The sequence below is a fragment of the Drosophila bipectinata genome, chromosome 3L (assembly GCF_030179905.1).
Source record: "Drosophila bipectinata strain 14024-0381.07 chromosome 3L, DbipHiC1v2, whole genome shotgun sequence".
NCBI classification, from domain to species: Eukaryota; Metazoa; Arthropoda; class Insecta; order Diptera; family Drosophilidae; genus Drosophila; species Drosophila bipectinata.
This window is the reverse complement of record NC_091738.1, coordinates 9,372,001-9,429,951: the sequence shown is the minus strand read 5'-3', so window position 1 is coordinate 9,429,951 and position 57,951 is coordinate 9,372,001. Positions and strand designations below refer to the sequence as shown.

General features: G+C 41.0%; 3 protein-coding genes across 3 annotated transcripts; 1 reads left to right on the top strand and 2 right to left on the bottom strand.

Moving 5' to 3' along the window:
• Window positions 1-3,279: 3,279 nt before the first annotated feature.
• LOC108120701 (androgen-induced gene 1 protein) lies at window positions 3,280-4,113 on the top strand. The gene has a single exon (XM_017234444.3). The coding sequence runs from the start codon at window positions 3,297-3,299 to the stop codon at window positions 4,008-4,010; it is 714 nt and encodes a 237-aa protein (XP_017089933.2). The 5' UTR covers window positions 3,280-3,296; the 3' UTR covers window positions 4,011-4,113.
• Window positions 4,114-10,863: 6,750 nt separating this feature from the next.
• Window positions 10,864-12,362, bottom strand: LOC108120670 (5,10-methylenetetrahydrofolate reductase). The gene is made up of 3 exons (XM_017234415.3): window positions 11,594-12,362; window positions 11,412-11,512; window positions 10,864-11,357 (listed from the first exon to the last, which is right to left on the bottom strand). Exons 1-3 carry the CDS (start codon window positions 12,105-12,107, stop codon window positions 10,959-10,961), a joined length of 1,014 nt encoding a protein of 337 aa, XP_017089904.2. The 5' UTR covers window positions 12,108-12,362; the 3' UTR covers window positions 10,864-10,958.
• Window positions 12,363-40,746: 28,384 nt separating this feature from the next.
• Window positions 40,747-41,742, bottom strand: LOC108120698 (uncharacterized). Its single transcript, XM_017234442.3, has one exon. It carries the CDS (start codon window positions 41,647-41,649, stop codon window positions 40,807-40,809), a length of 843 nt encoding a protein of 280 aa, XP_017089931.2. The 5' UTR covers window positions 41,650-41,742; the 3' UTR covers window positions 40,747-40,806.
• Window positions 41,743-57,951: the final 16,209 nt, after the last annotated feature.

The following is a 57,951-nucleotide window of genomic DNA, read 5'->3' as shown; positions in this document are numbered from 1 at the left end:
TGTGTCCCAAAAACTGCACACATGTCGCCTAATTCCGCAGTCAGGACATCACTTTGTAGTTACACACACACACATACACCCATGCAAATTCGAGAATTGTGTGCATAAGTAAATTGACGCATGTGTATTGATGGCATCCTTAACATTCAGTTGGCGGCTTTTGACTTTGATTTGAATATTGAATGGCCGGTGCGTGCTAAACAATGGAATGGACTCCTAAACCTTTCTTCAAAATTCAAATATTATCCAGAGGCTTAAGAGATTTTAAGACAAGTTTCTATACATTTTAATCTTTATAGCTCCGTTATTACAACTTCAATTAATACTCAAATTTCAAAACACCCTCATTAACCAAATATATAATATTATCCTTATTACTTTTCACTTTAAAGTTTCAACGAAACTTTCATAATTGTCCTGTGCTCTACATACACATGAGGAGCATCCCCGATAACTCGCAAAAAGCAATACAGGATATAAAGTAACTAAAACTTCTGTTGCCAGGGCAATCCTTTCGAATGCTTTTCGCTTAATGAGTTTTCTACTTGCGGTTTCGAGGAAAATTTGCGCAAAAATGCGCCTCTTTAGCCACAAGTGCTGCGGCGAATACCATAAAGGGGGGGATTTGTAGAGACCTGGGGAAGTTGCGACCTGAAGGGGGGGTGTTGCTAAAGATGTTTTTCGGGGCGTTACGGCTTTTACCTTTACTTTTACTTTACTCCTCCGGCGGAGATGTGGCGAGAGGTGAACAACAACGGGAACAGGAATACTAATGCCGGGAGCTGGGGCTGTAAATGTTTTAGTGGTTACCGCGTTTAAGTCATTAGAGAAAATTCTTGGCCAAAGTGTGGCGCACAAAAAAGGGGTGTGTACGCCAGGGGAAAGGGGCATGGAAATGGGGCGCCTGGGGAGGTGGCAAGAAAAGTTTGGTCCTAGATTTTACCATCTTTACCGGCAGGTCGTAAGTTATAGAGAAAGCAGCTTTTTGGGAAAATGTTCGTAAGTGTGGCATAGTTTTTTCAAGGGGGGGATGTCGTCACCACCTTTAATCCTTCAAAAGGATTCCGAAATGCTTTCAGAATTTTGAATTGGCTTACTACGAATTTTGGATAAAGCCTTCGAAACAGAATATTAAAGGCCGTATTAATGACTTTGCGATATCTCTCAAATTAAATATAGCAAGTAATAATATTGTACTTGTTTCCTCACAAACTAATAAGAATTTTTTTACTCAAAGAGAATAAAAACTCAAGTCTGGAGTCTCTTGAGCACTTTTTCCTTTATATCCGCTCACTCAAACCCTTATTTTTCTCTCTTTCCAAGCTCTTTCCTGCTCTTGAGACAAATTCAAACGATATTACCACTCGAAATGAAAATCTCACTCACCCTCACCCTTAGGTCTCAACTGAGATTGATATGTTTGATTGTCAAATATTACATTCTTGCTTGGATATGTTAAAAGTGGCGTGAATTTCGAACCCCAATATTGGCCAGATTTATTTGAAGAGAGAAGTCTGTTGCAAAAACCGTGGCGAAACGTGTCCGACAACGTCTATAAAAAATTAACAACATTGCTCCAATTAGTCTGAGCCTACCACCATCATAATTATATAGACCAACATCGGGCCACATATATACGTGAATATGTTTTGCAAATCGTTTGCCGGGCCCAGCGTCACGCCTGTCAATAATTCGCGACTCCTTTCGGTTTCAAGTCCACTGGTTATCACTTTTGGCAGACGACTTTAATTGGATTTATAAATAGTAGCTTCCCCACTATTTATCATTGAATCTCGAATTTCTATGGTAAACACTGGCTAATCAAACAGCTGTCGACTTACTTATGGTTGGCATATTATTTTAGCCACAAAAAAAGGATAGTTTATAGTTTATAAAAAAAGCAAACATTATAAACAAAGTAACTCGATGCCAGCCATTAAATATTTATACATATTTTTAGCATTATATATTTAAACAGTAATTTAAAAAAATTATTACTTAGGTTAACCTTTAAAAATTTATTTTAAGATTTTAATGGGCTTGGTTCATCAGTTTTATAGCGGGGGTTTTCTTAAGGAAAATATAAAAAATTCGGTTTGAAAAATTTTATTGAAGTTGGGGTGGGGGTAACAATTTAATTCCCTTGGTTTTTTTAAATTGAGAAAATTTGAGAAAACCTCTGGAAATAAAGATTCTTCGATTTTGATTCAGAATGTTGCAGAATAGATCCAAAAATCGACTGAGATATTTTTGTGACAAAAATATGGCATCCACTTCGGATCATAATGTCAATCCCTGGTTTTTTCAAAAATTTGAGAAAAAAAAAATATACATATGTTTCTCTAGATTTTGATGCTGGATAGATCCACAAAGCGATTAAGGTGTTATCGCTCTTAGATTGGATGCGATTTAGGAAAATTATACTAAGGAAATGAATTCATATATGGATATCCCCTATTACAATATTTTTTTGTATCTTTGAATTGAAAAATATTCTCTCTAAATTAAACTAAGACTCTTCGTACCTGCATTGCTTTTTGTATGAAATTGTATCAGTTCCCTAAAGCAAACAACGTTTATTTCCGAAGTTCCGATATCAAGTAATCAATGGTTAATTACTCTGGACGAACCTTTTCCCAAAAATTTCATTATGGCCTGTGCAGAGTGAACGGACATATGGTGGTGATGGGCCTGACTAATTATCGAATAGAAGATCTGCAATGCCGCCAAAGGAAACAAACAAATATTTACAGTGCCCACTCCTACTTGATGGCCTGCGGTTGTTTGACCTTCTCCGACCTCCGCCGACATCTGGCTGTGAAATGTGAGCAGTGACCGCCGCGTCGGCCCGCCGGTCCGCCGACTTGCCGGCTAATCAGACACATCAGCTGTTCGCAAGCTGTTCGCACCCTCGAAGTATTTCTTTCTTTTTTTTCGCCATTCCAGCTTAAATGTTTACAAAACAATAAAATTGAATTCACAACCAAACTCGACTATTTGTTTTTTATGGGTCATCCATCCGAGGGGCGGGAGGAGCATCTGCACTCTATCAATGTACCTTCAATATTTTTGAATCATTACCATTGGGGGTGGTGGCCTTGCCTCGGGTGTTTTGTAATTTTAAATTATTTGATGATGAAATTTTAATTTAAGAGTATTAATATAGATGATTTTTCTCTAAGTGCATATTTAGTGAAACGAATTAATATGAAATCCTAATTTAAACCATGTCCGAGATCAATTGGCGATGCCTTTCGGCGGCGTCTCAGTGTCCAGTCTATGGATATCACCCGGAAATGGAACTACGAAACTGGGCGGGTGGTGCTCAGTTGGCACGCCTCCTGCTGCACTTTGCCGCCACTGCCCACCTGGGCTATGCCATCTACTACGACTACCGATACGCCCAGCTGCCCCAACTGGCGGTCGACCTGCGGCTGGAGCCGCCCATCGGTGGCAAGTTCAAGTACATGACCTTCCTGGGCGGCCTGATGCAGCTGGGCTATTACTCGCTGGCACTGACCTTTGACATCACCCGGAACCGGACACTGCGGCCTCTGAGGGACTACATCCTGGCTAGCTTTGTGGTGCCGCTGTCCCTCACAGTCAGCCTGACCTTCTGGACCCTGTACGCCATCGATCGGGAGGCCATCTACCCGGGTATTCTGGATCTGGTGTACCCCAGGTGGCTGAACCACGCCATGCACACCTTCGTGGTTGTCTACGCGATGCTGGAATTGGGCTTCACCCGCCACAGGTATCCCAGTCGGAGTCAGGGTTTCGGCGGACTGGCCACCTTCATGGCCGGCTACCTCATCTGGGTGCACATCCTGTGGTTCAGGACCAGCATCTGGGTGTATCCATTCCTCGGCGCTCTCAGCTGGCCGCTCCGGCTGATGTTCTTCCTCCTGGTGATTACCTTGGGCTTCCTTTACTACATCCTGGGCGAGACCCTGAACTCCGTCCGATGGAGGCGTCCTGCCATCGCAAGGCGCTGGAGTGGCAGTGAGTAGGATGTCTGCTGCAGGTTTTAGTTTAAGGCTCTCTTCATTTTAATATTTTTCAATGTAATGCATTTCTTAAAATTAATAAGAAAATAGTTTCTTTCCAAAGTAATATCTGCTGTTATCTTTCTTAAAATTCCATTTAAAAATCACTGGGGTACTTCCGATCTCTGGACACAATTTGGGAAGAGTCACGTGCGTTTTTGGGGAAACAAATGGTCGGTCGATTGAAAATATCAGCTGCCATCAGGAGCATCAGGATCATGAGGAACATAAGGACGAGAAAACAGCTGAAGTCTGAAACTGAATAACATACATATGTATTTTGCTGAATCAATCCTTTCAGCACGAGATCAGAATATCGGAGCACCACTTGCGCTGACTGAACAGCTGAAATCCATTCAGAAAAGGGACAACAATGTCCTATTACCGGGAACATCCAGCCAGCCCTCGCAGTCAGGACCGGAAGTTGAGTGTTCATTTCGCAGGCAGGACGAGACCTCTAGCCATCATGTCCTTCTAGTGGCGAGTAATATTTTTGCATTTCTATTAGAGCACGTCTAACTTTTGTTAGTCTCTTTGCTTGGTTCATTGTGGTATTGTGTTTTTCTTAAATTTATTTGTATTTTTCGGAAGGTTATGAACCCCCTGAGGCACTGATCGTTGACAAGCTGTTAAATTTCAATTAGCACACGCGACCAGCTGTTATATTATTTGATCAAGCATGGAGTCTGAGGAATTTGGTCTTAAATTGACGAAAAAAAAAAAACACAGAGGCATGCGGCATGGGTGGGTCCATTGCACTTGAACAGATCGAGACGCCAAGTTTGCCCAGCAATTAGAGACAAGTTTATTTAAACACAGATCTACCTATTGGCTGTGAAATAATTTATTTAATATTTTAAATAACTCATTTGAAATACCTTTAAAGTCACACGTGGACATGAAGGCCACGTAGGTCGGGTATTCTTTTTTTTTGTAAAAAGAGCACGTTCCTTTATGTCGTCACCACTTAATCGTGACGTGCAACGGAAGGCGGCCTGGCGACACGTGTGGCGGCAACTATTGGACAGAAATATGGAAAAATGAAAGAAAATTACCTGGAAGCCGCCACTGACGCTCCACTAATTGCAGTGACGTGGGCGCCTCCAAGTCCCTCGAGAATACTTTTTTAAAAGTGATTTCTCGAGACTCCAAAGACAAAGTTATTAAAAAAAAAAAACACATTACCTAAGGTGATAGCAATTGGCAATTAACTAACTTACATATACATATGTATGTAATTGTTAAAGTGGGGAAATCGATGTTCGCAATGACTAACAGTACTTTCTGGTAACTAACTATCCGCTGAACCTTCAACAACTTTTGCTCGCGTGCTGTATTGCTTTTGTGGAGCTTTGCTGTTGCTGGGCGATCGACAATGTAGAAAACCGGTCGATGACTAATCATCAATCATGCCATGTGAAAAGTGCCACGATCTGGGCCTGCAATTACCCAGATCTGGGTCCGATCACAATAAAACCGCTCCTCATTCGGAATGGGAGGGGGGGCACCCATCTGAAAAGCCAAATAATGAATGCCCTTAACCAGCAACTAATCACATGCAATATTTTAACAGTATCTAGTTTTTATATCTCTATGTGACATTTTTCACATTTTTTGTTTGAAAAAGCTATCAAAAGTGGAAGTACCCAGTGGAAAAAAATCACACGATAATGATAATATTTTTTTAATAATTTATTTTTAAGGTTATTTTAGATGTACATTTAATATTTAACCCTAGAGTGTTTAGGTGTCCGTGTCAAGTCTAAACTTTAAGTTATTGTCTCTGCATTTATGAAATCACTCTGACCGTCATTTTGAAAAAAAAGCATGGGTGTCCTGAGGAACCAGGTAAAGTAATTAGTGACTAAAATGTTTTCCGAGTTCTTGGCGAAAAATTAAATATTTGCATAGTGATTTTGCGGACGAGTGGCATTGGCGGAACCCCGTTTTGCTACGCCCATGACTACGCCAGTCCGACCGCAGCGGGCATAAAAATCTCACGGTGCCGACAGTTTGTCTGGCGCGATTTTCGCTTAGCTTTTGTTGCTGCTGTCGTTTGCTATTTATTTTTTTCCCCTCTTTTTTTTTTTTTTTTTTTTTTTGTATAATTTTCTAGTACTCTTTGCAGTTAGCTGTTGGCCGAGTAATTGCAGGGAAAAAGGTGGCACAAATGTCGTTTGCCTCTACACCCGTACTAAGCCCCATCCACTGATGGCCCTAGAGATGGGTTGTATCTACAAAATAGGGTTACCTATTAGATCTATTAGATTGAAAAGCTTCCCTTTCACACATTTTCTTAAAATGTATTTTATCCTTGGAACAAATAAATTTTATTTTCCACTCAAAGAGGAAAAGCTTTTGCGGAAAACATGACTTTCCATCTCTATAATGCACCATGTGCACTGTGTGGTGGCAACTGCAATGTTGCTACTTTTGTTGTACTTAGTTGTTGGTATTTTCTTTGGTCGTTTTCGTGCTGCTTACGTAAGCCCACAAAGGCGGCGAAATGAAATGAAATTGTTGTAATGGACGATTTTCATGGCGGCATTACACGCCACAACCGACCGAACTCGAACTGAGGACCAGACCCAGACCCAAGCCCACCCAACGCATGTTCATGTATTTTTGATCATACAACACAATTTGCATATATAACGACTATGAAAATTAAGGTGAAAATATCGAAGGAAAGTACAAGTTTCATAGGTGGTACACATAGGGCTTTAAACTATTTTCAGAACTTACATCAATTTCTTTATAATTTTTTTCGTATTTGCTCAATCAATTTAGACTTTAAAGCTTAAACTAATATATTAGTTACTTTACCACCACCTTCATCTCTTGTACTAACTCTTGATACAATTTTTTTAAGGCGAAAGTTGAATGGCAAGCGAGTGTCTAAAATGGGTGCGAAGTGCGTCAGCGATTGTGTGAAAAGCTAATGGACGAACTGAATGCCAAATTTCAATTCACAATTCTTCATTTCGGTTGAGATTTCCTCTGGCAGTGGCTTGCCTTCATTTCGATTTCAGTTCATACAGCCATAGCTTCCGATTTGGATTCCGTTTGCCAATTCGGTGGCCATCCTTCACTTTTCTCTGTTGCTGACAGGCCACACACACTGCACAAGTACACTCACCTGACTGTGAGTGTGTGTGTTTGAGTATCCGAGTATCTGGGAGATGCAACAGAACCATGCAGAGCAAAAAGATCAAAAGACATCACTGCAATCAGGCTGTGGGTCCCTAAACAAATAATGGATATTTTGGGGTATATTGGACTTGAGGATATTCCAAGGTATAGAGATGACTAAGAATACTTCAAAAAGTTAGAATAAAAATGTATCTTATAATAGTTTATTTTTTGTTTTTAAAAAAATACCTTCCAGGATAGTATAGAATCGCTTCCTTTAGCTGATTCATTTGCTTACGTAGCTTGTTGATGTTTCGGTAGCTGACTCTTCGTTGACGTTTGTTTATAATTTGCGTAGCGCTTCGATTTTATTATTTCTGTTGCTTCCTTCTGAAAATAATCATTTTATTTTTGATCGCTCTCGACTCTGGCCATAAATTATGCCACCAAACAGAACATATGTGCCTGTGTTCGTTCGTTCATTCCCCAGAATGTAAATATTCCAATCCAGAATCTCAGCATCACTCCTACAACGGACAAGTGCCCGGGTACAAACATAAAATTTTTTAAGCATTTCTTACATATATCTTTGATTCAGCATTAACACATGCATTTATTTCTGCTGCAGCTGCTTTAATAAAAACTATTTTGATTGGTTTATACACTTGAATTAATCAGGAACTAGTTGAAGATATTTTCTTTATAATATCTCTGTCAGGTTTGTGAACCAAAACTCTTCATTTGAATTAATGACACTTTTGTTATTTTCGTCCTGATGCCATTTAATTAAAAAAACAAAAAAATTGTTGCAATTTGGCGTAAATTTCACATGAGCTTTGGCCAATTTAGCCTTTTGTGCATGTGCACGGTTCATGTATCTGCATCCACGTATGTATATATCTATAGTGTGTATATATCCCATTGGATGGGTGTCTGGGTTAATTTAATGCGAGTGTACGCACACGAACGTGGTGGCACACACGGCGTATGCAAATTGCTGTGGGGCAGGTCGCCAAGTATCTAGGCATGATTGTTGCTTTTTTTTTGTTTTTATTGTTGTTGTTGCTGTTAGTGCAAAACCGTTCAAGAGCATGGCTGCCGATGCCTCTGCGGTGAGGTGGCTAATATACATATACTATATATAAATATATACACAAATCGAAATACAAACTTACACAAATTTGCATAAAAAGTCACAGTTTTTTTTTCAGTAAAAGTTGCATGTTAACTGTGGCAGTACGGAAAAATTATTGATATAAAAGTTCAGCCTTATTTTATTTCGAAGTACAAACTTATGATTGGTATGCAAATATTTCGCTCCCCAGCCATAAAAACTAGAGTTTCCTGTAAAAATCCCATAAAAAATGCGAATGCTAAAGTATGTAATCAAATTTTTTACAATATGTCACCATATTTTTTTTTGGTTGCCTATGCCACATCACATCCCATGGGTATTTGAAACCAACTGCATTGTTAAGCAAAAATTGTAAAATTGTAAAAGTCATTTTTAAAATTACAGATACGACATGCAAGTGTCAGATACTGCCAGGGTTTTCATCGGAAAACGACAAAAAAAAGAACAGGAGAACAAGCAAAGCTACAGCTGAAAAAAATGTATCTACAAATTGTATCTTTAAAATGTATCTATAAAGTGTTTGTGGTAAACAAATTTCATCCTTCAAAGGTTCTGCGCTCTTGAGTGATCTCTGAAGAGAGACTTTTTGTACTCAAGATATATTTAAGTTTAAGGGTGATATTTTGTTACTCGATCAGTTATAAGAGAAGTCTTTTTTAAAGGGTGCCTTCTCTTAAGTGAGTCTTTTTGCACTCAATATCTCTCTTTGATCGTGAAGTACTCTTTTTCCAGTGCTCTCACTCAGTTTTCTCTTAAGATCTGAGAGAGAATGTTAAGAGAGCGATCACTCAGCTGGTTTTTCGCTGCTCTGAGTCAGCTGATCGCTGCCTCTGCCGCTGCCAGCTGCGGCAGCGAATCGTGAACGTGACTCTGGGGTTTGCTTTTTATTTTTTTAAGCTTTTTTCTTTTCCCTGTTTTACTCTGCTTCTTTGTTCACTCGATCGTTTGCTAGCCTCCTCCTCCTCTTTTGCAAACTTTTTTATTGCCTCTGCCGCTGCTTCAGTCGGCTGAGGCAGCGGCAGAGGCAGCAAGAGCGGCTGATCTTTTTCTATAGCTGCAAACATACACACACATAGAAGGGGGACTGGCACACACCGATTTATAGGCTTGCTTTTTGGTTTTATTTATCGTAGATTTCCCCATTTTACGCTTATTTGTTTTGAAATAAAATTAAACGACGCATAGCAAATCAAGAAAGAAACCAAAAAAAAAAAAAAACGGCAAAACAAAAGGGGCCAAGAAGGAAAAACAAATGAGCCGCACAATTGCATTTCACTCTGATCGAATTGTGTTCCCCAGATACATTTGTATCTGCCACAAACATTTCTATCTGAGTGGGTCAGCTCCAAGTTGTGAGCCTCTAAAAGCTAATTGGTAATAATTTTAAAGTAAAATTTAAACAATTTATGGAAAGTTTACATCATTTTCTCACTCGAACTTTACTCCACAAACTGTTTAAAATTTAAAGCCCAAAAGAGGGTCGGGCGTACATGGCGTATGCGCAATATGCGCATTGTCCTTTCTAACGGCGTCATTTGTTTGGCTTAATTGCCGATAAATAATTGCAAAGGGGAGTTCAAACTACCTCCTGCCCGCCACAGCACCCCGACTCCCCCCTTTTTTGTCAACCCAGTGAAGCAAAACCGTAAAGAAAAACGAAGGAAATTCGCATTCGCACATCATTTTTCAGGCCCAAGCGACAGCTGCAAAAATAAGCGAAAATAAGAAGCAGGCGCCGGGATTTGAAGTGTTGGCAGTGAAACCTTTTAGACCCCCCTTCTACAACTGCGTTGTTTTGTGGGGGGTAACCCCTTTTCAGGAAGTGCACAGGAAGAAAAGGGATAGGTCTTTCAAAAAAGAACCTTACCACTCCATACATAAAAGACAAAGACATACATTTAAAACCTCGAATAGAAATATTTTTTGTATATCTTTGCAAGTTAAATACATTTTATTTTTTTCAGTGATCGTTTTAAGTCTCTGGAGGCGGCACTTATCCTTTTTCCATGGCCGATCAACCGCAAGTTACAAATGTCAAATGTTGTTTTTGTCAAAAGACCTTTCCATTCGACTTTGCAAGAGCCGGGGGACCTCACCCATCACCCATCATCGTCAACCCCTCCTGGCAAGGTCCTTCGGGGGCAGGACAAGGTGGAAGGTGCGGCGGTGACGCAACAGTTCTATTATTCCAACTGAAAACCATCAAAAATATCTACGCATTTGCTCGACTCTGATTTGAAGGCCCTGTGACATTGACTGACGTTGATGACGCACCAAAGCTGCAGCATTCGCATATATGGGCTGTACTACTACTACATACTTCTATGCAAAAGGGGGTAAGGGCTTAGCAAGATCCATTCATCACGGTCCGCTTTTCGGCCAGCTGCAGACCTCGAACTATGGCCATTAGCCATGTCAGAAACATCATTTGTTATTGTTCGACTGCCCTTCGTCAATGGTCAAGAAAAAGGGGTTCTTTTTGGGTGTTTTTCTGTTTTTGTTCAAATCGGATATCCTCCAAATTTAACTTTCAACGAAGACAGGACATGATTGATTGGGCAGGAATATAAGCCTAACTTTGTACAAAATATAAAAAAATATTATTTATTAAACTGAAAATTTTGAAGACATTTTAAAATTAATTTTTAGAAAAATCCCATTTTTTGAAACTCTCGAAGTGCCGCGTACACAGGTGGAAAGCTATTCATGGTATAGAACTGAAATCCCCAAATCCCGATATCGGCTTCCAGAATATGACGTACTATGTTAACCGTTAGTTTGATAAAGAACTTGGATATCGCATCCGAGTCCGGAGAACCTCCGCGATTCATCCGCAGCTCTTCGAGCTCCTCCCGCAAATCTTCCGGCATATGGACTCCGGACATGTCTTGTATCGCATCGTAGGTGCGTATGGACTCGTGGACCATCAGACCGACCACAATGGGCACCTTAATACCCGCCTCCCGACAGGCCTTAATAAATCTCACGATAGGCTCTGGTTGATAGCACAGTTGGGTGAAGATGCAATCGGCTCCAGCCTCCACCTTCCAAGAATTAATGTTTAATTTTTAAAATCTAAACTATTAGTTAATCCTTACCTTTTCTTTGAGGTGTTGTATATTTTTTCTTCCATCTTGGGGACCGCCACCAAGGCTAGTATATCCCTCAGGATAACCCGCCACGCAAATGGAGAAGTTTTCTGAAAATAAAAATTATTTCATCAAGAAGGCTTTGAAGCATTAGTTTTTTGTCAAAATGAAGTATTGTACAATGTTCTTACTTCCTTTCTTGTAGTGCGATAGTTCGATAATGGGCTGGGTGATGGGAAAGTCCTGGCCCGGATGGACCAGATCCCCTCTGACGGCCAGACAGCTTTTAAAGTTCAGGTTGAGGAAGTCGTCCAGTCGCTTCTTGGTCAGCCTATAGGCGGAGATGTGTGGCAAGACGGGTATCCGGGGGGCGAGGATCTCGGCCAGCTGTAGGCTCTCAACCTGCTTCACCGGCTCCACGTTCCAATAGCGCCTGCCCAGCCAGACGACGCTGACGAAGGATGGCAGCACCGGCAGGAAGTTGTTGAAGTCCAGGGCAATGGGCTTACCGCTGGCGCTGGTGGCCAAAATCTCGATGCCGTAGAAGAACTGCCGCTGGGCCGTTTTATTGGCCACCAGTGGTCCGATGCGCTGCTCCCCCTGATCCTGCCCTGATGCGGTCTGCTCCTCGGTGAAGGTGACAGTGGGCTGGTACTTGGATCGAGGGAACTCCGAGCTGACGGTCGGAACGGGGATCCAATGCATCTCGGCGAGCAGTTCGGAGGCGACTGCCGGCTGGCTGGCTATCAGCAGCGATCGTCTACCTAAGTGAATGAGTCTGATTCGGAGGCGCGGTTAACCCGAGAGGTCGGCAAAAACTAGGTGACTATGGTCGCGAAACTGGGAATACCCTTTCCAGGCAAACTATACCTCAGACAGCCCATAACAAAAAACATGATTGAGAAAGGGTTTCTAAATCTTAAATTTTTATATGCCAGAAATTTTAACACTAAGCAACTCTGCTTAGTTTCATACTTTTAAATGTCAACATTTCAAGTAAATATTATAGTTTTTAAACTGATAAGAGTGTTTTAAAACATTTCAAATAAAATATTAACGAAGCTCTCTGTAAAATAAAAGTGCTGGATCATCAAAAACATACTATGTATAAGCTTTTGTATTTTTTTTATTTTTGAAATATTGGCAAGTCAGCATTGAATTTATTTTGATGGGAAGAAAGTGAAAAACATTGTCATTGAACTTGAGAATCTTTTATGGGTCGTTTATAGTGGAAACTGCTTAAACCTAATTTGAAATCATTAAAATAATTATAATTAAGAAAACAATGTGCGTGGGAAACAGTAGTAGCAGAAGTAGGATCTTTTTGGTTTCAACCCTTTCCAAGTTGCCACTTTGAAAGTGGACACTAAATCAGACAAAAGGGTCGTAACGCCATCCAATTTCGGATCCGTTGCAGCTGCACCGCCTCGCCTTGGACCTTCAAATGTTTCCCTCGACATGGACATGGAGGAGGGGCCCCTAAAATTAGTTCGGCTTCAGCCAAATGCGGCACATGTGCACATATTTGTATAAAGAAACACATATACCAAAATATATATATATCCCTAGATGTGTGGGTGTAGAATGGAACCTGTTTTTAGTTCGACTGGAAGGCCGTTCTAAAATTAAATCTCCAGAAGACTCGTATCCGTGCTAGGGAAACATTCGGATATATTTATAATGCTTAGATCCCGAAGAAATGTGACAGCTAAAATATGTTCCAAATGATTTCCTTTATGGGGGGAAGGGCAAGGAGAATATTAAAATAACTTGAACTTACCGAAAGGCAACGACAAGTATTTGGGAATTGATGGAATGATTAGTGGATGTATCGACAGAGGGTATCTGGAATCTTAAAAACACAAATAAGCCTGACAATAAAAATATGTTTTATTATTAGGAGGGCACGATGGTGATTTCAAAAAATAAATACTACAAGTTCAGCCCAGAATTGGAAGACTTTGTTGTGAATTTGAAAAGATTTGCTTTCCCTGCTTCATTGAAAACTGAATGAACTGAATCCGAGAGGACCTTAATATCCTTCCCCTATACATAGTTACCCCGCACAATGGCCTTTGAGAAAATACTTCAATCAAAGTGCAGGCCCTCAGGACTTGATTTTTGGTCTTTGCGAGGATTATGGGAAATTACATTGTACCGACTCGATCTTAACGCCTGGATGGCAGGAAGGCAGGACCTCCTCAAAATTAGCTAAGCCGGTCTGCTCATTCACTTATTCATCGATTCTTGATGGGTCACCTGCTGGGAGCTCCCGACCTTCCTTCTCCTGTGATGAGAAGGGTTCCCCTTCTCGGTTCCCTTCTCAGTTTATTACCGCCATATTTTTCATGGAAAGCACCGAGGGATTAAATTACGACGTGCCAAGTGGATGCGTGAGATGGAAAATCTTTGATGAAATGTGTCTGCCCAGGGACCAGGGAAATGGGAATGAAAATGCTTCTCGGGGAACACGCATGAACATACTTTTTCTCATTTCACAAGTTTTTCTTCCATTTTTTTTTTTATGTAGAAGAACTCCTACTTGCTTCCTTTCGTCTTTCATAAGATACTTTGGCTCTGTTGAAATTAAAAATTCCACCAAGAGCTGGAAAATTATAATGCGGTGACGGTCGGTGGCGGCGCGACTGGGAGGAGGATGGCAGGAAGGCGCAGAGGGATCAGTGGAAAAATGTAATAAAGACATGAGTTGTGAAATTATTAAGATGATTATGGTAACAGAAACCGCTCGAGTGAGGACACGCAGCGCCATCTCCTCAAGGATTTCATTACAATCAGTCTGAAATGCGAAGGACACTGGCAGGTGAATCGTTTTCGCTTTTAAGTTCTGCTCCCTGGTGATATGGAATGGAAGTCTCTGAAGGACTTTTCAACTTTAAGGATTTGGTTTTAGTTGATGGAAAAATACAAATGATAAAATTAAATACCAGAATAAGTTACATAGGTAAAGGTAGGGTTTCTCTGTACATATATATATTCATTCATTTGATGCGTGGAATTTTCCATGGCATTTGCAACCGCTGCCGTGAATCATCCAACTTTTGTATCTCGGGGGTTGAAACACTGACGATTTTTTTTTGGGGGATGCATCTCAGGATCAGAACAGAGCCGAGCATCGAGCATAACAACACCACCACCAATTTTATTTCATTTCACTCCACTAGGTTTTACCTATGGTATGGTATGGGCTTTGGCAAGGAGTATGAAATTTATCGCTTGTTGCTAAGCGGCACAAAAGACGCAGGACACTACTCCACTCATAACTGGGTGAGTAGGCTGGCAGGATTCCCACTGACTCACTGACTGAATGCCGACCGGGCCCAGGCCTGCCAGGATGGATGGATAGATTGAATGAATGGAATGGTATGGAAAGCAAAGGACTGAATGGCTGAAGGACTTTTTATGCACACGGGGGTTGTTCGCCCACCGACGCCCGCTGGAATCGCATCATTATAATAGCTACACGTAAAGAAAATATTTATCAAATAAATGAAATAGTTAGAATTACATTTTAAGTCTAGTATTTAATAATATTTATTCTAATGTTTCCCTTTGTCTTTCTTTGAAAAATAATAAAGAAGCATCTCATCTCTTGGAATTTAATATAGAGTTTAAAATCCAAATCCCCTTTTTTCTTACCCCCAATTTTTTTCAGTATAAAATCTGTTTAGGGCAGTGAGTGAGTGACGAGTGCCGGCTGCCTCCGCAGTTGTTTTCAGATATTTTCAGTTGGTTTTCGGATGGGTGGCACACAAACCCCCGATGGCATATACTTGTACATAGCCTACATATATAACACATCCTGCAACGAAGGACATTGTGCCACCTTTACTATGTGTGTGTGTGTGTTTCGGTTGCAAATCTTTTGGAAATTGCGTCATCGACGTGCGGCGAACGTGGCAGGCACGCAGCAGCAGCAGCAACATTTCACCCCGACTGCCCCCCCTCTTGTTCCATTCGTTGGTCCCTTTGCCAGAAATCCTTTGCAATCTCGTATGAGTTACTGACATAATTAGGACTTAACTGGAAGTCACGCGCAGCGCATTCGTAATCCGAGTCCTGCCGCTACAACCGCCTCTCCTGCCCGGCCAGGGTTAGGATTCAAGGTCACATTTCTACCATTCTCGACGGGATGATGATGATCATCCGCATTTCCAGCTGCGGTCGAGTGGGCCGTCAGCGATTCGATTTCATCTCATTTGGCAGTCGGCAGCTGCCTTCAACCCATTTGAAGAGCTTACTGGAGGTCCACTCGGAGGGTTTTCAATATTGGACACTCATTCGATTTGCTGAAATGACCAAGCAGAAAGTAATGGAAAATTTAAGGCCAGTCTTTCGAATTTATTACAGAGTTTCATGGGGTATTTTTTAGGCGGTAATTGGGTAGTAATGTTATTACAAATATTATAACAAATGTGTACCAAAAATATATGACAACACACCCCTTTCTGACATTTCTGGCCTATGCAAATTAAATTGTAATTACTTAAATACGATAAACAAAATTTGTGGCTGAATTACACACATTTCACATTTGGGCACACTCTGGGCCATATTTCTTTTCACTTTCACGGCCAAGTTTTCGGTGTTGGGTTTTCGGCGGATGTCTAAGTCATGGCGGGTGAAAAGTTGGGGGCGGCTCAGGACACACAATGTGTCCTGGAAAAGCAAGTCAGCAGCACACACACACGCACAACAAAACTAAAATATATGTGTAATTTAATTATGGGCCTGGCAATGTCTACGTCGACAGCAACGACGCGTGCGGCGGGTGGCAAATTGCCAAAAAAAAATAAAAATAAAAATAACTGAGAAAGGAGAGAAAAAAAATACATATACAAGGATATAACGAAAGGGGAAGGCAAATGTACGCATATCCTGCTGCTCAAAAGTCCTGCCTACGTTTTCTGGTCCTTTTGTTGGCTGGGCCCTTCTTCCTGTTGTGTACTCGCCTTCTATTTTGACTCAAGCTGTGCACATTTTCGGTTTGATTATCGAACACAATATTTTTTCCGCTTTCCTTGTTGGCCATAATTGACGATTGCGCCATGAGTCGCCACAATTTCCAGCCCCTCCCTTACCATGCTGCCTCCGACTCCCACTCCTGCATCCTTCGACCCTGGCTTTCCCTTTTAATGAAATTTTCCCCTGCCCATTTCCCGAGCTGGTCGAGTAAACACATTAAACAGATTTCAATTTTTTAATATTCCAGGCCGTTCATTGGCAGGAGAATTTTATTTTCCTTCGTTTTTCACAAAATTTTGACGGGTGGGCGTTGGGCGGAATGGAAAAAGGGGAGGAGCGGGACTCGTACAAATTAATTTGTAATGCGGAAATTGTAAAAGGCGCAAAAAAAAAAATATTCGAAAATTATGTTGTAATTTGGAGCGGCGACGCGAATTTGATTGAAATATTACTCGAACTTGAACCGGGATGAAAAATATTCTTAATGACAATTTTCGGCTTGAATGGGTTTTATGGGCAGTACTTTAAAGACATTTCTTACAAATCAAACCCCAATAAAAAAGGAGCCTACGTTTTAAAACCAGTTTAAAACGATATCAAATGTGATTACTCAATTATAGTTTAGCCAGAAACTGGTTTGGTTAGGTCCTAAAAAGTTTTCTTTTTTTCCCCTCCATAAAATCCATTCAAATCGAACAAAGAAAATCAAAGCCCTAATGTGTAAAAAAAAAAAACAAGAAGTATGTTTGCCACTTGGAGATACAAATTGTTGATACGATTCAAGTTGGGCTGTGTCGATTATTAATACATATTCGACATATAGGAGGAGCTCTCGAGAGAGCTGCCGAAGGTAACGCTGACACACAATACTCGAATACTCGAATACTGGGCACAATAGATCGAACCGCCCAAAATGGAAGATTCGGGCATTAATAATAGCAATAAAAAGTGTCGTAAAAGAGCGGCAGTAACCGTTAATGCCAGAGAAACCCGTTAAGAGCACGAGCAACACCCACCCACATGCCGAATATGTAAAACCAAGCTAATGCCATGCACAAAGCCAAAAATAATAAACCGAAGAGGAGCCACAAATATTGATAGTACAATGGAGCACAGGCCATAAATGGTGTTCCAATATTGTATGGGCTCTTTTATGGATGGGCCTGTTCGTGAGTTTCTTAGCCGGTATTGATTTGTGACGGACTGATAGACGTTACAGACAGACGGACAGAGGGACTGGCCAGCCTAATGGTTAAGATGGATGGAAAGGTGTACCGAATTAAGGAAGCCGCACGAAATGCGATTATTGTCACGGTCATGTCCTCACATATATCCTCAGTCAAATGTCAAACGTATCCGTCAACAAATCTTCACAATTTTCTTTCCGCATTTGAAAAGAAAAATTCATAATTGGAACCGAGGTGTTTGTTGATTTCCGTGACAGAGTTGATTAGGTGTATTTTGAAATTGAATTTTAGACATTGATTTCTTAATTTTAAGATATGATTTCCCCACTCAATATAGAGGCCATATAGAGGCTCTAAACTTGTTTGTTAATAATTTAATTAATTCCCAGAATGGTTTAGAACAAATTTGTTTAATTTATTGTTACGATAACACATATGGTGAATTTTGGTACAGGATAGACCCTAGCTAATTTATGTTTATAAGTCGTAAAACCCAATTATCGTGGCATAGTTTCTGGCCTTTGTGCCTGGAATTATACCGATGTGTGTTGATCTAGCCGTGTAACGGCAAACACCTTGCTTCACAAGCCCTGTCAACTTGTTACCCCCAAAAGGTACATACATATATATAGGTATATGTGCCTATACTCGTAAAATATATAGATACATAGACCCATGTATAAACGCACGAAATGTTTGCTGTTTGTATCTGTTGATTTTTCTTTCTACGGCCTGCATACACTTTGAGGTTTGAGGTTTGCTTTCTATGCCTACAGTGAAGCCTCCAAAAAAGGGAAATATATTTAGGAAAATATAATAAAAATAGAATATTCTCTTTTCTCGAAGTTATAGCTAGGTTCTTATAGTTTTGGCCTTTCAATCTCCCTTTAAAAGAGCATTTGCAAGGCAGTTCCATCTGTAGAAGGTTCCCCCATCTCCCATTTTAGGGCCACTTGGAGGCGACTGACGTACTGACGGAATGACGGAACTGAGTGGATGACTGACTGATTGCATGACGAACTAACAAAACTAACGAATCGGCGGACCAAGCGATGCCAAACACTCAAACACACACATCACCTAACGTACAAAATATATACAAAACAAAAATCAAGAAATAATACTTGGACTAGAGGAATAAACTTAATAATACCCTTTTATGGAAACTAAAAAAAATTCTAAAACTATGAAAATATCAAACAATAATTTGTAGTTTTTTAAAGATTTTATTTATATATATTTCTTGAAACTTTAAATAAATCGAAAACACATACCTTTTTTCCTTAATCCTCACTTCAAATAATCATCAATTCTCCATAATTTTTGATGGACCCCTAGACCTTATACCCACTAGGAGTACCGGGTATTAAACACACTCATATACACTAATTCACATACATATATGGACACTCTAAAACAACAAGACGAGAACAGGAGACCTCTTAAAAGGCTGCCAGCGTAGAAGAAGCAGAAACAACACAATAATGGGCTCGAGACCCGGGCCTAAGTTTACTTTGCCTTTTTCACTTTTGATATTTTGACATTTTCATTTGACAGCTGATTGAAGGGCCCCCAACCAACAGCAGCAACAACAACCAAAGCAACAACAACAAGGTTATGTGATTCGATTTCGATCGATGTTGTGGCGACACTAGTGGGTGAAAGAGACGGTCTATAAATATATACAATATGGGATAAAAAGAGAAGGAGCAAGTGGCCAGGAGCGTTAGCGATAGCTGTTGTCAGGTCGCATAGTGCTCACACTCATGTGGATGTGGTGCGGCATGGTGCGGTGCTGTGGTGTCAAGTGGCTAAGCAGTGGGGCAAGGCATAAAAAATTCGAAAAGCCAGCTAAAACTGAATATATTATTTTTAAAATTAAGAGAAAGGATCTTATAAAGGAGTAGGAGGAATATTTGAAAAAAGTTCTTTTTAAAAAAAGGTTTTTTCAAATAACATTTTTGACAAGGTTAGTTACTTTAAAAATTTTCTAAAATATTTTATTTAATTTCCTAATAACCACTGTGGCATGCCTCCTTTTTTCGGGGACTTTGGGGCCTACCAAGGAGGCGTGGCAGTGGAGGGTGCGGTATATCTTGTGTTGCGCATATGAATGTGTGACATGTTTGTCGAAAATGTTCAAAGTTGTTTGGCTCTTTCGGTTTCGGTGTTGTTGCCATTGGTGTTTCTTGGTTTCTTTCGGTTGATGGAAATCGAAATGGAAGTGGGAGTACGGCTGCGAGTACGAGTTTAGATGGTGTATAAATAGGGGCGTGGCACAAAAGGTTAGGTGTTTGCCGGTGCAGGCCAAGTTGCGCCTAATGGCGTCGCGTGCGTTAACTTTCGGCGTCAAGTGTCATACGTAGTGTGTACGTGTAGGTGTACATTGAACAAAAATACAAAATTATATAGATTTTTTAACTAAATCAAATGAAATACATATTTTCAAAAAGTTTCAGATATTTTGAAAAATTGTTTTTGTAATCTAAATCTCTAAAAAGGGATTAGTCTTTTGGGAAACTTTTTTATTTTCAGTGCACATTGTGTGTATTTTATGCCATGTGTTTGCCTAACTGCACATGACAGTTGCTGAGCATTAGCCTGATCCAATTTGGCATTTCCCCCTCCGACTCCTGGTGCCTTCTCCTCCCGCCCGTGGCATGTTGTGCCCCTAAGAGTGTCCATTGTGGCAGCGAAATGACCCGAAGCACTCGACTGACACTTTTTTTGTTTGGGGCTACAGAGCGGACGGCCTTCTTTGCATTTAATTGCCTCAAAACGAAGGCCCCACACTGGTAGTACGGAGCACCTTTATGGGGGCCCTCCATGCGATAGCTAATCGAAAGCGTTTTTACTTTCATTTCCCTCTCAGGTTCGGTTGACATTAGTTGCAGGTAACCTTCGCCCTCCTTCCGAACCAATTATGTTCCCTGGCTGGGGGCTAACTATCCAATTAGCAGTGAATTGTCCGAGTCGGGAACAGCTAATAATGAGCCAGTTAATAGGAGCAAGTCGGTAGAAGCCAGGAGTGGTTGGGACTTGTTCTGCAAACCAGAAGTAACAAATATTTTAAACCCTAGATTATTAATTAAATAATATAGCAAGCCTGATTGATTGACTTGATGTGGCAACTTGTTAACTTGGTTAACTCGAGCTGCTGCAATCCCAGCTGGCCATTCCTGAAATTGAAATACAACGTGTGCAGTGGCTGTCAGTAAACAGTTGTAGGGCCCCAAATGAAGATTGACGATGAACATGCACCGCCCCCATGGCATCCACGCCCACCAATTCAGATTCCTTGCCATCCATCCCGAAGACATTTTAATGTAATCCCAGAAGATAAGGGTCTGAATGCAGGGCGCTGCAGCCGAAGGACACGGGGCTACATGGGACAAATTGCATTGCCATTTCCACGTTTTTACCTAGCCAGGCCCCCTTTCCCTTCCCCTAAAAGGACGCCTTTGTTGTGCCTGCGAGTCCTTCCCCCGTTTTGGACCCTGAGCTCTGTTTCTAAGTGCTTGAAAGCGCACATAGTTCGCCAGCTTGTGTGAGGCAGGGCGCATACTAGCAGGAGTAAGTGTAATCAACATGCAAGGCGAACAATAAAAGCAGTGCACTTGGAGAAATATTTTACCACCTTTTTTTTATTTATTTTTATATTTTAGAAGTATATAACTATTGTGGTATTAGCTCAAAAATAAATATAAATAATGTATTAAAAAAAGTTTGGTCATTTTACTTCAAAAGAATTAAATAAATGAAAAGGTTTATAGAAACTCCTTGAAAAGTTGAAGCTCTCAGAAGATTGACTCTATAACTCATCTTATACTTAAAAGTTTTATTACTATGTTTCCATTAAAATTACTATATAATTACATATATAAAAACTATATTAACTATATGAACCATATAAAAAATATTAGATCAAAGATAGATTCTAATATTATGGTAATAAAAATCAGTTCATTTTAGTTCAAAAGAAATGAATATATGAGGAAGAGTTTCTATCTTTTAAAGGTTAAAGCTCTCACAAGATTGACTCTATAATTCATTTTTATGCTGATAAGTATTATTATTTTACCATTAAAACAATAACAACACTTCCCTTAAAAAACATCCATGTTTAAGCCGATTTTAAAATCATTTTTCACAACAAATAAATTTTAATGTCCCAGATAAAAAGCTTTAAATCGGTTATTTATCTAAAAATGACTTTTCCATTTCCCCCCAAAATAAAAATCAATGAGCTTACTCCAAATTTAGAAAATACATTAGTTTTTATTGCCTTTACGGATATGTATATGTATATATTTTTGCGAGTGCAAAAGGATACCCTCACGTATCCGGACGGGGCGCCTGGAGTGGCGTTCAAAACGAATTTGCCACAGCACTTGAGCGCTCAACAGGACGCGGATGACGAGGGTATCCTGCCCAGGGGGGTGGGGTGGTGGGTAGAGGAGAACAAGGACCAGATGACTACGATGGCCATGTGAGGGGAGTTATGGCCAGAGTATATGTACATATAGTTGGGCTCAGTGCAGCGCAGCGATAATAATGACGGCGAAAACAATTGCAACAGCGGTAAACAAGAACTCGCTCGACACGCTCTCGACACTTGAAGCGTCCACGGAAGGCGAAGGACTAAGGACCAACTCCCTCCCGGCTTAGTAGCGTAGTACCTGGCCAGGATCCGTGGCTAGAATCCCGGACTGCCTGCCTGCCTGACTGACTGGCACGCAATCACGAGCTCTGACGGGTGTTCACCCGGATGTGGCACGGTGGCAGCATGGCCCGATGGCAGGGTGGCTGGGTGGCAAGGAGAGTGGCGTACACCGAAAGCGTTTGTTGTTGTGTAATAAGCATTAATGGGGTGCTCGCCGGGATTGCCAGTAACGTTACCGTTGCTGTTGCCGTTGCTGATGCCGTTGCCACGGCCGTTACCTATTCATCCCAAATGTTGTTTGTGTTTATCTGTCAACATGCAACGTCGCCATTGCCATCATCGCTCCCTGCATGTTTGCATTGGCTGCTGCACAGCACATCTTGGATATCGGATCACCCCATAACCGTGGGTTTGGTTTACTATAGATTTTTGCAAAAATTGTATTTTAGTGGAGAAGGGTAGGGATATATAATAAGATATAGAAGGTATATCATAAAATACCCAAGAATTCAAAAATATATTTCTTAAATCTTTAAACCTCTTTCCCCAAAATTTAAATAAAATAAATCATCAGATATTTTTTTTACAAATTTTCAATATTTTTGTGGCATTAGCATATATAGCTTTTCCTATACCACTGTACCACCACCATCATCATCATCACTGTTTGTGGCAGTCATCTAAACCCATCAGCCATGATGATGATTATGATGATGCCGCCCGGCTAACGACTGAGGAGAGCGCGTGTGAGAAATCATCTTTTTAATTTTCACAATCAAATGTTTTTGTTATTATTTTTTCCACTCGACTACCGCATTTTCCTGAGCCCAGGCCTCGCCGAGCTGCAGGCAATCGGATAGAGGCAGCTGTCCGAAATTGAATCGTGGTGGGATGTGGCTGGGGTATACTATGCTATATAGATATACATATATTTGGGTTTCAAGGGGGAGTGCAGATTTGGCCAGGGGATGGCACGGTTGCCACTCAGAGAGTCGCGTTTTGTTTTGTGGTTTATTACACGCAAATAAATTACATTTATGTTTGTTTCCATTTCCATTTCCATGCAGACGTCAACCTCCTATGGATGGGAGGACTCATCTTAAGTGGCTACACGAGGGGACTATCCATATTTGTTTGCTTTTATTTTTAATATTTTTAATGCCTACTACAGGGACATAAGGTTAGGAATTTGAAAAAAAAAACTCCTGGGATGATTAGCTGGGAAAAGTGGAACCATAGTGGGTTTCCTTTTTGAAACCTTTTATAAACGATAGTTTTTCTTTTACCACCTTTGTCATCTCTATAATAGAAGTTTTGGCCAACATTTGTTTCCATTTTGGTCTGTAATTTTCCAATGCAATTTTCCCATACACTTTTCACCACCCTTGTCCCCTCCCAGCCCCTTTCCGCAGTACAGAGACAGAGCCAGACCCAGAGCCCCTGTGCTCTAATCACCCCCTTTGGCATTTCGACTCCGTTGTCCGTTTCTCGATTGTTTGTTGCTCTTTATTAATTTGATCATTTCATGATTGCCTTTGTTATTGTTGTTGTCGTTGCCATTGTTGTAATTAACCTTTTGTCTTTGTCGCTGGTTGTTGTTGTAGCTTGTAGCTTGTTGCTGTAGTGGCCGGCCAGTCGCTGTTCATTTTGGCCAGTGTGTCTTTTTTGGTCTATTTGTCGGACCGGACCCTGTGTCAGTTCTGGTCAAAAGGTCCGACAGATCCCCAGCTCCCAACGGTCCATTGTCCCATATTCCCATTGTATTTAGTGACATCAACACAACACTAGAACCAAAACCACACTCTCCCTTAAACCCCGACCTCCACCTCTATCACTACCTCTTTCCATTATTATTTTTTTTTTGTCCATTCGAGTTGGAGTTTTGTTCCATTTGGTCTGAAAATTGTTGGGTATTTTTCAGCAGAAGACGACTCGGTTTCAGATGCTAATTATGCACTTGACATTTGACGAGGGCGATGTCCTTGGCCCCTTGTTCCGTTCGAATTTCATTGTCCAGGTTCAGCAAATTACTACATAACCCTTGGCCCCTAATTGCCAAAAAAGAAGGGTGGTAACTAGGTGATAAAGTGGTTAACAGACTCTGGTAATAGCTTTTTAGTTATGAAACCCAAAAATATATCTCATACTCATAGTTGTTTATAAAAATATAATTTATTTTCCTGTATCCGAAATTTTGATTAAAATTTTCTCAGGTCCCTTGTTAGTTGTAAAATTAATTCCAAAAAAACTTTAGCAGCCATTGAAATTATGTCATGTACGCAAGTACTACCCTTATAATTTTCTTTTTGTTTTTTGGCAGGTATATTTTCAGAGTTAAAGTGGGTAAATGGCCGGGTCTAGAGCTATGGTTTGTCTTAATTTATTTATTTATAAGCGCATTTATTCCTTGTTCAACGCATTATATTCGTATATAAATTTACATTAACATTTTTTCGCATCATTTCACGGCGAAGCGAAGGCAAGCCGGCAAGGACTCTTATGGAGGGCGCAAAAAAAAACATTAAAAGCCGAGAAAAACCAAATGAAACTCATTAAAATTTTACGAACTTGATGTTCGGAGCAGTTTTTCTCTTTTTATGGGTTCTGTTCCTTTTTCCCCAAAATTTTTTTTTTTTTTGTTCTTGTTTTTGCCACAGCACTTTGCCTAATTTCATGGCCAAGAGCCTAAAAGACGACAGAGACGTCAAGGACCAAAAAGACATTTGAAATTTTGATCACGTTACGCTTTTTTAATTGTTCCCCTGCGGCGCGCTCATTAAAAACGCCACCCCCCATTCCCTATATCTTCTCATTCCCATTTCCCTTCAAAAATTCTATATCCCATATCTTTGTAATTGAGACCTCGAAACTTCCATGTAGTTTCCCCCCTCCTATAGGGTTTCCTCGTTTAAAATTGAGCAGTAATTATTTTAAAGTTTTATTGACTTTTATCTTGATTTTGAGATTTTTGGGTAAGTCGGCATCCCCTGGAATACTTCGTGTGAGTGGATGGATTTTTACGAGATTTCCGGGCTGCCACGTCGACAATTTCGAAATTAGCTTGCAGCAATTTAAATGTTGTAAAAAAATAAAAATAACATGACGAAAGACGTAAGACGACACCCGGCGAACTCGGGGAAGCTTTATGGCATTTGGCCTTGGGTTATTTGTTGAGTTAAACTCAAGACGATTAAGCTGTTTGAGGGCAGGGAACGAGGCCCAGGGACCAGGGACCAAGGACTAAGAACCAAGGCCCAAGGACCGGGACCAGTCATCTAATTATCCTTATTCGGATGGCCTATTAACCGGGATGAGTCGCTTTTAGCACCCACATAAGCCCATTAGCATTGCACGACCCATAAAAAGTTGGATATGCCGAACAACATCCTCCCGAACCGTCGATGGTTGTTAATATCAATTTGTCTCCATCGCAGGGGGAGGAGAGGGGATTTTTTATTAGAGTTTCTTAATCAATTTTGTTGACTTTCAGGGAAGGTCAGTCTCTTTACAATTTAAGAGATTATTAATAAAGCAAACAAGAAAAGTATCAAATGAAGTCCTGGCAATCGTAAATCCTTTTCAACAAGTCCTGGAGTCATAATCTAAAATCAATAGCGGAAGCATCTGCCGCCCACTCGCCAACTAGATATCTCATTAAAATATCCTGAAGCACCTGACCACACCGCCTGCCGCACTGCTAATTAGCCATTTGCATATCAACTTGGGCCACAGATGTCCGGGGCCATAACATCAAAGTTAAGTGTCCCCGGCGGTCGATGGAGGCCTGTCGAGAGTTATGCACCCAGCACGTGACTGGGTCAGATCACAACTCTATACATATATTTATATATTTGCGTATATATGTATATGTTTACAGTAGTTTGAACACGAAAGCGATTTATTAGATTTTCATTAAACAAACAAAACGTCCGGCGCATTTAATTGCTTAATTTATTAATAACAATTGGTGGGTGTGGGTGTGGGGTGTGGGAAGGATGAGGGGCAGCTCCAAGCAGCTGTCGACGCTGCCATTTCGGTGAAAAGATTGCGGGGGACGGTGGGGCGGAGGGTAGAAAAAAAAAAGGGAGCCAGGCTCAAATTAGTTTTTCATCACGAAATTATGCCGGAGACGGAACGTCAATTTGGCACGCCCCGAAATGAGATTCGCCCGACACGAATACAAAGCCGAATGACTACAATAATGAGCCAACTTTTAGAAGGGGGAATAAATATTACACTTGGAGAAACAATCTAAAGATTTGAAAAAGAGAAAGGCCTTAAAAAGCTACTAATTTCTGCAAGTCTGCAGTCTACGAATGTTTATTGCCACTTTCTTATAAATAGATTGTTGGCATAATTACTATTTTCTTTCAGTGTATGAAGTGTTGTGCTAGGCAAGTCCTTTGGGTAAATTAACACTCTTTGATTAGCCCCGCCCCGCCTCGCTTCGTTCTAGCTGGAAAAAAACAAAAACGCTCTTATTACGTATACGCCATGTTGGCAGTCAATCAATGGACACTTGAGCAGCGCTCTCGTCTCAAATCCCATTCCGTTGCCGTAGCCCCACTCCTCTGGATGTTAGATGCTGGCGTATGCTTCTATTGTCCCTCCCCCGGAATCCTCGCCGTCTTTGGGTTAGATGCCCCAACTCCTTGTTGCCTCAGCGCCACAGCTACCTCATCCACTTGGCAGGCTGTTGTCAAGCCCAGGCGGAAAGTTACGCAATTTTTGCTTATTATTTTCATAATCAATATTCAATTTAGACGAAACACTTGCCAGTCAACGTGGCAGGCAGTCCTCCCCCAACTCCTTACCATCCGAGGCACGGTAGCTCCTCATATTTCCGCCTTGGTCGAAATGAGCTTCAAAGGATGTGGGAAGATGGTTGCTTGTTTGGCTGGTTGGGGGTAATGGAAGGGCATAAGGACAATTCGAAGACAGTGTGACAAGTTATTTTTTAAGGCCTAAAAAAATAAAATACCTAATTATTAAAGCTTCCCCAGATTAATTTAAAAATTAATTCATTTCTTCCATTACTTTTTCTTAAAAATTGAAGACAATTTTCTCGTATTTATTTTTGTTAATTTTATTAAACTTTTAATATAATTTTGAACCAGAGTGCTATCCTGGCAGTTTGTGTAAATTTCCCTGGAGGCAGAAACCGTTCGCCAGGACACGCCGTCTGACTGACAGTCAGGAGCTGCGAATCCAATCGGAGGACGGAAAGGAGAGTCTGAGCCTCGGAGGCGGCAACATTCTGCATTGAACTTATAATTAAACATGGAAAACGTGGAAAGTGTGGCAAATGTTGGGGGCAAATACGGGAAAACAATGTAGGAGGTGGGGGCGGCGAAATTAGTCGACGGCAGGATGTCAAGAGTTGTGCCGCACAGGAGGCGTTCTGATTGAAAACGTTATTTTGCATTCGATTGAAGTGCGCATAATCGGGAATTATGTATATAAGGGGTTGCCTCTGGACAAGCCAAAGGGCATATTTTCTGCAATTCAGTGCGATACTTTGCTCATTTACACTCGACTGGATGGTCTGCCCAACGGGCCTGTTCCAGTAATTGACCGATGCAAGGACCTTGGCAACAGGAGCTGACAGGCAGGCAGGCGGGCAGGCAGCTAGGATCATTGGCAGTGGACAACGGCCCCCAACGGAGTGCTTTCATCACTGGAGCTTATGAAACTTTTGATTGACGAAGCCAGCCAAATGAATGAAATGCGAGAGTGTATCTCAGTCCACAAGGACATAGATACAGAGCCAGAGCCAGAGTAGAGGATACAGATACAGATACAAATACAGATACGAAGCTAAAATGAGAGGACACCAGCTGGCCGAGAGACATTCATTAGCATTAATAAACATTTTGTATGCTGGCAACTGCAACACTGAGAGAAAAATACTTCAAAAATCTCATTCAAGTGGAGAAAATCAATCTTGATTAGATATTTGTGTAGTTTTTTTGCTAGTGCCTTGGCCAATCTGCCGCAAAATGAATGAAATTTTATTAACTTGGCCTGGAGAATCTTCCTCCAGCCAAGCGAGTTGATTAGAAATGCCCTATGGGATTGATGCTGAAATGGGAATCTGAGTCCGAAACAGAAACTCTGAGCAGTAAAATTACTTTTTAACTCAAGGCCTGAATTTGAAACTGGAACTACACTGATGATAACCAATGGCTGATAAATGATTCATGAGTTGCGTTTATTGAAGAACTTGAATCATTATTGGTTTCTCTTCCAAGTTGGGGTGGGGGGAGCTCTTGAATTTGATCTATTAAAGTTAAGCAAGTGAGTTAGTCATGGGATGATGTCAACTGGCTGTTTAGTAAAAATGAAGGGCCCAATGCCACAGTGAATCGTATACTTTGGTTTTATTTTCCCTTTCGAATACTGTGATGAGTTACTGCCTGTCAGCTGGTGAAAAAGCTGTGCAAACTGATTCTCCAATCTAATGGATAACTCCACTTATCCCGACCCTAACTCCACTGCTGAGACACGGCTGGTGTACCCAAGACATAAAAACAATGGCATAAATCTCATCTCAAAAAAAAGGGAGAGCTAGCTGCTGCCCGTCTTAAGGTTGTTTTCAATAAATTTCGGAAAATGGCCGCCAAGCAAATTCAACACCCGAACACAAGTGTAATTAATATTTCAGAGCTGGGCATTTATCAAAGAAAAAACTAACCAAATTTTTGGAAAGTTGCCTCCGTCCGAACAATTAATGGCACACTCTAACTTTTGAGGGCCCTCTCGGCCCCAGAGGGCAAGACAATAAAAACCAACGCCCCGGATGGAGTTTGAGATGAAGGTGGATAAGTTGTTTGAGAAGACGGAGATGGAGATGGAGGTGGTTGTGGCAATGGAGATGGAGATGGATGTGGTGGAAGAGATGGGAGGTGGAGTAGACCTGGTTGTAAATGGAGGCGTTGGTCCGAGCCAAAGACGAGCTGATAGACAATCGCGGTGCACCGCAAAAAAACACGGTAGCCACTTCCACACCCATTTACCCATTTTCCCCATTTCAAGACCCCCAAATGCATCCATCCATATGCAGATATATAACCAGGGGAGATGGACTCTGGAGCCCAGCTGTGATTAGTGTGGCAATCATAAACTGACCGAAAAGGGTGAGGCTCGCCTGCGGTTGCCCCGATATTAAGTTCACTTTTCGAGTGATTTACGACCAGATACGGATGCAGACTTTGCCTGAATCGGAGATACTCTACTTTTTGAACAGACGGTTGACTTGATTTTATTAGAATTAAATAAAAAAAAGTGGTTTAAAGATTTAATTAAATTTAAATCTTTAGAAGTCAATAACACTATTCCGATTACTTAATATTTTAGACTTTTTAAAGAGGTATCTCATATATAAGATGGTTCAATACCCCACCTTTTATACAATTTTTTGCTTGACTTTCTTCATCACCAAACAAAGAAGGTTCCCCTCTAATTTTGAGGAGACATACTGCTGTGGAAAAACCCCATGGGGTCCGCAATTATAGAACCAAGAACCGAGAAGCAATAACCCATCAGTTTCATTTCGGTCAGCTGGTCATTTATTTGGGCTCTCCAGACGAGAATGGAGAATCGAGAATCAAGAATCGAGTCTTGGCTCTGCACTCGTACATCTTTAATGGCATATTCATCAGTCATTCGTGATAAAATCGGTGAGCACTCACACACACCGTACTATACCCGGACAAGTGGTTGGGTTGACGAGTCTGGTCTTTGAGTCAGAGTCAGGTTAGGGGCTTTGGGCCCAGTCTTTTGTTTGGGCCTTCGGATTCGTCTTCACCTTCGGCCGGCCAAGACGCAGAGTCATTTAGTTAAGTGGCAGTTGATTGGAACCGGAGAACGGAGAGGGAAGCTGTGTCCCCTTTGAAACCGTTGTTTTCTACCCACGGACATACAATCCGATTTTAGCATAATAATTTTCAGTCCAGCTGTGTCTCGATATCTATGCATATCTCTAGCTCTAGCTGTTGCCCAAAATTGCTGTCATTAATGAGTTACAGATATTACACTTTTATAGCCGGCAGACACGCTTATCCACTCAAATCGTGTCTGCCCGTCTATTGATTCGTGGCCAGGTCTCAAGACCCAATACCGAAAACCCAAAAACCAAAGACCCCCACCACTTTTCTGGCTCTCGCCACTTTTCTCGGCTACTGTTTGTTAATGATGATTTTCTGTCTATTTTTTTTTTAACATTTTGTCTGGTGGTGCAGCTATTGTTTAATGCCTTGCAGCAAAGTCTTCGTCATCGTCGATTTTGCACGGTGGATGCGGTTACAGACTTCAATGCGGGAAATTCTCTAGAAATTAGACACGTAATTACATTCTTCAAATTTGGTAAAATTATTCTTCAATATAGGCATAGTATTTCACAAATGCTGGTACCAATAAATAAGGAATTTTCAGAGAATCCCAAATTTTATGGTAGTTACTATGAATTTTGAAAGAGAATCGCAATTTAGATATTACCATGAATATCTTATTATTATCTTATATATATCTTAACTATTTTTATTCAATTTTTTAATTATTTTTATTGAATCAAAGAATTGTTGGGGACTCTAAGAGTTCTATAAAGTGCCAAATCAATGGTGTCTTGACCCTAAATCTTCTTCAAACCTTCTGAAACTTTGGGTATGTAATTATAATACACCAAAGCTCAATAAGAGCTGTTTTTTTGCCCACATTTTTGGCCATTAGTACCACTGTAAACCGGCATAGTCCATAGTCATCATCATCATCAAACATCTTCGTCACCCGTCATCGAAATCGAGCTCAAACTTGAGCTCTCCAATCGCCAGGTCTTTAGCTCTTCAATCGATTTCGTGGCTACTGTTTTTTCTTTCTAGTTCATCCAATTTTAAGTTTTTGCTTTTATTTTTTAATGTTGTTGTTGTTGTTGTTGATTGTTGCTTGTTGTTTTTCCAGTTGTTGTTTTCGCCTTGGGCCATCGCGCCATCGTTGCTTGTCTTCTAATAGGCTTCTACCGCTCTCTGGGCCTCTGTGTTGTTATTTTGTTGTTTTCTCGGGTTGTCTGACTTTCCGCCTGATTGATTTTCAGCTTATGGATCTAGTTACGGACATTGGTTCTTTAGCTGCTCCGCGTATTATCTACAATGTTGCTTCTATACAATGATGTTGCTGTTGCTGCTTCTGCCATCGAGGCTGATTCCTTTAAATTACTTTAATTGATGGCATGCTGGCAATTGCCCGACCGAACTCAGAGGGATCAGAGCAATAAGAGGTGGTTCGGAGGGCTTTCGGATAAGATAGTCTGGAAATCGAGCAGTGGAGCAACTTAAAAACAATCACCTTTATGCTACACTGAGAAAATCGGGCTTATAAACCTTGCTTTTTTTTTAAAGAATTTTATTTACCTCCTTATAGAGAGGCTCTACTTTTATTTTCAGTGCACCTTCAATGATTTCTTTTCATTGCACTTCGATCACAGGCTGTCGTGCATGAAATCGCTCTTTTATAAAAAAAAGATCAGATCGGATCGACGGACGTTTGGGACGGTTTGGACGGATCACTGGATCACCGGATCGCTGTGCTCCAATTTCGAGGCTCCATCCATCTAATGCCGCTCGATGCGGACAATTTCCAATCTCTTTGGACTCTCAAAGCTGATTAAGTGATGTCTAGTTGACTGATTTCGGTTCTGATTTTTGCTTATTCTTTCCCTGGTTTGTTTCTGCTTGAATTGACACGAAGAAAGCCAGAGTTATTATTGGTTGATTATCGATTCGTAATTTCCAATTGGGGGCATTGCAATTTCAATTTCTTTCGCTGCTTTGCAATTTTATTAAATCTAGATTCTTGATTCTAGAATCTTCTGCCATCTCAGGTTCCGACTGGTTTCATATTCTCATGCCCGGAACCTCAAAAAATATGAGATGCTGGCTTGTTTTGGTGTCTTGTGGGCACCATTTTTTGTTATCCTGAAGGTATTACCTTTTATTCATGTGTTGTCGCAGTAGTAGTTTTCCAGCTCATTACGCTCCAGGATCTGACGGACTTGGGAGTCATGGCAAAGGACTCAGTCACCAGCTGTCAATTTGACAGACTGAAAGAGGAGAGGGTCTTGGGTGGGTCCTTGCTTCTTGGTGCTTGGTCCTTGGTCCTTGGTCAATGAATTCATTTGAGCTGGCAATATATAAATTCCGGGGAATATGTGTGTAAAGAGGCGCATATTGTGGTCGTAAATCAGGACCTGGCCCCACAATGCTGACACCTTTTTGTCGACAAGTCGACAAGGCATAGCAAAAGTTAATAACATGTAGCCAGCGGCAGGGCCACTTCTAATTTGTGCCAATGAAAGGGATAATAAAACTGGAAATGGAACTGAAACAGAAAACAGGAATCGAGCATTGGAAGTGGAAGTGGAAGCTAAAGGACTCGTACCTACTGTACCATCCGGAGGACACAAGGACAAAGGCAGTGCGCATATTGAAACCGGAAATAGTCAAACCAAGTGCCAGGCAACCGACTGACGCACTGACACACATTTCGCAAACAAAGGACAAAGGCCATACACACACACACTGACACACACACTTGCACTCGCACTCACACTCAGTAAACTGGAAAAGGAGTTGGGAAGTTGGGAATGCGGCGCATAAAAAAAGGGAATTGAGCAAAATAAAAAGCTCAAATAAAATGCTTTGTCCAGAACAAAGCCTAACTAACCGCCTGTGGCGGAAAAACCACCCTTAATGGCGGAAGGACATGCAGGACAACCCAGATGCCGCCTGGCAACTGCTGCTGTTGCTGCTGCAAAAAAATATATAAGCTGATGTATAAAAAATAAAAATAAAACACACACACATATACCCAAGTACCCATATACAAATACACCGCAAAAGAACCCAAGCAAGAGATCATAATAATGGGAAATCTTGAAGCCAAGGATACGCGGCAGGATACCTGCCAAGTCCTGTTTCTTTGGTCCAAGCCAAAAACCGGAATGCGTAAGGCGATTGCATCATAAATTCTCTTGATGTGGACGTAGACCCCAAACACACACACTCTCACACACACATATATCCTTTTATAAAGTGAATCATCCTCGGGAGCCGCTTGAAATGCAAAGGAATGCCCAAGGAAAATAAATAAAAATTAACCCATTTGCATATTATTCAGTGAGCGGGTGCAAAAGGATTCGGATGAAAGGCGGCTGACAGCCAGGTTTTAGCCAAGATCCCGAAGATTTCCAGAATGTGAACAGAGGTGGAAATTTACAAACAAACAAAAAAAGGATTCCCCATAAAAAAAAAGGACTTGCATATTAAAATACACTTTCTTTAAAAAAAATAAGTTAGTATATTTTAGTCCAAAATTAAGTTTCAGGTTTGTTTTTAAAAACCTATCTAATTATAATAAAAAATTGTATATAAATTCAGAACCAAAATCTCAGATCAAGCAAAGCTACCCTAAACTTCTCTTACTGTCAAAGTTGCCAAGTTATCCTTCGGGATTTGCAAAAAGGAGTCTGAGCCTGGCAGTCGGCGACTGTGTGTGTGTCTGCTGGGGAGAGAGTGAGTGTGCGAGTGTGGTGGCGTGATTAAGTGATGGACATGTATGGACACATGCAGCGTTATGTTTAGCATACACAAGCAGGCCGCGGGCGGGGCAGGGGGCAAAAAGGACGAAAGAACGAATGGAAGAAAGGGGCGGATGTGAAGATGGGGGGCTGCATGTAAATATGTGGAGGGGGGGCGTAGTGTACGGGCGCCCAACGGCGGCAAGTCCTTGCGCTTTTAATCATAAATAACAAAGGACACATGGCGGGCTCGGCATTTAGCTTCATCCAACAAAGCCTTCCGACCGACAACACGGAGTTACCCTCAGTCGGTGACCGTGTTGACCAAAGAGTATACGCATACCTAGTACTTGGGGGTATAGGGATTTATAATAGGTGTCTATTAATGATTTTTAAGATCAAGTAAAGGTAGGACTCAATATTTTCTTAATAAAAATGGTAACCCTTTTTTATTTCAAATCTTAAAAATATTAAATTAAAAGAAAACACATACAGGAATATACCTTTTTACCCTCAAAATCACAATCAAAATTATTTATGGCTTGTAATCAATTTATTTGGTAATGAGAGATTCGAGTTGAAGGAATCTGCACACCACCGGGTATCCTTTAGCCGGAATAACCAGTATTGCGTTCTTGACTTGTTTTTATTGGATTTTGCCCCCATGTATGTGTATGTTTGCCTGTTGATAATCCTCCAACCACTGACCGAAGGACCCCCAAAACACCCTGTTGCCAGGCGCTTTCATTTCCGCCTCATGGACGCCAAACATGCCACTCTCCCGGCCTCCTCCATCTCCACCCTTCATCCTTCTGGCCGTTGCGCTTGATAGGCTGACCAGGACTTTCCTAGTTGGACGTCCGTGTCCGTGTCAGTGTCCTGTTCATTTTTTTTCCCCTCCTCCACCCCAGCCAACCATATCCCGCAGCCGAAACCAAAAACACTGCGCAGTTGCCGCTCGAGGCGGTCGCTGTGTGCGGAATTTTGATATTAATAGCCTTGGACAGTTTTATAAACGCCTTTCGGGGTTAACATGCTCAAGTGGTATTCATATTTTCCACTGACCGACCTGTCACTATTGTGTGTGTCAGCACGACCCCGGCGAAATGTTAAAATAAAACGCAAGCGGGCAGGAATGGTGGGTCTGCTCGGCATCGGATCAGTTCGGACTGGATTGAAATCGATGGTAGGATGAGGAGATAGAAGGCCTCCTATATGGTAGCCGATGGCAGGTGAGCAGCTGGATAAGATATTCCTGAGAATCTAATTCAAATATTTAAGAAATAATATCATTATTCCCACAAAGCTATGATGCTGTTGCCTTCTCACATTTTATAGCCTACTTTCCTGGGCCAGCTCGTATCTGCCCCGCAGGACTGGATTTTCTTTTCTTTTTCTAGCACCGCGATAAGGATCTGCTCTTGAGCTCAACCACAACATATGTAGCTTCTCAGGATTTCCCCGGCAACTTAACGCCAAAGGCTTCATATCTGGAGTTTCCTTGACGCACTGCGCAGTTTCCTCGTCCTTAGAACACCGCCACCCTCCTTTTGATTGAATTGAATTCAGGATTACAGGGAAGAAATACAAAGCGATGGGATTGGCATTGGGAATGGGATTCTGTTCCACGGAGCCACGAGGGTTGCTGTAAAAGGCCAAAAGACAATCGCAGTTTTCTTTATTGCGTCGCAGCCGAAACTTGGGAATTATTTTTCCTTCCAACAAGGAGTTCTAGTTGGGTGGAAAAGTGCAAGCTCCTGATGCTATGGTACAGTACAGTCATCCCTGGTTTCCACCACCTCGTCTTTAATTTTTACTTTATTTTTTTTTTTGGCTGTCGCTTCCTTGTGCGTCCTGCGCAGCATAAATTACGCAATTCACTTTGGCGTCCTGGCTTTTTTTTTTTTTTGCTTCATACCCTTATGTCATTGAATGGAAGGGTATGCTTTAAAATACAAAAGTTGTTTCTTGTTTGTTGTTTTTTTGAGGATCTTGTAACTTTAAAAAGGACAAAAAGAAACTATTTAGATAGGTTTTGGGATTAGCTTTTTGGAAAATATTTGATTTGTTTATTGTTTTTTTTTTTGGGAAATAGAATAATAGTAAGTAACCAGAAGTCGTTAAGGGCTTTCGTGGTTTAATTTCTGGCTCTGTTGGTTTGTAGCAACGCAGTTTGCGTTGTTGCTTATGATTTATGTGCCGCGCGTAGCGATGACACACACACACGCACCACCAAAGGACACTGCTGCAGTTGCCCTTCTCAATCCTCCCCTACTCCTCTCCAAAAAGGACTGGCAAGAATTACACGCAAATTGCACGCAACACGCGAATCGGGCAAAGTGGTCGCGTATGGAAATGACGGGGGAATGCCACTCATGCGTTCCGTTCCGTGGGCCTGCATGTGCGATAGTTCTGTCACAGGCCCCGTATCCGGGAGTCCGGACACGGACTACGTCCGTACAGTCCTCTTAGTGCACAAACAAGGCCCAGACCCTGGCCCGGGCCCCGGCCCGGAATCGGATTCGGCGTCAGAGCCCCGTTGCCGTAGCCATAGCCAGGCCGGAGTCAGAGTCAGAGTCCCCGCCAGCATTAAGTCATGCGTCATCCGTGGCAGGGACATGCGTGTAAGCCGGTTATCGCCTGAAAAGCCTGCCTGCCAGTGGCACTGCTAGTGGCAGGACACTTTAAATATCTTTATGCATACCATAAATACATTCTTAAATGCTAATCCTTAAATGCGAGAAGGCCCTCACCGAAAATGCGTCATAGGACCCTAGAAGGCCCATGAGTCAGGGCTAAAATTCTAGAAAATGTTGCGGTTGCGGTTAAAGGAAAAAAGGGGCAGGGGTGGCAGAGGAGGGGGCGGATAGATCAATCACTTGAACCGGTCAAGTCGGCACGATATTTTACCAGGCCTTACAACAGTGAGAAAAAATGAGTCACATAGAAATAAGATCTCTACAAGACTTTGTAAAATAGAAAGCTAAACATCAAATCCCTATATCTTGTATACCTTTATAAAGGTTTTGCCTCGGTTGACTCTTTATTTCTCTCAGTGTATTACTTCTTGTAAAAATAATCAACCGCCCTTGTAAAACCAAACTCGATAGAAACCTGTTAGTTGATTGTTAGTCATTTGTTAAATACCAATTCGTGTGTTAAAATGCTTTGCTTGTTTTCTTGATTGACGGAAATTGGCCCCAAAAAACTAGTTCTAGATGTCCATGAGAAAAAGCCATTAATGATTCTACAAGATGGCACTGTAGAGGCCTCTTTAAATATGCACATATCCTGCCAAATGGTATTTTTTTTTTAAAGCAAGTTAAAGTGGCATGTTTGGCTTTTCTGATCCCCGGCATCAGCTGTTTGAAAATTTTAATATTTATTTTTGCAGTTTTTATGATATGGCTTTACTTTTTGTTTGGCATTGTTTTGACAACTTTATCGTGTGGCACAGAGGCGGTACTGAGAGTTTGAGAGGATTGGGGGGGGGCTTGGGGATGAAAACATTTAATATATGGCACCGAGCGTAGCCGCAACTCACTTTTTAATCACTTTTCATGAGCTTTTAATTACACACTCCTTGTTTGGGGTTGTGTCAGAATGAAATTTATGAAAAACCAAACGCATAAAATGCTTAACAAGCTCCTGCTGCCCAACCGCAGGATATACACACACACACACACACACCCATTCGTGTGTGCGCAAAAAAAAAGGCCAAAATGTGTGGGTATAAGGATGTGTGCGTTTGTGGAAATAAAATAAAAATATCCCCACTCATTTCCGTTATAATAATGTGTGAAAGGATATTAATTATGAAACAAGCGAACGGCAGGAAGCTCGGGCAATAAAAACAGCAAGCGACAGGAACACCATGCGTGACCAACAATAACAACTACAGCGACAACAACAACAATATATGGTCTCTGTTATATTGTATTTTATATGAGTTTGTAAGGGTACACATAAAAAAAATTAAAATACTAAAAATAGGCTTCATATTATATAAAAATATTAATATAAGAAAAGTCTAATAACCATAAGTCAAGACTATTATTTTTAATATTTTACTTACGTTTTAAAAATACTAATATTTGTTCTAAGTGCATTTTGTAGGTGGTTTAGATGAGGTGAGTTGTGCCAAATTGTGTTGAGTTGGTGGGAGTGGAACGGAAACGGGAGCAACATGTGCAACATGTCGAACGGAAGTGTCGGCCATATTCCACACCGACATACACACACACACACACACAGACGCACCACCTAAATAGGCCCACGTCCCACACACACAAATTATGTGTCCTGGCCAAGTAGATTTTTATGTAATGTCGGTCGGTTATTGCTTTCATACATTTATTTTATTTCATTTACCCAAACCAGGCCAAAGCCAAACCACACCAAGGCCCTTCCTACCATTTTTTGCAACGCCCACACAGGCCCACGAATTTCAAATTACTTTCAGACCTTTATTTATATACACTGGTAAAAAATATGAGTTTTTTAAATTAAAATATACTTAGTAAATCAATAATAATAGCTGCAGGAAAGAAGACTTTTTAAATCAGTCATGCAAGAGTATTTAATAAGTATAAGCTGTAATGTAAATACTTGAAAATCCTCCTTACTAAAATTTTTCCAATTAATGTTTATCCAATAAATATTTTAATAAATATTGCCAAAACCCCATAGTATAAACATATATTTTCTCTTTATTTTTATATATATTTACTAAAATTATTTAAAAGCTTATAAACCTGTTATTATTCAGAGTACTGGTACTGTTCTGAAGAGTATCTTTCCAAGTCGTTTATTTGAAGAAATTCGGTCATTATGCTACAAAATTTTTTCGAATTTTTTTTGCCCTGCACTACATGTCCTGTCATCGGAGTCAGTCAACCAGCCAGAAGGCAGTCATTCAGCCAGACATTCAGCCATCCTGCCAGTGGCAGGACCCAGTATCCAGGACCCATTGCGGCGGGGCAACTGTCGTCCATCAGAGTCGTGCGTCAGTTGATCACGTTGCTGTTCCACGTGACGATGACAGGACTTGCCGGAATGCCAGAATCCCGGACTCTCCGGCTCTGCCCCCCCCTTGTCCAACATCATAGACAACCGCCCATGGCCATGTTCTGCGGCTCCTGCGTGTAATTGCCGTTGTAATGTCGCTCGACGCGAATATAATTGCTAAAATGTTGCATAAACCGACAGACGTGCCAATGGCCAATGGCCAGGACTCTGACTCTGACTCTGGTGACTGTGACTCTGTGTCTCCGACTATGAATACAACTCCAACTCCGGATCCGGAACCGTGTACCATGCCTCGTGCCCCCGGGTCTGTCCAGGTCGCGGCAACGACACTTTTCCATTTGAATTTAATTTTAATTTACGCCCAACGGCAGTGGAGCTCTGCCCATTGCCATTTGCCGGAAATTGGCAACGGCAATGGCCAGAACATTCCGCATTCCGAACGTGGCCCTGGCAAGGGATTCGGAATTCCACAGAAAAGAAAAAAGTCAACTCAAGAAGTAATATCTATAGAAAGATCTATTATAAAAATTTCAACAAGACTTTTACGATAAAATATTAATAAAACATTATAGTTTTCTATGTTTTTTATTAAATAACTCTTTATTCTTCTCAGTGCACTGATGTGCCACAGTGGCAATGCGGTTCTGGCCACGATTCTGACCAAATTCAAGAGGGCTGTCCGCACCGTTGAGTTAATGAGAAGAGTCAGAGGCCCAGAGGAGACTGAAGAGCGAAGATTGGGCAGAAAGGAGGAAGAAAGGATATATGGCCAGGGAGGGTCGAAAACCATCCGCAGACATTTTATGTGCAACTGGCCAAATTGTTAGAGGAAGAACTCGTCTAATTGAAGCGGCCCAAAGCAATTACTCGATAAAATGAAGCTCCACAAAATGCCAGAATATTATTTAAAGAAAACCCTATTGGTAATAATATTTTAAATAAATATTTCAAATAAAATAGTTCCAAGTCAAAGATTATACCCGCAACACCTTAAAAATTAAGCATATCAAAGCTAATGAAAAACTTTTCCGATGGGACCATAATTTTCCATCTATTGTTTGGACGTGGGCTGGCGGCTTTTGGCCCATTTGGTTAGAGCCCATTTAGTCATCGCCAGGGTGTCTGGAAAGCGGCCGGCAGCCATGAGTAATTTTCCGCTGGAAGCGCAAAAGTCGTGCCGCCTAGAGCCGGACTCATTAAGTGCAGAGGGAATTAACAAAGAAATAAAATAATAAAGATAATGCATGAGAAAGATGACGCCAAGAGAGCCGAGAACTGGAAACCGCCCGATTTGATGAAAACAATTTTCCAAATTTGGCAAAACTATTAACCACGCTACGTTAATTTCATTAGCAAGTCTGTCTTTCTTGTTTCGGTGACCGTGTTTCATCCCGTACATACTAAGTGTCTCTCTATATATATATATATATTTTAGCCATTAAATGCGCTAATTAGTTGGTCAATTAGCGTATGCTTACCGGATTGTTTTTGGCTCTTTGTTTTCTGGCCAAAAAGAGGATGGTACGGAGTAATGGGTGGAGGTGCTGGGTGGTGTGGTCAGGTCGACCGTCGACGGGAGTTCGACGACGTCAGACATTTTCGATCGCCCAACTGTCGCCGCATTAATAAATCAGTTTAAATTAATTCAGTTGACAGCTTTTAGTCATTATTGTTGATAAATTGTTTTCTTTTCATTTCGGTTTGTCGGTTATTCGGTTTTTGGAAACCTACAGCTGTTGCCAAGCTCCGAGTCTCCGAAAAACGGTCATTAACAGAGTTTGGAGCTCTATTAATTAGCTCTTTTTGGGGGGACTGGAGTCAGTCCATTTTTATAGATACTGCAATCGATTTTTGGAGAATTTATGTGGAACTAATAGAGTTATTCAAACTAAGACTAAAGCTACTGCAAAGCAATAATTTTTACTCTTTAATAAACTCGTCAATTTAAATTTGAATTCTTAAAAACACAACTACCTAGAGCTCTTCACTTTTCTTTACCTCATTAAGGATATCGCTCCAGGCCATGTTGAAGGCTTCTGGGTCATCAGACGGGGATGAGTTCTCGAATCTCTCAGTTTGGGCATTTTCGAACTCTGCCAGTTTCTGAAGACGAATGTGCATTTTCCTCTCCGAGTCTTCGATACTGCTCGGGGTCCTTTTGATGGGGGAATCCCGAGTGAAGAAGGACATTTCGCTGCTAGAGCACCGAGGAGATTCTACCTCGCTGAGGTTACTAATACTCGCCGAGTAATGTGAGGAAATGTCATCAGTTTCGCTCGTTACCGTTCCTGATATACTGGGTGTCCTGGGCGTTATTGAGTTCCTTGGGGTAAAGGGAGCGTCTCCACTGCCACCAGGCTTTACTGGCATCTCAGCATCCATGTATACTGTTGTGTAGAGCAAGCGACCCCGACACTTTTTCTCCAATGATAGCAATTGGATAAGATCCTCCCTAGTTTCCAGCTCCATCAGGGCATATCCCTTGGGACGTTTTCCCTTTTTGGGAACAGTCAGAGAACGGATCGAAAAACTGGCAAACACCTTTTGCAATTCCCTTTCATTGCATTCCATCGGGAGGTTGCTGATCTTGGCCACGAAAGGCGGTGTCCTGGGCACAAAATCCTCCAGGGCAGCTCTGTGCGGTTCTTCCTCCACAAGATCCGTCTTTGACGTTTTGGGAGGACCATTGTAAAAGTAGAAGGGCTCATCTTCTTCGGTGGTTTGCACTTGAGTCACATGAAGAGCCGCCGAAAGATTGATCTCCGAAGAAGTTACCGAGGCCTTGCTTTTCTTCGGAACGATATTACCCGACGACATTTTTGAAAAATTAACTTTAAATTCTTAGGAAATAGGAATTGAATGAGTTTAGGAGAACTTGATTATGCAACTGGATATATTTTATGTTCTTCAAAAACTTTATGACGTCTTGGGTTGCTTTGCCTAAATATTATTTAGAAACCACTCCCCTTTGAAAATAGAATAATTAGCAGTTTATTTATAAACTATTAGACCCAATAATAGAAACTAGTTGGAGGTAGTTTTTTGATTCAACCTTTGCTATAAATAATTATGAATAAATTATTACAAAATCAAGAACCTATTAGCACTCGTACTGGTTGTTTTTCATATTCCCCGGGCCATAATCTTACACCCACTCCTGTGGTTCGGCAGGTGCCCATTCTGGCCAGATATATATCGTCCATACACCTTACAAATGCCAAGGTTCGCGGTTCCAATCTGGCTGACAAGTCTCCGAGTTGCAGAGCTGCCTGGCTGTCTCGCTGGCTGGCTGGAAAATATCAAAAGTTCAGCAAACAAATGGCATGGAGTTGTTTAAGTACGAGTTCGGGTTTTTAGTTTGGCTAATGCACGGATTGTGTCGTTTTTCTGTTTTTTGTTTGCTGTTTGCCAGTTAGCCCGGTCTTGTTTGGGTTGGGCAATGGAACAGGGATAGGGGAAGGGTACGGAGACGTGCACGGATGGAAGGGGGCAGGCAGGAGGAGGTTTCCACATTAGGCAACTGGCAACGGGCTACACCCATATTCCATAGAAAATTGGGTGCGTTAGCCAAACGCAAACTAAGGTAAACTGATAAAAATCATGGCCTGCAGCATGAGTGGAGTTTCGGGCCAAGTTAACAGCTTGCTTGCCAAAGCCAGAGCCGGAGCCAGACCAGGGGTCTCATACATCCAACCATACTATACCATACCATATACAAGCACAAAGTACGTGTCTGGGACACAAACTGAGAATGGGGCATTAGGAACACAGACAGGCTAAAATATTAGGCCAATTATATTTCAAAAATTTACATGGCGATCATGTTGACGATGGCCGTGTCATCCATAACGAAAAACCACAAAAAAAGTATAATACTCACTGGGGGAAAATGTTTTTAAATTAGGGTTTATGGTTTAGTTTATTATATAATTTTTAAAAGAAGCTTTTAAAAAGGGGACTAGACTATTAAGGGGGAAATGGTAAAGAATTAAAGTAAATATTTTGTAGAGTTTCATGTTAATCAAATGGAAGGGTAATTACGATTTCTTAATAAGTTTTTTTTCAGTGCAAGTACAGTATGCACACCAAGGAAGTGTCAAGTGGCCTCCGCCGTCGCCACCGCCATCGCCGACTTGCAGGCATAATATCTTGATGCTCTCGCCCTGGAACGTGCACGGGCATAAGTCTGGGTTGGTGGAGAAAGACTTAAGACTCGTATCTGGGCACTAGGATCGCCTTGGGCTACACGGAATTTTCCTTTTTTTTCCCTCTCTCTTTTCACTTAATTTTCGTTGGAAAACGCTGAGTGATATGTCGTGGCTGAGAGACGGAGGCCGAGGGCCAAAGGTGCAGCCAAGGTAATTAATTTCGAGGATTAGGCATCAGATTTTGGCGATAGCAACGTGTCCCCCTACTTTTCTCCCTATTGAGGGGCTATCTTCAGACCATCTTGATGGCTTTGGGCTTACCACTCCGGTGTTGTGGTGGGTCTTTGTGGGTCAACCGAGTCAACACATTGAAATTCATAATTGGATATCGAGTATACCTTTCATAGGTGTAAACACCTTTGGTTTCGACCTGCATACAAATTACATCCACCAGGGAAAGAAGGTAGAGATAATTTCAGCTGAAAAATAAACCATTTTCCATGAAATAATTTTAATTGGTAACCATTTTGTTGAAAAATTACTTTATTATCATTAAAAGTTCAAATTTCAATGAGCTTGATTAACAATAAATCATTTAGGCAAATTAATTCTTTTCAAAATAAACATAAACAACATGTACACTGTCATTTGTTTTTCGGTAATTGAACCCATTGAGACAAAAAGGGGGAAATATTAAACCAACAAACCACTAATTATAATACCTAATCAGCGTTTTCCTTCACCTCTATTTACTTATTTTGAGGGAAAACAAAAAACCCCCCAAAATCGACCGACAAAACAACCGAATCCAGAAAACCAAAACATACTCTCATGAAAAGTTTTCCACATGACAGCGTGAATAATTTGTCACCAATTGACGTTGGGGGCTAATAGGTTGGGCCACGCGGCACCAGGACCGAGAGGGGCGGTTACCAAAATGAAAACCGTCATCAGGTAAATGCAATTAGCTTCACTCCGGGATTTGATTGATGTATTTCGAATGAGCTGCGCCAGGAAAATTAATTAGCTTTAAATTATGTAGGTAGCCCGAAAAGCCCAAAAGCCGATAACCTGGAACACTGGCACTCCCAAAATCACTCGGTTCGCTTCTATTCCGAGCTCTGAGTTCTGAGCTTTGAATAAGCTTGAGGACCTTATTAATTAATCAATGAGCTTCAGCAAATTGTCTCGAATGGAGCAATTATCGTGATTTTGTTAAGAGTAGCTAATTCCCAAAAAAGGTAATTACTGTGAGGAAAAAAGGCAAAGCAGTAGCTAGCTACGGCCAGTAGAGGTACATATATCCTTTTAGTTTACAGCCGATTATATGTCTTCAATTATACATACATATATGTATATGGATGCAAGGCACACCAGATTATGTATGTAGGTGGCCCAGTCTTACCTTAAACGATTTCTAGATAGATTCTTCTGCATTAAAATCTGGGAAAAAAATATTTTTTAGATTTTTTCTCAACTTTTGTGGAGGGTCCCCTTCAAAATGTGGAAAAATGCAAGGAAGGGCAAAACGGTCCACGTCGATAGCCATATCTTGACCAATAATCATCCGATTCTGGAACGGAATACCTTAAACGATTTCTAGATAGATTCTCCACAATTCTGCATCAAAATCTGCGAACAAAATTTTTTTTAGATTTTTTCTCAACTTTTGTCCCCTTCAAAATGTGAAAAAATGCAAGGTCCACATCGATACCACATCGAGGTATAGGAATACCATATATAAATCAGATTTTCGATTTTCTGAATTCTATCAGTTTTAAGGATAGTAATTTTACTAAGATATTTTATTTCCAGATTGATGGATATACCTTAAGATGTAAATTTTCCAAATACAATTTTCCAAATACGGGCCAATTTGCGTTTATATCATAGATCTCCCATAGATGATTTCTGATGGCCGCCCCAAATGAATTTTTCCGGAACTGACAAATGCGTGGCTTGAGCGGGCTGGAAGTGCGGAAATTTATCAATCTGAGAGGGGGTTCGTTTTTCCAGCCGTATCCGGCCTTGAGGAAGCCCGGTACCGGGAAATAAAATGACTTTAGCCACGGTTATCAATAACCAGGCATCGATATTTTATGAAAATTGATACGCCGACGAACACACACCAAGCAGAGGACCAAGGAGCAAGGACACCCCCGTTGAGAATGGTTGGAAAATAAAAATAAATAATAATAGCCATTATTACAGTTTATCCCGAACCGAATACGAATAGTTTCCACCACTCGCCTGTTTGGATAGCAGCGTCCTTTGAGTCCTTTTGGCGATGCCACTCATAAGCGAACTAATCCGTCAAAATTTATTGCCACCACCGTGGGGGAGCAACTGCCGAGCCAATTGATAACGTGCGTGTGAAATTTATCAAATAAATTGAAGCCATAAATGTCAAAGCTGCGCATGATTCATAGACCGAAACCCAGACAGACAGTCCGGCATGGAGCCAGGACATCTCCTTATTAGCCAGCTTCCGTTGAAGGAGTCAAGGAGCACGATGTCCGGGTCCAGTCAGAAGTCAATCCCACATTGGATTAGCTGACAAATATCTATAATTTCCAAGCGAGCCATTTGCTTTTCGAGGGCTCTTTGATTAAAAACCTATCATATGATAAGCCATAGGCATCACCATTTGAATTAGTGATAATTTATTACATTTATTTGGCAATTATTTGAGTGAAAAAATGGTTTTAATAATACTTTTTATGGAATCCAAATTTTTATTTAAAACAATGAAATGTGTCTGTCATTTCTGAGTATTTTTTCACATTTATTAAAAAGCCATCATACGTAGAGCCACCGAAAATTATTATTTGCATTTCGATTTTGCAAAATTTCACCCACTTCCTTTCCAAAAAAAAAAAAAAAACACGAAAAACCTCGACAGTCCAACTCCATTACCATTACCATTCCGATTCAGATTCGGAATCGGATACCGTTTCCCACTCCCACCATTACGTGGCGTAATCAGAAAGCGTAGAGAACCAGAGCTCTCGGATCTGGGTTTGGGGCTCGAGCTCGGGGTTTTCGGCTCGAGTTCCAGTTCAGTTCAGTTCCGCGTGGCCATCATTATTCAGAATTTAGTTTACTTTTCTGTCTCTCTGGCGCACTGATTGCATATGAAAGAGGTGAACGCTTTTTCACGCTATTATTAAATTTGGTTATTTTGCTGGGATTTGTGCGCGGATGAGAGGTGAAGGCCCCGAGTAATGACAATGCATGATGGCACGCCCTGATGGAATAGCAATTGGTTCAACCAGAGTGAGGCACTGAGAGAAAACTGAGGTCTCAGATTTAGAGTCTTTCAATTCTATGTTATAAAACCGCTCATAAACTATGCTAAGTAGCTTAGATTATTGATTCCTTGAGGTCTGTCCTTCCAAAGACGATCCTAATAAAGTAGCTTAATGTATTTCACCTTTGTCTTGAACGGAAATACAAGAAAGACCGTCGTAATACCATCCTAATACCCACTAACCAAAGCAATCGCCACAAATCGGGCAACAACATACCCAGGCAATCGTTGTAAACTAAAAACCGCTTCCAACTTTGACATAATAAATAGCCCTGGCATTGTAAAGAAGGCGGTAGTGCGGGTGGTGCTGGTGGTTCTCTTAATAAAAGTCAATTGCCCAACCCACACACCGCCCACAGACCTCGTCTCATTCCTGGTCGGGGCTTCCTCCACTGGCCGGCCATTTGAAATTTTAATAAAAAGTCCTTTTATCGCACTTAGAAGGCCATTTAGTAAGCTAAATTATACCCGAGTATTATCCTGGGCCGGAGAAACGAAAGCCCTGAAAGCCAGAAGTCCAGAGACCCAGCAGGAGGACCCACCGCCTCATCCCGTCCCGTTTGTCCCTTTTTTGGAAAGCTCTATCTCAATCCCAATTCCAATCCGAAAACGAATACCGAAACCCGAAATCGTAGTCAAATTGGCCATGTTAAACCGCAGAGCAGTTTTGCCCTTGTTGTTGTTGACCCGACTTATCTCTTTTTTGGCCGAAACGGAGCCGCACCGCACCGGCAACGTAAACTTGCCACAAATTGGCCAACTTGCCGCTGTCGCTGCTGCTTTTACTACTTTCATTGCTATTGTTGTTGCTGATGTTGCTTGGCTGCTGCATAAGTCCAATTTATTTTTGGTTTTTTACTTCACAAAGCAAAAACAAAACGGCAGGAAAACCAAATCGAATTAAGCTTAAATCTACATAAGCTTTTCTCTCTGTGTGACGGTGGATGTACGGCTCTGTATGCTAAATTTTTACAGTGGTATTTGGGTTGCTTTAGGGTTTTTTGTTAAATACTTTATTTTCTAGAAAATATTTAAGGTATTTTCAATTATGGATATTCCATAATAAATACTTTTAGAATAACATACAAATTTTTAAAAAATAATAGTAACAAATTCTTTAATATTTCCTACTTTCAGGCATAAGAGGACCAATTTTTTTAGCTATAATATTTTTTAAAAATATATACCCAAGGATTTAAGGATTTCTTCAAAGCAACGTATTTTGTACTTTATTTTCATTAACTTTACTTGTCTTTTAAGACACTTTTTAGTAAAACTTCCAAAGCATATTTTTGAATATATTTCCAGATTCTTTTTTATATATTCTTTTTTTAAAAGGATATATTGCTCCACTGTGACTAAAGTTTCCTGATTGTTCCTCTGGCTTTCGGTCCATTTGCTTGCTCTGGTTGCTGATGTTGTTTGTGTTGTTGTTGGTGTTGCTGATGTTGTTGGTGTTTTTGTTGGTGTTGCTGCTGTTGCCGGGGCATGAATTACATTTCTCTTTGCATTCACTTAGTTGTTGCTGCTGTCGGTCGGTCGGTCGTTTCCATTTTTATTTTGGTTTTCCTCTTTTTTTTTTTTTTCTAAATGCTAATTTATGGGCATGTGTTGCCATTTGGTTGCCGTTGGGTAATTTTAGTGCCCACCAAAACACAAAATACAAAACACCAAACATACAGCCCCAGCAACAGCAGCAACAGCAAGAGGAGCAACTCGAACTCGACCAGCAGCAACATCGAAACAGAAACTGAAACAGGAAATGCAGCAAGCGAAATAAAAAGTGAAGTAAATTGCATATTTATGAATCTGTCAATTGTTTATACTTTTATGCATTCGGCATTCAGCATTTGGGGCTATTGTTGCTGTTACTTCTGCTGTTGTTGTTGCTTTCACAGAATTTCCCATGTTGTTATTATTGCCCCGCTGTCCGCTGGCTTCTGGCCGCTGATTGTTGCTCCCTGGCATTGCCACGCCCCCTTTTTGGTATATCGCCCCCTCATAACATATGATTCCATTACCATTTTCGCATTCACATTCGAGTCGGTTGTGCTTCTCGGTTGTGTTGCTGCCGTTCTTGCATGAATTGCTGCAACAGCAACTGCGGTTCCTCGACTGACTGACTGACCCCTGCCCACCTAGCAGCCCCTAGCACCACCACCTCCTCCTTACCCCTGACAACCTTTGCCCCTGCCTCCACCTGAACCCCCTGCTGTCCATCGGGCAGACAAAACAAACGCATTATAACGAAATGTTCGCAAAAAAAAAAACACACACACACAACACAGAGAAAACAACGAAAACAAGCAGAGGAAAACTTACACCTATTTCCTGTAGATGTCCGTTCGTGCGTACACTGTGAGAAACGTTGGTGCGGCACCTTGTTTTTTCCCACCAAACGGCAAGCTTCAAAGGTGTGATGACATTTCCTTGGGTCAGCCAACAGATTTCTTAGAATCTCACCGCCAAAAACAGATGTAGATGTTATCCGACATTAGTTGAGCTTCTATTTTTGGGAAGAAAAAGGTTCAACAAGGTCTATTTTAAAAAAGAAACATCACACGAATTAGTAAGACAAAAGAATTTTGACTAATAAGGTAATAAGGTAACCAAAATATGGTAACAAGTGAAAATTAAATGGTATGTTGAGAGAGGAAAAAATACTGCTTTTTTCCTCAGATTTTCTTAGAATATAGATTTTTCCTCAGTGCCAACAATAAACTTAAATCAATAAACAAAACAAAAGAAAAGAACTTCCATTGTCTGTTCCCCGCTGCCCTTTGCCGGTTCGGTTAGGTTCTGTTTCCCATTTGAAGTGAAGGCATTAAATAAGTCGAAAGGTATAAACACAAGCTGGCAAACAAATAAGGCCGACAGGGCAGGAGTTGGAGATGGTTGATGGTAGATGGTAGGGGCTTTGGGGGTCCGGAGAGTAAATGGTTTGGCATTGCTAAGGGAAATGGAAATGGCAATGGCTGAGACACGGCAGCAAAAACCGTCGAAATTCCTTCACAGAACATTTATTTTCGGTTGCCTTTCGTTACACACATTGATTTCTGAAGGCACTGGCACTGCCACTGGCACTACTGGCCATTGCCACACACACAGTCCATACATACACGCGATGCAATAAACTTGAAAAAGGTAAATTGCCGAACATATTTTGTATCTTTCAGATACCACAAACTGGCACCCGAAACTGCAGCGCCAGCAACTCAAACGCAAACCCAAACGCACTGAGCCAAGAAAACAAAAACGTATCCCGATCCAAGAAATCAACCGAAAGGAGCACAAAACCAATATGAAGATGCCAACCTGAGTGGAAGAGCATTTCTTTACTTTGCTGTCTCTAGTTTTTATATTTATGCACTTTTTGCTCCCCTTCCCCCCAAGTAAGCCAACTTTGGCACTCAAACAGCTGTGGGTAAATATTTTATTGTTTGCCTGGAGGAAGGAAAATTGGATAGGTAACAGATAATCTAACAGGCCAATAAGATATCAGAGTTATGGTTTGGCTTTTATTTTTTTCCCCAAGAAACAACTGCTGCTGTGACAAAACAATCGTCAGCACAATTTCTTTAAATTTTTAATACGGACCGAAAGTTTCTGCACTTTTGTGACAAAACCACAAAATAAATTAAAGCAACACCTGGAATGATCTGAATGATCAAAATACCGCCACAATACCTTTTCCAGTTACAATGCCAGTTACATAATGTAACTGTTAGTTTAAGCCAGAAAACCCGTTTCCCTGGTGTTGGCCCTTATCTTTCCCGCTTAAGCAAAGACAGCCAAAAACGTGTCCTTTCGCTGTTACGCTTCTTGACCACACTCACAGGAAACGAGGGAGAGACTATACATATACATATATATATATATATTTCTATATAGAAACGAATCCGCATTGCGGCACGGCGCGAAACATTATAGGATAGAACGATATGGGCGCTGACGGATAAACTTGGAGAAGCCAAGACTATCTACGACAGCAATTCATTGTGGATACTCATTAGCAGCAGGTAAACACATTTCTGGAACATTGCTTTTAATTAGTAAAACAGACGCCCGGTGTCACGGGTTCAACAAAGTATACCAAACGGAAAGGGCCACTGTCCGCCTGTCTGTTTGTCCGCGTGTCCGCCTCAGCGCCTGTCCGCTTTCAACCTCTAGCCCTGCCCTGCCAGTCACCCTGCGCCTTTTTAATTGCAAGAACGTCAAAACATTTACCAAATTAACGCAATCCAAGCTCAACTAAATTGTTCGTGGCTGAAGGGAAAAACCACCGAAAAAACCCCACGAAATACTGAAGAAAAACGCGAAAAAAGCTACCCCCGCCGAAAGTCTAGGGGAAATAACAATGCTAAATGTCCGTCAATAGATTGCAGTCCACTGGGTGCTGGGGAGCATTTCCGACTCTTATCAGATAAACCTGCTCTAATTTGTGTACACTTAGTCAACTGAACGAGGACGAATGCGAATGGGAAATGATAGTTCGCCCTGGTATATATATGGGATATATAATGAGTCTCAGCTGGCGGACAAGACAGTGAGCGTACCAAATCACCCTAGTCGAGGAAATGTTTTTTCTGTTTTTCATTTAATTTCACTTGGAGTCGCAAATCGTTTTATTTCTTTTTCAGGGAGGGATACTCTATTCTTTGGGGAGTTTTGATATTAGTTACTGTAATATAGGAGCATATTTTATTTAAAATTAAAGACTTGAAATATCTATTAGCATTATTATCAGTTTAATGGATTCTTTTCCTTCTTAAAAATATTATACCATTTCTAAAGAGTATCCACTATTTCTTTTTGTTAACTATTTTTTGTCATTATTCTGCCGAGAGTGGTAGAGTGCGTTTTTTGTTATTTTCTTTCTGGTGTATGTAAAGTGTAATATATTTTTTCGGTACTTTGCAGCGGACAGATACATTTAAAGTCATTCAGTGCAGAAATCCAAGGCAGTGGGACCAGCGAGACCTTTGCCGGGGGGTTCCGGAATCCGGAGATGGCTGGCGCGGGGTCAGTGGATCGGCCGGGCAGCGTAAGAGACAGCAACGAATTAACTACAAACGACTACACATTAATGCCAACTTAACAACAGAAGCCGTCCAAGCGACAGGCCGAAACGATTCGTCCAGAAAGGGAAGAGAGTCGGGCCAAGTGGCAAGTGGCAAGTGGCAGTGGCAGGGGTGTAAGCCAAAGGTAAGGAGAAGGGGCAGGCAGGCCTGGCCAGAAGAAAAAGCAAAGGAAGAGACCCAACCCGGTGGACAGCATAAAATACCAGAAGCTAACGACTGCGAACGGATATACGAACGACTGAAGCTGCTTGCAACAGCAAACAGGGAATGACAACACCGGGGTGTGAGGGAGGGATCCCAAAGATACAGATACAGATACAAGATACGACCCTGGACATGGTCACGGGCATGGCTAAAATACAATATATTATGCGTGCCTCTCTTTTGCCTTTTTTTTTGTATATTTTTTCTTACCAGAGCTCTGTTTTTTGTTGGTAACACACATTGCCGTGGCATGTTTACGCGGGTGACGACTTACATACGATAATCTACTGAAAGATTTTTAATCTTATATGAAAATAACTTATCAAAAATAACTTTCAAAAACTTAATGGCCAAAGCCCTAAACTTTTACTTTTAAAGTCATTTAATATTAAGGTTCCAGAAAGTTCTTACCCATATACTTACTTACATTCGTTACTGTTCTTTCACTTTTTCAAGACGTATTTCTTCGTATGGGAAAAAAAGGTTTTAAAAGGCACCCTTGCCTGTGGCTTTCTTCAAAATTAACATACCACGAAATATAAACAAAAGGAAGTGTTTTTCATGTTAAACCAAATGTATGGGGGAACCTGAAAAGGTGGATACAATCCCAAGACATACCAACTATTGACTCAGGGGAGATCCAAATATCATACCATCTTTCAAACTGTAAGAGTTCCATTTCTCAAATTAAAAAAATAAAGAAAGTCTTGCTTTTATCTTTTATTTGCTTCATAACTGAAGTAATCCACAACTAAGTTATCTGACTGAAAGTAGTTTATTTAGTTCTTTTGAGGGAAACTACCGCCTGGATACACATTGCCTTGAAGCCCCATTCACCTGAATCCAATTAGGCTGGTAGCTGGGAGCTTGGAAGAGCAGGAACTCCGTCAGTTGTCGCTTAAGAATCCTTAGATGCAGTGCAGTTTCCATAAGAGGGAAGCCAAAGAATGCTTTGACAACATCCAAGGACGTTGATGTGATTCCTGTGCGCCAGGGTTCAATTATAGAAAATTGCGCAAATCCTGTGCAAACTTTTTGCCTACCCAACCGCAATGACAAAAGTTCGGCGACAAACCTACTCGAGGAGGGTCGTTGCCGGCAACTGGAAAGTGGGGGAAATGCCATCTTATTAGCGCTCTCTCGACTTCTCCCAGTGACACTAATCCTGCTGCAAGTTCCCTGCACTTCAAATTCAACTTGGCTGCACATAATCCCGGGGCTGATCCACCAAAAAAATAAAAGCGTAACAACAAGCAAACAAAATCGGCAACAAAACGTCACCGTCAACTGTCGATTTCAATCAGAATTGCGATTGTGGTTGCGGTGAGCAACAAAGACCAAAAAAAAAAAGCAAAAATCCAGAAAAGATTAAATTCCAAATTGTTTTTTCATTGCTTGACAGAGACAGGCAATCCTGAATCCTGATTTCCCCCCTCAACGATATTCTTTTAAAAAGTTTTTGAGGGGCTCTGTGCCAGGCTCTGGCTAATTCCCGCATGAAACAAGTATTACTTTGAATTGTTAGGATATACCCTATAAATATATATACTAGAAAATATAAATATATTTACTTAGATATGTTACAATTTTTATTCTTCAAAGAGAATATTTTAATACATGAAACAATTAATTTTTTCAAAGAATTTCAAAAAGTATATCCTTACGAATACCTCACGAATGGTACATTGTATTTTCAGTAATTGTTTATAGCGTACTTTTTTCAGTTTTGTTTTTTCATTTTTGTATTCCTCGACAAGAGCGTTGATTTTATCAAGCTTATTATATGGGTTGTGGTTGAAGCATCAGGCTGGGGTGCAACCCTTTTGGGTTCTTAAGCCGTTGCAATAACAAAGACAAAGGCTGTTCTATATATGGGGATCGTTGAACGGGTCAGGGGATAACTGCATCCAATTGAAAACTACACAAGGAGAAATCTACAAGGAGTTATTGCATTTATATATAATAATAATATCCCTAAAACTATCTTCTCTGTCTTGCTGTGCGCAGTTTATTCTGCAAAATTGAAGATATTCTATAAATAATCAAATATTTTGTTTTCACTGCAACATCCCGGGCATCGCCTCAGCTGGCTCATCCTGGCCCGCATACTTGCCACACAGCCAAGACCCTTTCGCTGGCGTACTGGTGCCCCCAAGTGCAATGCAGCGCGAAATTCCACTCATTTTTTAACAAGTTCTCAACGCTTTTGTTGCACAACAATGCGAAGGTTGGGTCCGTGGCACCGCAAGGGACCGAAGGGACAAGGTCTGTGGCACTTCATATCATAAACTTAAGTACCAGCAGCGACAGAGAAGACAGCGGCATCTCCTGCCCTTATTCCCTCTCCACCATCCATCCATCCACCATACCCATCACATTTTTATTCACTTTTTCCTCTTCGAATGGTTGGTTTCATTTTTAAACCTACTCCCTTTACCTTTTTGGTAAGGTAACCCAGAGGCAGTGTTGCCACAATTGTGGCAAGCTAAAAATAGCTAAAATAATTTATAAATAAATAGCTAAAAATAAGGGAGTTAAAAACTAAGGGATTTTTAGGAACGAAGTTTCAAAATTCATCTTTTAAAATACTAAAACTTAATGCCTCTATCTTACCCTACTCTATTAAAGACTTCCTGCTTTAAACTCTTATTTAGAAATCATTAGAAAATGTATTTATTTTTAAAATTAAACTCCCACAAAAAAAAGGTTATATTCACAAACCTGAAACCCTCGTAACCCAAGAACCAGCATGTATGTAGTATAGTTTGCCAACGTCAGTGGCTACCGCTGTGGCTGCTACCGCTTTTGGTACTCGTTTTGGTTTTGGTTCTGATGATGACATTGACAGTAGCACCTCCCTGCTCCCGGTATCCCCTTTGGAACCATGGAATCACCCACCTCTGGCAATCAGCTGTTGCTGTGGCGGTCGAAACGGGTTACTCAAAGAGCTACCTACGGGTACTTAGAATGTTTTGGCACAATTAAAGCTGCTGGTCTGTCTCACTCAGCTGACGTTGTCGGGCATCGTCAGGGTTTCTGTCACTGTGGTTGGCCTGGCCTGTTGTTATTTATGTTGTTTTTCATCTTGCCGCACTGTGGGTAACAGCTTAAATAAACTTATATTATAAATTATCAAGTTTCTCAACTAAATAAACCAGGAAACTCATTCTGTCCTCTCATCTTTTAAAAATAAGCCTTTGAAAAAAACCATTGCCTACTTTTCAGAGTCTTTATCCTTCGCTCTGAAAAACATAAATATTTATAAGTTTTCTTAAATTTCAGGGGTATGAGAACCCATTAGTAATAAAAAAATTTGTCTCCACCATAAACTGAATTAATTAATTTTTATTTTCCTTTCAATCTTGAAATAATTAATAGCCCGCATATGCCGTATACCTGATATCCTAATAGATTCGAATCTACAAATGAAGTTATCTGATCTGATCTTCTGGCAAACAAACTCCTTTTGCTAAAAACACACAAATAAACCTTTTCTTGATTTTATAAATAGGGGAACCTTTCTACATATTTGGGTTCGTGCCCAGTGTGCATTGTCATTGTCCCATCAGCGTTTTGCTGTCGCTGTCATTATTGTTTGCTTTCTTGCTGCTGTCGGTTTTTTGTAACCTTAGAACTTCTCAAGTTGTTGCTGCCTTTCTCGCTGCCTTTGTAAATGGGCATAATACCGGAAACCCGCAACACAGCAACAAGAATCGCCGACAGTCGACCGATCGACAGACATTATAGTAACCAGCCAGCCAAGCGAACAAGCGACCGACTGACACCGACAACAACAGCTGAGAGAGAGTACAGTGAGAGAAAATAGGGCTAACTTTACATTAAAAAAATATTTAAAAAATTTAAGAAACCTTGAACTTTATTTTCTTTTTTTTCATAATTATTTTATTTGTTTTATGAAGTTTAATGTAGTATGTAGTTCTTTCTCTCTGTGTAGAAATGGAACTAAAGTTGGACACAGGAACCGGAGCAGGTAAAGGGGCTAGGCAAAGGGCTGAAAGGTGTGGAGGGGGTAAAGTTACGCTAAGGAAAAAGGGGGGAATGGAGTTCTATATCTTGGTATGTGGTTCGAGCAGCTGAGTTCTTCCTACCGGTGCGGTTCGGTTCGCTCCGCTGCCTCTCACTCATTTCATAACAAAACGCCACAACAAAGATCAAAAACAACCAGACTTGAAAGGATCGTAAGTTAAGACACAGATATATCCTTTAAATTGTTCAAAAATATAAATAAAAGTCAATCAAATCATACAAAACTAGAGAAGATGGATAAACATAGTATGATGTCTAAGAAGAGGTTTCATTTCAACACCTAGAAACATTCACTTTTCTGCCATTTATTCCATACTAAACGTCCTTCTTATCCTTTATTTCAAACATAAATCTAGGGTATATCTTGGTCGAATTCCAAATCAAAATCGCAATTCCTTTTCTTTGCCAGAGTATGAAAAACTTGCCAGCGGTTCCGGTGAAAATTCACGTTTAACCGAACAATTAATAGAATCCACTCGACAACTGCACAATTTACAACATTGTGTTCTGTATAGTCCGCCCTGGACCCCGTCACTGCTGCCCCTCTCCTCCTGGTTTTATGGCGGTTTTGTTTGTTTGTCTGTAACTGGCAGCATAATTACCACATATTTTCTGTAAGTGGCACGGTGCGAAGTTCCCATTTAGCCAAAGTCGGAGGCCAAAGAGTTGGGCACTTCCCAGACCACGGGAAATGAGATTCATTCTTGGCGTTTTTCCCTTTCTTGGTTTCGCCTTTTGTATTCCATCGCAGCATTCCACACAAAAAAAAAGCCAAGAAATCTCCACTGGGCGGCGGTGTGATCAGCCCTCAAATCTTTCGAGATGGGAGTGCCAGGTGAAATAAGTGCCAAATGCCCTGGAAAACTTTTGAGAACAATTCACTTTGTTGTTTGTTCTCTATGATAGGGTTTAATTAAAAAATTTCCAGATTACAAAGTGAATTTGATGGGAATTTCGCGATGATATGGATAGTTATTACTTACTCTCAAGATCTAGATTTTTAGATTCTGGAACATTTTAGCAAATGCTTCAGTTGAAAGCTTAATCACCTAGAAATCGTTAAGAAATCTCAATAAAAATAAATTTGGAAAATATAAGGCTATTGGAAATGGGGCATAATTAAATAAAAACGGGTGATGAGGTGACCATGACCAATTTCAATTGATTTTCCATTTTCCATAATTTTTTTGTATATCCGTTCCTTTGTAATTTTTCCTCTGCTGACGCCACAGAGATCGTTAGTCGATTGGCCCAGCCCGGTCCAGTTCGGTCCGGTCCGGCCGGCCCGACCACTAATTGATGAGCGTAAAATAAAAGGGCCAACTAATTTTTAATTAAATTTTGTATAATCCACCGCCAAAGTGGAGACGTGGGACGAGGGACCCACCGCAACGGATAGGATCTAATTGCTGTAATTAATTCTCATATAATTTGGGCGGCGATGGCGACTACTGTTTTCCTTCGTTTTGGGTGTGTGGGGCCATTTACATAATTTCATAATATGCAAATGGATCTCTGCATCGGGCCGAAGATCGGAGATAGAGGCTATAAAAGGCAGACTAACAAATCAAATTAGGACTTGGGGCCTTCCAGACATCCACCGCAGTGTCCAAAATAAAAAATCGAAAACAAATCGCAGATCGGTATCTTTTGATGCGTAATTAATAACTGCAGGGGGAACACACAGCAGCACAACGAGGAGGATCCCGAAAATTCGATAAACTCTCAAGAGGTAGAATAATTCCCGGATCTGTAATGTGAGATCTCTAGACAGAAGACAAAGAAGAGAAAAGAAAAACTGGAAAGCAACCACATCGAATCGCAGTGAACAAGTTCTGAAGAAAAGTTGAGTGGAAACCCCGGGAAAATCTTTTCCTTGCACCCATTGTTGTGAACCTACCCGACAACTTTATTGATAGATTGCAATTTCTGAGAGCCAGTAGTATGTAGTCCTGGATGGCCTGGATGGACAAATAAAAGGCAACAAGTTTACAATTACCTTTTTGTGTCAACGGGGAAAATTCTAAAGGCGTTGAAAATTTGCGTAACAATAAACTTATTCGCTTGCTGATTTATAGATATTTAATAAAGCACTTTCCCAGGCGGGCATCTTTGGATCGGTGAAAGAAGTTATTATCATTTGCATGATAAAGGCGGCGATCCTCGATTCGAGATCCGCGATCCTTTTCGAGGGAGGATCGCGCAGTCCTTTTGTGTGGATGGGGTGTGGCCAAGCAATAATAACAAGCACCCGGTGCACCCCTGAGAGTGCAGATCGTTTGGATTCCTTAACCTTAACCCCCATCCCCACCCTTAAATGCAAGTTTTT

What these genes read in the sequence shown, in the direction of transcription:
- LOC108120701 (XM_017234444.3), top strand. Translation starts at nt 3,297, where the DNA reads ATGGAACTACGAAACTGGGCGGGTGGTGCTCAGTTGGCACGCCTCCTG.
- LOC108120670 (XM_017234415.3), bottom strand. Translation starts at nt 12,107, where the DNA reads ATGCATTGGATCCCCGTTCCGACCGTCAGCTCGGAGTTCCCTCGATCC. An exon ending in ATCGCACTACAAGAAAGGAA is followed by an intron (nt 11,513 to 11,593) that starts GTAAGAACATTG and finishes TTTTATTTTCAG; the next exon opens with AAAACTTCTCCATTTGCGTG. An exon ending in TACAACACCTCAAAGAAAAG is followed by an intron (nt 11,358 to 11,411) that starts GTAAGGATTAAC and finishes AATTCTTGGAAG; the next exon opens with GTGGAGGCTGGAGCCGATTG.
- LOC108120698 (XM_017234442.3), bottom strand. Translation starts at nt 41,649, where the DNA reads ATGTCGTCGGGTAATATCGTTCCGAAGAAAAGCAAGGCCTCGGTAACT.